The 68,057-nt window shown below is 57.1% G+C and overlaps 3 protein-coding genes and 1 long non-coding RNA gene across 8 annotated transcripts; 2 read left to right on the top strand and 2 right to left on the bottom strand.

Annotated features, from left to right (window-relative positions):
• Positions 1 to 1,977: 1,977 nt before the first annotated feature.
• INSRR (insulin receptor related receptor) lies at positions 1,978 to 15,195 on the top strand. Its single transcript, XM_081823223.1, has 22 exons — positions 1,978 to 2,032; positions 2,781 to 3,332; positions 4,695 to 4,998; positions 5,091 to 5,233; positions 5,426 to 5,570; positions 6,704 to 6,918; positions 7,167 to 7,293; positions 8,608 to 8,846; positions 9,245 to 9,412; positions 9,504 to 9,699; positions 9,824 to 9,865; positions 9,936 to 10,156; positions 10,378 to 10,514; positions 10,599 to 10,761; positions 10,951 to 11,056; positions 11,686 to 11,738; positions 11,922 to 12,151; positions 12,624 to 12,734; positions 12,868 to 13,027; positions 13,328 to 13,457; positions 13,576 to 13,710; positions 13,995 to 15,195. Exons 1-22 carry the CDS (start codon positions 1,978 to 1,980, stop codon positions 14,233 to 14,235), a joined length of 3,873 nt encoding a protein of 1,290 aa, XP_081679349.1. The 3' UTR covers positions 14,236 to 15,195.
• A 2,551-nt stretch (positions 15,196 to 17,746) lies between these two features.
• On the bottom strand, positions 17,747 to 19,242 carry LOC145722392 (uncharacterized). The gene is made up of 2 exons (XR_014146659.1): positions 18,483 to 19,242; positions 17,747 to 18,107 (listed from the first exon to the last, which is right to left on the bottom strand). It is a non-coding gene; the product is annotated as an uncharacterized LOC145722392 (long non-coding RNA).
• Positions 19,243 to 25,272: 6,030 nt separating this feature from the next.
• Positions 25,273 to 35,296, top strand: SH2D2A (SH2 domain containing 2A). Of its 5 annotated transcripts, XM_081825409.1 has the most exons (10): positions 25,273 to 25,400; positions 25,938 to 26,152; positions 26,860 to 27,044; positions 27,610 to 27,699; positions 27,840 to 28,008; positions 28,405 to 28,551; positions 28,744 to 29,034; positions 30,657 to 30,828; positions 31,755 to 31,821; positions 34,740 to 35,296. In XM_081825409.1, the coding sequence occupies exons 1-10, from the start codon at positions 25,367 to 25,369 to the stop codon at positions 34,801 to 34,803; spliced, it is 1,434 nt and encodes a 477-aa protein (XP_081681535.1). In that variant the 5' UTR covers positions 25,273 to 25,366; the 3' UTR covers positions 34,804 to 35,296. The 5 variants fall into 5 exon arrangements, with proteins under 5 accessions (XP_081681535.1, XP_030887548.1, XP_030887546.1 ...); XM_031031688.2 differs by lacking the exon at positions 34,740 to 35,296 and having other exon boundaries at positions 31,291 to 31,757; XM_031031686.2 differs by lacking the exon at positions 34,740 to 35,296 and having other exon boundaries at positions 31,409 to 31,757.
• A 1,376-nt stretch (positions 35,297 to 36,672) lies between these two features.
• On the bottom strand, positions 36,673 to 59,782 carry PRCC (proline rich mitotic checkpoint control factor). The gene is made up of 7 exons (XM_081825410.1): positions 59,080 to 59,782; positions 49,745 to 49,792; positions 46,365 to 46,931; positions 43,849 to 43,944; positions 41,513 to 41,656; positions 39,383 to 39,448; positions 36,673 to 37,130 (listed from the first exon to the last, which is right to left on the bottom strand). The coding sequence occupies exons 1-7, from the start codon at positions 59,545 to 59,547 to the stop codon at positions 37,044 to 37,046; spliced, it is 1,476 nt and encodes a 491-aa protein (XP_081681536.1). The 5' UTR covers positions 59,548 to 59,782; the 3' UTR covers positions 36,673 to 37,043.
• Between the last annotated feature and the right edge of the window lie 8,275 nt (positions 59,783 to 68,057).

The raw sequence follows: 68,057 nt of genomic DNA on the forward strand, positions 1-68,057 counted from the left end.
GCTCAGAACTGGGCACCACGAAGTAACTGAGCCCATTGTGCGGACAAGGAACTGAGGCTCAGAGGATTGGGACGGAAAGCTGGCCCGGGGCCTTGGGCACTGGCCCCTGGGCCTTGTCTCGTGACCCCCACACTTAGGGCCGATCCGCTGGGGTGGGAGCTGCCTTTCGCTAGTGCTCTGGGCCAGACACTTCCCCTGTGCAGATCTGGGAGAGGAGGACCGTATAGAGCAGATGGCCCTCGTGGGGTGCGGGGAGCTGAGCCGGCAAGATTCAAAAGGGGAAGGATTAAGAGCATGCCCTTCCCCAATTCCACGATCCCCTTCCGGACTGAGGCAGCTCAGGGGTCCAGTGCTCTGTGCCACCTGAGGGGTCCTGTGAGGCCCTCAGACTGAGGGCTTCCAGGAGCAGGCCAGAGACAGAGGAAAGCTGCAAATGGGTTGGGGTAGGGGGTCCCCTGAAGAGTGCCAGTCAGGAAGGCATTGCAGGCAAGGAAGAGCCCCTCCCCCTCCTCTCCTCCACTGCTGCGCCAGGATGCCAGCCAGGAGCACGGTTGTCAGGAGGGGAGCACGTCCCCGGGAGGGAGTGGGTGGGGGGTGGCGTTTGGTTGTTTGGTCACAGGGGACCCAGATGTCCCATTCCCAGGGCAGCTCTGCACAGGGAGGGCCATGTCCTGAGGCGAGGCAGGTAGGGGTTAATCTGTGAAGGTCGTGGATTTGTTTTTCCAAATGACTCCCATCAGGGGAGCCCTAGAGAGGCAGGGGCATGATGGGAAGTGGCATGTGGGCGCCTTGCAGGCCCTGATTGGCCTTTGCCTGGAGGGCTAGAAGTGTTTTCTCATTCTGTCTTTCTCTTTGTGTGTGTGTGTGAGTGTGTACCTGCGTATGCTCACACACACACACACACACACACAGTAACTGGGCAGAGCCGAGCACAGGGACCATCAACAACAGCAAGGAGAAGGTGTGATGTAAGCCCCAGGGAGCCGCCCCCTTCTCAGCAGGGCCTGGGCCGGGGTCTGTGGGAGAGTGCCCAGAGCCAGGCAGGAAGTGAGGGAGCAGATGCCAGACAGCCCAGCAGGCTCGAGTGGCCAGCTAAAGAATCAGACTTGCGTCTCCTGCCATGGAAGGAAGGTATCCCCAGGAGCAAAGTGAGAGCGCATGGACCAAGTACCCAGCCCACTCGGGGGACTGGTCCTAGGTGCCTCGGGAAGAGAAAGGAAAGTGGGCCTGGGGCCTGGGTCAGAAGAAGCCAGACACACCCCGGTCCCCAGGAGAGGAGTGGACTTGAGAACCAAATGTCCATCAATTCAAACCATGGTCCCAGTGCCTGGTGGCTCCAGTCCTGAACTGAGCACCATGGAGGGACGAGGTGCTGACCAACAAGGGCCCCACCCTCAGGAGGTCCCCTCCCTGGAGGGTGACAAAAACGTAGACGGCGGTTGTGGGTGCTCGGGCAGGTGCTGCCCAGCCTGATGGGGAAGTGATTGACGCAGATCAGAGGATTGGGGGAGGCGGGCTTGACCTGCAGTTGGTTTGTTGGACAAGAGCTGAGCTTGTGACCAGGCTGAGGAACCCCTCTGAGGCTGGAGGTATTCGTGTGGGCCTGTGTATCAACACCCTGCCATGTCAGGCTGAGGAATTCAAGTTTGAACTCCCGGCAATGGGGAGCCATGGAACATCCCTTCGAGGGTAAAGCAATGCGGGGACCAGACGTCGAGTGCCTTTAGACCTGGGAGGGAAGTGGGATGTATGAAGCTGTGCTTCTCAGCCGTGGAATTCATTCATTCGTTCATCAGATATTGACTGAGCACCAACTTTGTGCCAGGCACTAGGCCAGGCACCTTGATACAGCAATGAATTACACAATCCCTGCCCTTCCGGAGCTTAGAGTCTGAACAAAATAAATTATGTATTAGCCAGTGTTAAGATTTAAGGAGAAAAAGTAAGTAGGAAGGGAGGCAGGGAGTGTTTAAAAGGATGGTCAGGGACGGCCTCATTGAGGAGCGGCCATCTGAGCAGAGACTTACAGGAGGTGAGGGACGGTGTAGAGGGAACAGTGTTCTAGCCAGAGGGAACAGAAGGTGCGAAGGCCCCAGGGCAGAAGCTTGGCAGGCTTGTGTGAGGAACAGCAAAAAGTCAGTGTGGCTGAAGAGGAGAAGGAAGGGGATGGGGCCAGAGAGGCCGCAGAGGCCTTGCCAGCTGGGGTAAGGACTGGAGCTTTCAATCAGCAAGAGGGGGCCAGCAGGGGGTTTAAAGCAGTGGAGGAACGGGATCCAACCTGTTTTGAGAAGATCCCTTTGGCTCTCCAGTGCAGAACAGACCAGAAGGGGATCAGAGTGGCAGTGGGGGGACCATCTGGGAGGCCCCTGCAGTTAATCAGGGAGGCAGGGATAGTGCCAGCAGCGAAGGTGGAGACCAGCGGTTGGATATGCTGTGATTTGAAGATCGAGCCCACAGGGTGTGTGGGGAGTGGAGGAAAGGAGTCCAAGAAGACTCTAGATTGGGAGTCTCACTGGGGGGTGGGGGGGTGCAGTGGCAGTCCCCTGAGAAGGGAGGCGGGCTGGGGAGGGAAGGGGAGCTCACATTTGCCGTGCCGGCCCATCTGGTGGAGCCCTTCGAGCTGCCAGGAGCCTCAGAGGCCCAGGGAGGAGGCCACAGCAGAGCCCTGCTCCCTCGCCACGTCCCACTCCCAGAGAGGTGCCCCTCCCCCAAAGCTGCCAGGGCAGGACGGGGTGCCCAGCCCAAGCTGCACTGATGGCCGCTGCGGCCTGTGCCCACAGTGTGCCCCAGCCTGGATATCCGCTCGGAGGTGGCGGAGCTGCGCCGGCTGGAGAACTGCAGCGTGGTGGAGGGCCATCTGCAGATCCTGCTCATGTTCACGGCCACGGGCGAGGACTTCCGAGGCCTCAGCTTCCCACGCCTCACTCAGGTCACTGAGTACCTGCTGCTCTTCCGTGTCTACGGTCTGGAGAGCCTGCGGGACCTCTTCCCCAACCTGGCGGTGGTCCGCGGGGCCCGCCTCTTCCTGGGCTACGCGCTGGTCATCTACGAGATGCCGCACCTGCGGGACGTGGGGCTGCCAGTGCTGGGGGCCGTGCTGCGCGGGGCCGTGCGGGTGGAGAAGAACCAGGAGCTCTGCCACCTGTCCACCATCGACTGGGGCCTGCTGCAGCCCTCGCCTGGCGCCAACCACATCGTGGGCAACAAGCTGCGGGAGGAGTGTGCCGACGTGTGCCCCGGCGTGCTGGGCGCCACTGGCCAGCCCTGTGCCAGGACCACCTTCAGTGGGCACACCGACTACAGATGCTGGACCTCCAGCCACTGCCAGAGAGGTGGGCACCTGCCCGGAACACCAGGGGGCACAAGGAGGGCAGGGGCGGGCGGGGCTGGGCGGCCACAGGATGGGTCAGGAAAGTTCAGCAACTGAGTTGGCGTAAGGCTGTCAAGGGACCGTGCAGGACAGTCAGGGAGAGGGGACAGGACAGGCGCGAGGTGGGCATGGGAGGGGGGACAGGGCAGGATGTCAGGTGGCCGCACAGGAGGACATATGGGGCAGCGGTTAAGTACAAGGCCAGACGGCCTGGGCTCTGATCTCAGCCGTAGGACTTAATGGTTTGTTTCATGTCGCATATCTGAGCCTGTTCCCTCAGTGAGCTATTCTCTAAGCATTAGAGCGGGTGCCTGAGCCCTGGTGGGAGTTCTAGGTTCCTGATAAAAGTGGTCATAGCAGAGGTGACCCAGGGCAGGCTGGCAGTATTGGGGGGGGGGACTGGGTGGACAAGGAAAGGAGGTGACCGAGGAAGGACAGAACAGGTGCGGTCTTCTTTAGGAAGTAAGGTACATGGAGAGAGAACAGAAGGAAGGGAGCCGAGCAAAGGGGGGAAGTGATACAAGGAGGGGATGATGCAAGGAGGAAGCAGAAGTTACAGGGAGAAAAGGAAGAGTTTCCAGAGGCTAGGAGCAGATCAGGTCCCCAACCTGGGGCTCCCTCACCCCAAAGCCTCAGCGTCCGAGCAGCAGAGTAACCGGATCTCTTCTGTATCCGCTGGGCCCCACGTCCCCATGCCTCCGTGTTGGCTGTAAATACAGTGGCTGAGCGTCCTCCCTCATGTACAGTATCAACACGCCCTCCCTGCCCCCACCACACGCCCGCTCCCGTAGACGGCTGGTTGCCACCTGCAGGGTCCGCACACCATGAGCCCCAGCCCCAAACCCACCCACGGCTGCTGGGGCAGCCCCCTGCCCAGGGCACAGAGCTGAAGAGGGTGGAGGTCTGGGCAGGTGAGATGACCAGGGGTGCCCCCTGCTCACACACACTCCCAGGCCCACCGGCCCCAGGCCTCACTGCCCAGTAGAAGCTGGCTGGTTCCCCCTGGCACCGTGCCCAGTGATGATCTGAGCACTGGGCCCGGACAGGACAGCAGGCTGGGGAGAAGCAGCCCTGGTGGACAAGGTCACCGCTCTGTCCTGAGCTCTGAACCCTGACCAGGCGCCGTGGGACATGGGAAGCCACAGAGAGGGGCCGTGGTCCTTGTCCTCACGAGCCCCATCTGGGGAAAAGCGAGCCAGCAGCCCTGTCATCTGCACTGGAGGAATTTGGATGCTCTCTAAGTGTTATCCCGGGGGCGGGGCGGGGGGGGGGGCGTGGCGCCAGGACTGGCAGGGGGAGGCCTAACTCAGCACTCTGCCCACAGTGTGTCCCTGTCCCCACGGGCTGGCCTGCACAGCTGGGGGTGAGTGCTGCCACTCCGAATGCCTGGGGGGCTGCAGCCGGCCGGAAGACCCCCGGGCCTGCGTGGCCTGCCGCCACCTCTACTTCCAGGGCGCCTGCCACCGGGCCTGCCCTCCGGGCACCTACCAGCATGAGGCCTGGCGCTGCGTCACGGCAGAGCGCTGTGGCAGCCTGCGCTCTGTGCCTGGCCGCGCCTCCACCTTCGGCATCCACGAGGGCAGCTGCCTGGCCCAGTGCCCCCCGGGCTTCACCCGCAATGGCAGCAGGTGAGTGTAGGGGGGTGGGGGTGCTCTTGGATCAGTGAGGGGGTCCCCACTGGTCCAGGGCTCATTCCACACCCTCCACTTGCCCCTGCTAGCATATTCTGCCACAAGTGTGAGGGGCTGTGCCCCAAAGAGTGCAAGGTGGGCACCAAGACCATCGACTCCATCCAGGCGGCACAGGACCTGGTGGGCTGCACCCACGTGGAGGGGAGCCTCATCGTCAACCTTCGCCAGGGCTGTCAGTACCTTCCTCGGGCCGCACCTCTCCTCCCGGCCATGCCCCTGACAGTGACCCAGCTAAAGCACCGCTTTCCATTAGCCTGGGTCCCGGTCCTGAGGCGCCTCCTCCCTGCACCCCATCAGCACCGCCCCCCACCCCACCCCCTACACTTGCCCCGCCCTGCTCCAGCCCTGTCCTCCCCGTTTCCAGATAACCTGGAGCTGGAGCTACAGCACAGCCTGGGGTTGATAGAGACCATCACCGGCTTCCTCAAAATCAAGCACTCCTTTGCCCTCGTGTCCCTGGGCTTTTTCAAGAACCTCAAACTAATCCGGGGGGACGCCATGGTGGATGGGTAAGGGGTCAGAAACAGCCTCTGACCAGCTCCCTCTATCACATCTCCTCCCTAACACTCCCCAAGAAGGGGGGAAGGGCATGGGCTCTGGAACCAGCTCTGCTGCGTACCGTCTGTGTGACACTGGGTAGGTTACTTAACTTCTCTGGTCCTCGATTTTCTCATCTGAAAAACGGGGTTAATATAATGCTACTTATTTCTTAGGGCTGTTGTGAATCATTACTTATGTTGTTCTGTGTAAAGTACTTAAGACAGCACCTGGAACGCAGTATATACTATATAAGTTATGGCGCCGTCAGACTCCACATAGGTTGGCCGCCATTGCTCTCGGATGCTCTCAGCTGCAGAGCAAGACCTCCGGGGTCTGAAACCCATCCCTGCCACCTATCCGTCAAGACCTACCTGTAACATAGTTAGGATTTTTCAAAACACAGAGAATGTTTTGCTTTATTTTATTTTAATTTTTATTTGTTAAAAGATTTTTATTCTTTATTTATTTATTCATGAGAGACAGAGAGAAAGGCAGAGGGAGAAGCAGGCTCCCCGCGGAGCAGGGAGGCCGATGCGGGGCTCGATCCCAGGAGCCTGGGATCATGACCTGAGCCGAAGGCAGACTCTTAACGACTGAGCCACCCAGACACCCCTGTTTTATTTTATTTTATTTTATTTTATTTTATTTATTTTCAAGAGAGACAGAGAGAGAAAGCACACGAGGGCGCCCGGGTGCGGGAGTTGGGGGGGCAAAGGGAGAGAGAGAGAGAGAATCTTTAGCAGGCTTCACACGCCAAGTAGAGCCCGAGAGGGGTTTTGATCTCACCAGCCTGACACCGTGAACTTGAGATCAGGACCTGGAGCCAAAATCAAGAAGACACTCAACCCACTGAGCCACCCAGTCGCCCCCAGAGAATGTTTTAAATTATCATCCAGCCGAGTGGTTTCTCATGTCTCCCCCAAACTACCATGGGCCCCCAGGGGCACCTACACTCCATTGGAGAGGCAGAGCCCCAGGCTGACTGCCCCTCCTCCCCTGTGCCCCCAGCACAGCCCCTCCAGGATGGACCCATAAGGCACCCGAGTTCCCCACCCCTGGCCTCCCCCTCCCCTGCAGCGGAAGGTCTCTTGGCCTCCCCCAGGAACTACACTCTGTATGTGCTGGACAACCAGAACCTACAGCAGCTGGGGTCCTGGGTGGCTGCGGGGCTCACCATTCCCGTGGGCAAGATATACTTCGCCTTCAACCCTCGCCTCTGCTTGGAGCACATCTACCGCCTGGAGGAGGTGACCGGCACGCGGGGACGACAAAACAAGGCCGAGATCAACCCCCGCACCAACGGAGACCGCGCCGCCTGTGAGGCCCGACACCACGACCCCAGAGCGACACGCCCCCCAGAAACCCCAGGCGCGCGCACGCACACTGAAACCCACCGGACACGCACCCGGGCGGGAGGGGCGTTTGACCGGGACAACGCGATGGGTTCTCTTCGGAGGCCGCGTTGGGGGTGGCATCCGCTGGGTCAGGGTGGGGGCTGGGAAATAGGCGACTCCCGCGGAGGCGAAAGCGGCTGACAGCAGGTGTTGGCCCCTCGCCCCGCCCAGGCCAGACTCGCACCCTGCGCTTCGTGTCCAACGTGACTCAGGCCGACAGCATCTTGCTGCGCTGGGAGCGCTACGAGCCGCTGGAGGCTAGGGACCTGCTCAGCTTCATCGTGTACTACAAGGAGTCGTGAGTGCCGGGGGCGGAGCCAGAGTGGGGCGGGGCGGGGCCAGAGCCCCCGTGGGGCGGGGTCAGACCCGGACACCCCTCCGATCTGTTCACAAACGCAAATCGGGTGACCGGTGAGGGGTGAGGGCAGAGCGCCGCGGGACCGCAGGGAGGCAAGAAGCCAGGACCCCCAAGTCTCACTCCCTTGTAGGGCCCACGTCTGGCTCTCCCCTCACTTTATTCACCCTCCGTGCCTCAGTTTCACCTCACCAGTGAAATGGAGAGGACAGTCAGGACTTCTGAGAGACCTGGAGAAGCGCCCCGCTGGGAAGGCTTGGATAATTAAACTTCAATTCACTATGCTAATGTTCTGTACTGACCACATGCTCCTGCCCCAGCAGCGGTTTGGGGAGTACCCACTAATTTGGCCGGTTTTATGCGTTGCTCTGCCAGCATTTCATTAAAGCCTGAGGAAGGGAGGGAGCAGGGACAACCAAGGACGGGCTGCTCTTTTCTTTGGAGAGAGTGTACTGACCATAGCAGGAGGGATAGTGGTTAGACCACAGGAAGGATTTCTCCAAAAGCATGGCTAGGAATCAAAACTACAATTCTTAGAGGACAGGTGGGTTCCGGATGGCAGGCTGGGAGGGCAGCCATGGGGAGTACTCCCCCTCTAGAGTAGACAGAAGATGGGAGCCACCTGGCTTGGAAACATTCCTGTGAACTAAAACGGAGAGGTCTTAGTTTCCCACTAGCACAGGGCCTGGCCTGGGAGGGAGGAGGGGGAGTCAGTGGTGGGAGGCCGGCTCAAATGGCCAAGGCTCTCCTGGGCCTCAGTGGTAGGTGAAGGTCTCCAGCATGGGGAGCTGGAGAATTTGCTAAATACAGATTCCTGGGCCCCATCCCCATAGATTCTGATTCAGTCCCGGGGAGAACCCGTGAATCTGCCTTTCTAACAAGCTCCCAGGTAATCCTGGTCCATGGACCACATTTTGGGGAGCACTAACATGGGCTGGCAGTGTGCATGGCACCCCCTGCCTGGCTTGTGCAGCTCACAATCCACACCACTGTACCCAGGTGCCTCTGGGCTCAGGAGGTAATCTTAGGGGTCCTTCCGGAAGCTCCCCTAGCATCACGGCCTCGCAGTCTGGCTGTGGCTGTGCTGGCTCAATCCCAGCTCTGAGCAGACCCACCCAGTGAATGCTCCCTGGGAAGACATCCCAGGATGTCTTCATGCATACTGGAAGAAGAAGGACAATCACAGTGTTAGGGTGGTTCTAGAAACCGGGGTGGGGCTGAGCCGCCCCTCAGCTCTAGGGATGATGGGATGTTCAGCCCCTTCCAGAATGCCACAGAGCACATAGGTCCAGATGCCTGTGGGACCCAGAGCTGGAACCTGCTGGACGTGGAGCTGCCCTTAAGCCGCACCCAGGACCCTGGGGTGACTCTAGCGCCCCTCAAGCCCTGGACACAGTATGCAGTGTTTGTGCGGGCCATCACACTGACCACTGCTGAGGACAGCCCCCACCAAGGAGCCCAGAGCCCCATCGTCTACCTCCGAACCCTGCCTGCGGGTAGGCTGAAGACCTTGAAGGGGGTGGGAGCTAGATGTCTGAGTCCTAATGGGAATGAGGGAACCCAGGCATCGGAAATAGAGAAGCCGGGTCGCTCAACACCAGGCCCCTAGAGACTGGGAAGCCAGATTTTTGAGTCCTAGAAAGAACAGAGGGCATTGGCCTAGGGTCCTAGGGAGGCTGTGGGTGGGAGAGTGCAGGGGGAATACTTGAGCCAACTTAAGGGCCTTCCAGGGACATGGGAAGGCCAGGATTCTGAGTTCCAGGAAGGGGAGGTTGAGGGTCATGGATTCCTGGGGAGAATGCGAGGGGCTTGGACCCCAGGGACGGGTCATTACCAGACAGTACTAGAAAGGGGGATCCACGGCGCCTCAGTGGTACCTTACTTGCGCCCCCAGCGCCCACGGTGCCCCAGGACGTCATTTCCACGTCCAATTCCTCGTCCCACCTGCTGGTGCGCTGGAAGCCACCTACTCAGCGCAACGGGAACATCACCTACTACCTGGTGCTGTGGCAGCGTCTGGCGGAGGACGGCGACCTCTATCTCAACGACTACTGCCACCGCGGTGCGCAGGGCAGCGGCGCAGGCCGGAGGGTCGGGGCGGCGGGGCCCGGGCGCGGTCCGTCTGACTGCGTTTTTTCCCCGCTCTGCGCCAGGCTTGCGGCTGCCCACCAGCAACAACGACCCCCGCTTCGACCGCGAAGACGGGGAACTGGAAGCCGAGATGGAGCCCGGCTGCTGCCCTTGCCAGCAGCCCCCTCCCGGGCAGGTCCTGCCACCGCTGGAGGCGCAAGAGGCCTCGTTCCAGAAGAAGTTCGAAAACTTTCTGCACAACGCCATCACCATCCCTAAGTGCGGCCCGAGCCGGGGGCGGGGCGGGCCTGGTGGGCGGGGCCGGGGAGGGGCGGGTCTCGCTGGGCCGGGCGGGCGGTGGGGGGCGGGCCCGGCCTGACGCGGCCCTCCCGGGTCTCCCCAGATCCCCCTGGAAGGTGACGTCCATCAATAAGAGCCCTCAAAGGTGAGCCGGGCGGGACTGAGGGGCGGGGGTCCCGGGCCGCGGCCGCGGCTCTGACTCGCGCACTCCGCAGAGACTCGGGGAGGCACCGCCGGGCCGCCGGGGCCCTCCGGCTTGGGGGGAACAGCTCGGATTTCGAGATCCAGGAGGACAAAGTGCCCCGGGAGCGCGCAGTGTTGAGTGGCCTGCGCCACTTCACGGAATATCGGATCGACATCCATGCCTGCAACCACGCGGCGCACACCGTGGGCTGCAGTGCGGCCACCTTCGTCTTTGCGCGCACCATGCCCCACAGTAGGTGACCCCCCCAGCCCCCGACCCCAAGGACTCTACCCAATTAGTGCTCCAACTAACGAGTTCGACGTCCCCATAACTCCAGGGCCTCGCTCTGCTCACCCCTCCCAGTCCCCATAAGCCCCGAGCTTCCCGTACCCTCCGAGGTGAGCCCCCTTGAGCTTGAACGTGAAGCTGAGAGGAAATGCTGGCGCTGGGCTGCCTGATGCCGTCTCCCGTAGGAGAAGCCGATGGTATCCCAGGGAAGGTGGCCTGGGAGGCAGCCAGCAAAGGCAGTGTCCTCCTGCGCTGGCTGGAACCCCCGGACCCCAACGGACTCATCCTCAAGTACGAAATCAAGTACCGCCGCTTGGGAGAGGTAGGAACCCCGGGGGACCCCCAAACCTGGACCCAAATAGTGCCTCCATCCTCTTCCCAGCCAGCTGTTCCATCTTGCCCTCAGGAGGCCACAGTGCTGTGTGTGTCTCGCCTACGATATGCCAAGTTTGGGGGTGTCCAGCTGGCCCTGCTACCCCCTGGAAACTACTCTGCCAGAGTTCGGGCAACCTCGCTGGCTGGCAATGGCTCCTGGACGGAGAGCATCGCTTTCTACGTCCCCGGCCCAGGTAGACTCGGCCTCGGTCCCAGAGCTGCACTCCCCACAGCCCAGCTGGGTGCCCAGCCACATCTCCTGTGGTGGCCACTCCACCCCGCTCCTCCCCCTGTTCTCACTTCCCATGGTGAAAACAGAAGTGTCCTCTACCCTCTGACTTCTCCATCTTTGACCCTACCATCTGCTGCCCTCTGACCACCAGAGGAGGAAGACTCCGGGGGGCTGCACGTCCTTCTCACTGTCACCCCCGTGGGGCTCATGCTGCTCATCATTCTTGCTGCCCTCGGTTTCTTCTACGGCAGGAAGAGGTGACGATGCTGAGTCCTACCGGTTCCCACCCCCCTTCTCGTCCCCCCCGCCAGCCCTCATCACAAGGTCGGTGCCGCTGGAGGGTGGTAGGTGAGACAACAAGAGGACGTTCCTTAGAAGCAATAACTCATCCCCCCGAGGGCAGCATGGAGGAGACACACCTTTCAGTCTGAGGGACCAACTTTCCCTGACCTTACCAGTGAAAGTCTTGCCTCCTGGGACTCCCCAGTCTGGGTGCACTGGGACTGTTGGTCACCGCGTTCTCAGCCAATAAAGCAGGGGAAGAGACAGAGACCTCACCATGTGCCCTGGGATGGTTGGTGCCAGATGCCCCTGGGGCTGAACACAAGAGGGAAATGGGGGCAGGACTTTGATTAGCTGACTTCTAAGGACTACCTGAGGAGGCAGGAGCCCCCCTCCTCCTGTGCTCCCTATTCCCAGCCTGTCAGATCCCAGACCCCAGGACTAGGACCAAGACCAGCTTGGAAAGTGTGTAGGGCTCCCCAGCGACACCCTGATCAGGGACGGGAGGGGGTGTGGTCAGTAACTTCCCTCCTTCTTGTCCTCTGACATTGTTCCTTCCTTCCTGAGGACCTTTGTGGCCTGACCCCCTCCCCTCCCATTGCAGAAACAGCACCCTGTATGCCTCCGTGAATCCGGAGTACTTCAGCGCCTCTGATAGTAGGTCTGGGAGTGGGTGGACAGGTGTGTGGGACAGGGAGACAGGAGGGGAGGAGAGGCACGCTGGAGGAGACATTCTTGGAGAGGCAGCCTTGGAACCCGAGCCCTTCTGAAGAGGCGAGAAGCGGGTGGGGGCGGGGCAGAGAGCAGTGTTCTTGCCTCGTGACCCCCACCTCTTCTCAGTGTACATCCCTGATGAGTGGGAGGTGCCTCGGGAGCAGATCTCCATAATCCGGGAACTGGGCCAGGGCTCCTTCGGGATGGTATACGAGGGTCTGGCACAGGGACTAGAGGCTGGAGAGGAGTCCACACCCGTGGCCCTGAAGACTGTGAATGAGCTGGCCAGCCCACGAGAACGCATTGAGTTTCTCAAGGAAGCTTCTGTCATGAAGGCATTCAAGTGTCACCACGTGGTAAGGGAGGATCAGGGACGTTGCCGGGGTAGAGTCATAATTACAGTGACAATCATACGATAAGAAGGATAGGGTCAAGGACGAGGTCAGGCCACCATCAAGGTCAGGGTTGGGACTGAGGTAAAAGTCATGGTTAGGGTTAGAGTCAAAACCAGGTCACGGTGGGGCCATGGTAGAATCATGGTTAGGGCTGAGATCAGTCATGGATGGGGGTCAGTATTGAGTGTCCAGATCATTGTTAGGATCATGATTGGGATCAAGGTCAGAACTGGGTGAATCATGAAGATTGGAATGATAGTTATGGGTTAGGGTCAGGGTCATTGTTAGATTAGAATTAGGGTTATGGTCATGGTTGGGTTTAGGGTCAGGGTTGGTGTCAGGGTCAGGTGGTGGTCACAACAGGTCAACATTTTGGCCAGGTGGGTCAAGGGGAGCTGGGTGGACCTGCAACCAGGCTCTTTGTCCATCCCAGGTACGTCTCCTGGGTGTGGTGTCTCAGGGCCAGCCAACTCTGGTCATCATGGAGTTAATGACCCGTGGGGACCTCAAGAGCCATCTTCGATCTCTGCGGCCTGAGGCAGAGGTGGAGACCAGGAAGACCCTGGGCCAAGGGGCTGGGGAGTTAGAGAAGACTTGGGCACAGTTGTGGGGGGGATCCTTGGGCAGGAGTCCAACCTCTAGGTTCCTTCTTCACCAGCCCCCTCTCTTGGCTCTAGAACAACCCTGGGCTCCCACGGCCAGCGCTGGGAGATATGATCCAGATGGCTGGTGAGATTGCAGATGGCATGGCCTACCTTGCCGCCAACAAGTTTGTGCATCGAGATCTGGCGGCCCGGAACTGCATGGTGTCCCAGGACTTCACAGTCAAGATCGGGGGTACAGAGGGTGCTGGGCAGGTGTGGGGCAGCCTGAGGAGTAGAGGGACTCCCCAAGCTAGGCTAGGAGACTGAGGCCCGGCCAACAGCTCTGTCCCCGACAGCTGCCCCCCTCTGGATCTCAGGCTCCTCATCCAAGGCCACAGGGGTTGGGGCAGGATGATCTCTGAGGTTCTTTGAGCCCTCAGGTTCCAGAATTCTTGGAGGCTATGGAGCAGGAGAGGGCTGGGAGAGATATCTTTGGGGCGGGGGCTGGCGTGTGGTTCCGCTGCCCCCATACCCGTTCACCCTCACTTTCCAGACTTCGGGATGACTCGAGACGTGTATGAGACAGACTATTACCGCAAGGGTGGGAAGGGGCTGCTGCCCGTGCGCTGGATGGCCCCCGAGTCCCTCAAAGATGGAATCTTCACGACGCACTCGGATGTCTGGTGGGGCCTAGCTGGAGCAGAGGGCTCGGGGCATGTGGAGGTGGGGTCTGGGGTGAGGCCTGGGTGTGCTGAGCAGCATGCAAGGTGCTGGGCTCAGGCCCTTCTGCGTATCCTCCAGGTCCTTTGGTGTGGTGCTCTGGGAGATCGCGACCTTGGCCGAACAGCCCTACCAGGGCTTATCCAATGAGCAGGTGCTCAAGTTTGTCATGGATGGTGGGGTTCTGGAGGAGCTGGAGAGCTGTCCCCTTCAGTTGTAAGTCACCCCCCGCCCCTTCCTCACCCTTGCTCTGTCTACCCTGCCCTGCCCCCACGATTCTGGCCCGCCTCCTCTGATGCTCTCATATGCACTGCTCTCCAGCTCTGAGCCTTCCCCACTCCAACCCTGCTGACTCCCCCGTGGCCCTCCCAGATGTAGCCCCCCACTACCCCCATTACACCAGCTGCCCTCTCACGCTGCCCCCGCCCCACCAGGCAGGAGTAGCCCCCCACGATCCCCGTTGCACCAGCTGGCCTCTCACGCTGCCCCCGCCCCACCAGGCAGGAGCTGATGAGCCTCTGCTGGCAGCAGAACCCACGTCTGCGGCCCACCTTCACCCGCATCCTGGACAGCATTCGGGGGGAGCTGCGGCCCTCCTTCCGCCTCTTTTCCTTCTACTATAGCCCGGAGTGCCGGGGAGCCCAGGGGGCCCTGCTGCCTGATGCCAGACCCAACTCCCTACCCACCCCAGAAGGAGCTTCCTCAGACTACAGCCTCCAAAATGGGGGTTCACGGCACTGAGGGGCACCCTATTCCCTGGATGCCTGGCAGAGAGGAAGGGTCCTGACCTTTGCGGCCGTGAAGTGTGCAGACATTCACACCCCATCCCGTTTTCAGAAAGGCCAGGGGGTGCCCAGGCTGGGCCAGGGAGCGAGAGAGGAAAGATGGGGTGGGAGGGGTCAGAGAGGACTCGTTGTAAGGAACATTTTCTCAGGAGTCTTCATTCTCCATGAGAAAGTGAGCAAGGTCACAGCAGGAGGAGTGGACGAGGGGTCCAGGCCCTCAGAGTGGGGGCCCTACTCAGACTGGGAAGAGGGGCTCACCCACTCGGAAGGCGGGGTCCGGAGAACCCACCCTCAGCTCTGGGTCTCCTGTGGACACGTGGGGCCATCAACACACTCGAAGCCAGGAGAGCACACCGCCTCAGGCCTGGAAGCCTTTCTGTCCATGTCTGGGATGCTGGGGATGGGGTGTCCACACCCCTGCCCTTAGCATGGTGTCTCACCACCCCCCTCTGCCCCATGCATCAGGTGGTGTGGGGAGAACCCAGAGACCTGGGTGAGCAGGGGTCCAGTCTGACCCGCAGCCTGCCTCACCCCTTCCCCTCCTTTGCCATACCCAGGAACCCCCAAGGCTGGTGCTCCTCCTTCCTCCTCCCCAGGCAGATCCCTTGGTGTAGCTTCACCCCTTCTCCCAGGCCCCTCCCCTCGACCTCCCGCCTACCCTCGGATGATTAGGGCTCTAAGAGCCTTGCTTCCTCCCTGCCCTGGCTCCTGCCCCCACCCCTGCCTCTCCCGGGAGGGCTGGAAAACATACAATAAAGGCTGTTGTGCCGTGGTCCCGGGCAGCCCATCATCTCTCCATCTATACGGTGTTAACACAGACTGGGCTTCCTCCCTCCTCCCTGGGGACCTGATGCGGTGACCCTGAGGCGGGGATACAGGATAAGTACGGGGCCGTCAGACCGCACCTCCGCCAGGACCTGGACCGCCAGGGTGCCCAGGCGGTGGAGCAGGACAACCCCGCTGTTATCTGCTGCTCAGGCGGCCGCCCGCGGTCGAGACCGGCAGGGAAGCTCTGCACGGGGCCCGTCCCCACCCTCATCTCTGGGTGGCCCCTCGCCTTTCCGGGCACGTAGGACAGACGCAGTGGGCAGAACGGGCGGGGGAGGGGCCCCGATGACCAGTCCGCGCTGGATTACCCCCCCCTCCCCCCAGCCAGGCAGGGACGCGCATCAGAGCAGAGTCTGCGTGTCTGGCTCCCTTGGATGAGCGGAGCGGAGATGCCCCGGAGGCATGCTGCAGGAGCGCGGCGGAGTCCATTTGCAGGCTCTTATGCCAAGGCCGTCAGGGCATTTGAGGGGAAGAGCTGCAGATAAAGGACTTAAACCTTGGTGAGGAGGATGGCGGCGGAAGGGGCTGGCGGCGCTCCCCATTCTGTACCAGCCCCTCCTGCATCCAGCCGTGGGGCCGTGGCTCCCACGCGGCCACGCGCGGCCACACACGCGGAGCCTGGGGAGAGTCTTGTGAGACCGTCTCTGCGATAGCGTCTACAACTCCTGCACCCTGCCCTGGCAGGGCCAGGGTGGGCGGCAAGGACCCCCTGTCCCGCTGGACCCCTGCAGGGATCCTGCCGGTCCCTGGTGGCTGAAGCAACAGTGACCCCTAATGGTTTCTGGTGGAACCACAGCTTAGGGAGCCGGGAGTGCGGAAGGTTCTCTCCCCTGGGGCGCTGGTCTCTGACGGCCTCCTGCAGCCTAGAAGGGAGGGACGCTCCACGCAGGAGCCCCAGGGGGAGACCCGCACCCTCACACAGAGCACACAGGCCCAGACGGCAGCAGGGGGGTCAAGCCCTCTCCCCGCCACCCATACCCCTAACCTGCACAGCGCTGGATACTGCCTGCCCTACAGGTGTGGTCGTCGGGATGTGGACCGGCTGAAGGAAGGGATTGAAAGTTGAAGAAGAGAGGGCTTCAGAAGAACGCTGTGCTTTATTCCAAAGATGAGCAGGTGGTGGTCCTTGATGAGCCCGTGGGAGCACGGCCAGAGGGAGGCTCTTGGTGAGCCCCTGGGAGCACGGTCAGAGGGAGGCTCTTGGTGAGCCCCTGGGAGCACGGTCAGAGGGAGACTCTTAATGAGCCTGTGGGAGCACGGTCAGAGGGAGGCTCTTGGTGAGCCCCTGGGAGCATGGTCAGGAGCTTGAGAACAAGTCTTCAGTTACCCCTGATGCCTGACAGAAGTAGGGATCTCAAAGGGGCTGCACAGCAAAGAGTTCCAACATCCCTGCTGTGGCCGTGGGACGGAGGGTTTCAGAGTGGGTGTGGTGAGGAGCGAGGGGAGCACCCCACCCTAACTCAGGGGTATTTGCCCTTCTCCAAAGCCAGGAGACTGGCCCCCCGGCCCAGAATTGTGGCTGACAGTAGATATTGTAGTAATCTTGGCCCCCAATATTGGATATTGGATGTTCCCTGATTCGGTTCCTGGGAAAGCAGGACATCTGAGCAGTTTGGCTTCTTGGACTGAGCAGGCCAGGAGCCACTCTCCCCACCTGCATCGTTCCCACCACAGCACGGGAGAAAAGGGATGGGGGCCCTGGGAAGAAGCAAGTGCTGGGGAGGAGTAGAAGGGAGGCTCTCCCAGCACAAAGATGGTGATTGAAATCCTAGGAGAAAGGAGGGGCTCATTTGGGGGCACAAGATATTCTTTCCTGCCTCTCTCCCCACCAACACCCCCCAGCAGCTGCAGCTCTGAACCACCAAGGCCTCCTCAGATGTCAGGATGGGAAAGGATGGGTGCTGGGAGGTGGTGAGGGAAGAGACACAGGCAGGCAGGGCACAGGAGCCCAGAACCTGTCTCTGAGCATGGTAGAAGCTTAGAGGCTACCCCCTGACCTCTTTCCTCCCCTTTCCACTTGTGAGCAGCAACAGGGACACTTTCTGCTTGGTCGCTCCCAGAGTTGAAGGGGCAAAGGGCCTCTCAGGTCCCTACCCTCTCGGGCAATGTCACACTACTCCTTGGGCAGAACTGCCAGAGGGGGAGGTGGGCAGAGTGCAGGGAGAGGGGGCGGATGGAGGGCGCACAGAAGACTAGGGAAGAAATCCTGAGACTATGAAGAAGGACCCTCAAGAAACTGAGACAGGGCCTCTTCCTCTCTGGGAGGCTGAGGAAGGAGAGAGTGCGCACAAAAGGTCGCGCAGCCTGGTCAGACAAGACGGGGAGCTGGAGGGGAGGGGTGCAGCCAGCCTCGCCCCTGACGCAGGACAAAAGAAGGTGGGGTTGTGAGAGACTGGGGGGCGCACAGGAGTCACGGTGGCCCCTCTTGGAAGCAGCCTTACCTAAGGGAGAGCCCCCAGTGAAGGAAGGTCAAGGGCTGAAATCAAATCATGAACGCCAAGCACTCCGTGAGCGGGAGAGCCCTGCGCCAATGACCCTCGCCGTCCTGTTGCAGTACCGCTTGAAAGTTGCTGCAGAAGCACATTGAGTGCCAAGAGTGGCCACGATGAGCTGCAGAGTGAAAAGCCCAGGCGACAAACTATACGAATGCCATGTCTTGCATTTCCATGTACAAACTCAGAAAAATATCTGGAAGTGTGCATGTACAGCTGGGAGATGGGGTTGTGCAGGGCACATCTTCTTTCTGCTTCTCTGTATCAAGCAGTTTCCTTTTAAGAGGAGCCTCCGGGCCCTGGGGGCTGAGGTCCAAGGCTCGGGATGGGTGAGGTCAGACCTGCAGACCCCCGTTCACCCTCTGTCTACTTGCTTGGGCGTCACAACGTCTGACCCATATATGGTCTCCACGAACATTGTTTCCTCCATGGTCTGGGTGGGGCCAAGGTCGGTTCTCATGAATTTGTGATTGATAGCATGCTTCTGTAACCGCATGGTGTCTTCTACCTGGAAAGATATAAAATGGGTGGGAGACGGAGAAAAGCAGACACTTCTCAGAGATGCTGGTCAAGTCTGGGCCAATGGCCCCTCCGCTCGCAGTGTCTTTGGGACTACGAAAACTGAGGGCACCTTCCCTCCTCAACCCGACTGGATCACCCTCCACCTGGTTTCCCATGCTCCTTCACCAGGCAGACCCCACCGTACCTTCCCCTCCGTGGCTTCCAACACCCTGCCCAACCTCTCCTCCCAGGCTGAGTGTGGGCCACCACACCCCTTGGGCCCGCCCGAACCTTCTTCCCCACTGGGCTCCCACCCTCCTCTCTTTCCCAGCCTGGAAATACCCACGGGGGCGGGGGTGTGTGTGAATCCTTCCCCACTTACTCAGAAGAGCATCAAACACCAATAAGTCCTCACGCTGGCAAAGAACTTCCGAATTCCGAAAGAGACAGAGAACTTGTGTGCTTTAAAAACCTGCTTCAGAGATGAAGTGTTCAGAGGACAGCACTGATGACATCAATGATCTGAGAGGCCAGGTGACCTGCCCAACACCACACAGCCGGTGCCCGGAGCTCCCGCCTCTTCTACCCCCATCTTGCCGGGGGCTGAGAGCAACTCTCGTCTCCGCCCTATGGTCCCCATCTTTGTCTCTACGTTGCATCTTCTCTAGCATGGAAGCCTTCCACTTCTCACTGCAACCCACCTTTCCAGCACCCTGACCCTCCGAGCCCAGTACAAACCCCACCTTTCGATCGGTCTAGACTCTCCTCTTGCTGCCCACGTGCCACTGTCTCCTGGGACTCCACGTGTGACCCATGCCCTGCCCCCACCTGTGGGCTGAGGCTCTTCCCCTTCCTCATGCTCTTTCTGGTCTTGGCACCTGCGGACACCCAACCACGGCTGGTGTCAGGAGTGGCCTCAGGAGAACAGGAACCATGCTGTGTATTTCTACAAGCAGCGCTGAAGATAAGGGGTTGACCTCCCTGGTATGGGAGGCCGGAAGGCAAAAGGGAACACACTGAGTAACCCTGATACAGCAGGAAGAAGCTCCCACCTCTAGGCTGTGAGAACCAGCGAGGTGGGTCTTGTCAGCGTCTAGAAACTCAGAGGTGGGGAGGAGCTGGTGCTGCCCAGCTGGAACTGGAGCAACCTGAAAAGGAAGCAAACAGGAAGAAGCCGTTCCCCCACCCCACCCCCACCCCCCCACGCAGCAGACCTCCCCATCGGCAGAACCTAACACAGACCGGCTAGCTCAGGAGTCTGTGAAGTGCGGTTTGCAGTCGAAGCCCCGACTGCAGTGCACGGCGTAAACAAGGCAGGGTGGGGGCTGGGAGACCAGAGGTGAGTGACCAGCACCATGGGGGTTATCGTCTACTGTGATTATAGTTCCTAAAATGCACTGAGCACCACTGCACGTCTGCCCGTGGCCCCCGCTCTCACACAGGGAACTATGTGTCGCGCGTCCTACTAGGGCTGACATTTGGCAGATCAGGACACTGAGGCACAGGGAAGTGAAATGATTAGCCCGAAGTCCTACAACGAATAAATGGCAGAGCTGGGATTCAAAGTCCGAGCCATCCTGGCGTTTCCCCACCACGACCCGCTGCTGACTGACCGGGTGCCCCGCACGGTGCTGGGGCCCCCGGGGAGGGTGGCAAGGGAGCCCTTACGGGCAGGAAGGTGGCCGGGCACCAAACCACCTTGAGCACACAGTGACACGCTGAATTCACACCCGTGGAGAGTCGGGCCTGCCCTGAGTGCCGCAGTCCCAGCGACGGGCAAAAGCCACGTCCTGCCCTTGCAGAGTGCAAGGTGCCAGGCAAGCACCCTAGGACAGCTGCCACAGGGCAAGCAAGGACCTAGTCCCACTCACCACTTCCCTGCTGGAAGCCCCCCACGGCTCCCCAGTGCCCGGGAGCCAAAGACAAAGCGCCCCAGTGGGCACCCCTCGGCTTTGTCTCCCAGGCTCCCTGCCCTTCCTGCTCATGCGTGCCCAGAGGACACAGCGGCTCTGAGCCCCGCATCCTCACCTACTTTGCTCCTCCACCCTCCTCCACCCATCCCTGCTCCTTTATCTGGAGGATCACCTGTTCCTCCTAAACCCACCTCTTCTCTGAAGGCTTTCTTGGCCTCGTGCAACCTGGCTCCAGGCAGAGTGGCCCACACCCCACCCACCCCGGCTTCTAGTTAATTCCTTTTTTTTTTTTTTAAGATTTTATTTATTTCTCAACAGAGGGAGAGAGACAGCGAGAGAGGGAACACAAGCAGGGGGAGTGGGAGAGGGAGAAGCAGGCTTCCCGCTGAGCACGGAGCCCGATGTGGGACTCGATTCCAGGACCCTGGGATCATGATCTGAGCTGAAGGCAGACGCTTAATTACCGAGCCACCCAGGCGCCCTAGTTAATTTCTATCATTCCGAATTACCTGGGTTGTGTAGCCCTTAAAACTCTCACGTGCTCCAGCACAGAACAGATTTTCAATAGATTTTCAATCAGCCGCTGGATGACTTCAGGACAAAGCAGCTAAGGGCAGAGAGGCAGAGAGGGAACACGGCCTCTGGAGCTAGACCCGAACTGAATGTTAACTAAACGAACTAGTCTGCTCCGGCAAGTCACTGATAGCTTACTTCGAGCCTCAGATGAACTCCTTTGTCAAGTGGGAAGTCCACTGCCCAAGTCCACCGTGGAGCAGGAGGCCTGACGCTGGACATCCGCAGAGCCAGCCTCCTCCTCCTTGCGTGCGGGGCCAGCGGTTTTGATTTGCATTTCCCTGATGCTTAGTGAGGCAGAGCCCCTTCCGTGTGCCTGCTGGCCAACTGTTTGTCTTCTTTGGGAAAATGTCCATCCAGATCCTCTGCCCATTTTTGAATCACATTGTTTGGCTTTTTGCTATGGAGTTTTATGAGTTCTTCATATATTTGGGATCTTAATCCCTTACTGGAGATACGATTTGCAAATATTTTCTCCCATTCAGTAGGTTACCTTTTCATTTGTTGGTGGTTTCCTGTTCTACAGAAGCTTGTTAGTGTGATGGGGTCCCACTTGTTCGCTTTCACTGTTGTTGCCTCTGTTTTGGGTGTGAAACCCATAAAGTCATCACCAAGACTGATGTCCTATGCTTTTAATCTCAGGTCTTTAATCCATTTTTTTTAAAGATTTTATTTATTTATTTGAGAGAGAGAGAGAGAGAGCACAAGCAGGGGGAGCTGCAGATGGAGAGGGAGAAGCAGACTCCCCGCTAAGCAGGGAGGCTGACACGGGGTTCCATCTCAGGACCCCAAGATCATGACCTGAGCCAAAGTCAGACACTTAACCGACTAGCCACCCAGGCACCCCTTTTTAATCCATCCTGGGTTAATTTTTGTTTGTGGTATGAGATTGGGGTCCGGTCTCATTCTTTTGCATGTGGCTGTCCAGTTTTTCCAACATCGTCTATTGACGAGACCACCCTTCCCCCATGTGTATTCTTGGCTCCTTGGTCATAAATTGATTGACCGTAGTGCTTGGGTTATTTCCGGGCTCTCTCTTCTGTCCCATTGATGTGTGTCTGGTTCATACCAGTGCCGTTCTGCTTTGATTACTATAGTTTTGTGATATCGTTTAAATCAGGAAGCCCGATGCCTGCAGCTTTGTTCTTTCTCAAGATCGTTTTGGCTATTCTGAGTCTTTGGGATTACATACACATTTTAGAATTGTCTGTTCTATTTCTGTGAAAAGTGCCATTGGAATTTTGATAGGGACTGCATTGAATCTATAGATTGCTTTGGGTAGTACGGACATTCACCCATGATTTCTCATCACGGCCCAACCTGGATGCCCCCTAAACTGCACCCCCCTCTTATTCTCCACCCCCTGTCACCCCCATCAGAAGACAACTCTCTCCCCTGAGGTCCTGGAGGATGCACATGGCTCTGGGCATGACTGCTTTGAATTGCCAAGTCTCTTCCGTGGTCCTGCCTACCTTACGATGCAAGCTCCTTGAGGGGAGAGGACGGGCTTTGAAATTTGGTGTGTGGACTGTATCATGTCCCCTCAAAACTCATTCGTTAAAGACCTAACCCCCGGGGCGCCTGGGTGGCTCAGTCGTTAAGCGTCTGCCTTCGGCTCAGGTCATGATCTCAGGGTCCTGGGATCGAGCCCTGCATCGGGCTCCCTGCTCCGCAGGAAGCCTGCTTCTCCCTCTCCCCCTCCCCCTGCTTGTGTTCCCCTCTCGCTGTGTCTCTCTCTGTCAAATAAATAAATAAAATCTTTAAAAAAAAAAAAAAAAAGACCTAACCCCCAATGTTACTGAATGGAGAGATAGGGTCTTTAAAGAAGTAATTAAGGTGGGACACTTGGGTGGCTCAGTCGGTTGAGCATCTGCCTTCCATCAGGTCATGATCCCAGGGTCCTGGGATCGAGTCTTGAATCAAGGTCCTTGCTCCGTGGGGAGTCTGCTTCTCCCTCTGTCTGCCGCTCCCCCTGCTTGTGCTCTCTCTCTCTCATTCTGACAAGTAAAATCTTAAAAAAAAAAAAGTAATTAAGGTTAAATGGGGTCATAAGGGTGGGGTCCTGATTGGCTAGGACGGGAGTCCTTGTAAGAAGAGGAAGGGACACCTGGGATATCCCCCAGCCCGCGCTGCACGAGCACAGAGGAAGGGCCGTGCGAGGACACAGCAAGAAGGCACCCATCTGCAAACCAAGACGAGAGTTCTCACCAGAAACCAACCCTGCTGACACCTTGACCTTGGAATTCCAGACTCCAGAACAGTGAGAAAACAAATTTCTGTTGTTGATGCCCCACCCCACCCCACCCCGGTCTGTGATATTTCATTATGGCAGCTCAGAGTAATACATGTGGGGCCTCAGGGAAAGCATCCTGGGCTGGGGCGGGGGGGGTCACACAAACCGTCTAGCACGCACCTGATCCCTGCCCAGCAGTGTGCAGGGCTGAGGGGCCCCCGACCCCGGCCTCCACAAGCCCAGCCAGAGGGAAGACCTGCAGTGTGGACCTTGCCCCAGCCGTGAGGGAACAGTGGTTAACGGTGCCCCTCACAGAGCCAGGAGCCGGCAGCAAAGAAGGGACCGCACCTGAGCCCTCCTCTTCGTCGGACAGACCCTCTGCTGGCTCGGCACCCACCTAGTGCTGGAATGCCAAGAGGTGTTCTTGCCCCATTTTCCAGAGGGCCACCTGAAGCTTGGAGGGATGGAGCGATTGCCCAGGCTGAAGCCCGGCACGAGGCAGAGGGGACGGTCACAGCCTCAGAGAGACTAAGGCTCTCCCCACACCCCCCATCCGACAGAGGTCGAGGCCCACACACGAGGCTCCAGCTGCTGGGGCTGTGGGCCTGGGCCAGGCCTCCAGACCAAGAGCGTGGGGGTGATTCCATTTGAAAGGTGGAAACTGCTTCTGCTGCAGGGCTTCCGGAAGCCGGCCGGGCGAGCAGGACCGGCCACGGAGCACCAGCCACAGAGGCCCGGCGTCCGACGGGCTGTCACGGTACAGCGAGGTGTTTGGGGAGGATGTTGAGGGCACCTCTCGGTCTTGTCGCCAACCCCTGGGGGCGGGGGCCAGGTTAAGGCGACAGTGTTTCAGGAAGAGGGAGTGGGCAGCTGTGGGGAGGTAAGGCCCTGGCATGTGGGTGGTGACGGTGGGGAAAGCGCTCCCCTGCCCGGGGCTGGTGGGCAGGTGGCTCTTCGGGCTGCAAGCCAGGTGTCCAGACTCCTTCCTGGGCCCAGGGCAGCAGATAACCCAGCTGCGGGGACCACTGCTGCAGCCTCTAAGCCAGCCCGGCCCCAGCCCCGCATTCCCCTGCAGCTGCCGGTTCCTTCTTACACACATTTGCCACGCTGCTGCCTCTTCTAGAAACACCTTTGTCCGCCTTCTTCCACGCTGCTCGCCCGCCACAACTCCGCTCAGTCTCCTTCTCTGACGTCCCAACGCCCCATGCACACATGCACGCCAGGCCAGCCCGGCTCCCACAGCGCCAGCCGCACCACTGTGTCTCACAAGCAAGATCTGTTGGCAGGCGCAGCTACCCCCCCCTGCCCCCCCGCATCTTGAAGCAAGATCCTTTTGCTCTCTGGGTTCTTGGCACCAGGAGCAGTGCCTGGCACTTAGTCCTGGATTGTTGGCTTAAATCACAGTGAAATTAGTAAAGGAAGATCTAGTTTCTAATCCCAACTTCTGAGACACTGAAACACGTGGCCACAGCACTTAACTTCTCTGAGCTTCAGTGTACCCTTCTGGGAAATGGGGGTAATGTTCCCTGTCCTTCATTGGCGAGCATCAAATGAGAGCAATGGGATTGGTCTCTGGTGTGGCAGGAGGTATAAGCACACTGTTACTTTAAGAAGTCAGCATCGGGCGCCGGGGTGGCTCAGATGGTTGGGCGTCTGCCTTCGGCTCAGGTCATGGTCCCAGGGTCCTGGGATCGAGTCCCACATCGGGCTCCCTGCTCCGCGGGAGCCTGCTTCTCCCTCTGCCTCTCTCTCTCTCTCTCTCTGTCTCTCATGAATAAATAAATAAAATCTTAAAAAAAAAAGTCAGCATCGATGTTCCAATAACTGCTAATAATGTTGCTTCTGATCACCACCTGCTTCCCCCAGGACGGTCCCTCCCTCCCCCAGGATTGCTGGGTTTTGCCCTAACCCAGCTTCATTATCTGCTGGAAGGTGAAGCCAGTCCCCCTCCCTCCCACCCCCTTATCTCACAGATTTGTATGACCTCAAAAAGTCCTTCCAGAGGTCTGCCCCACATCCTTCCTGTTGCAGCCCTGCCCCCTTCACTCCTCATGTGTCCTAAGAGCATAATCCTGCGTAGGAATCTCCCAGGAGCCCGAAGCCCAGGCACCATACTAGGGCTTATCCTTTTGAGTTTGACATCCCCATTGCTACTGCTCTGAACCGAAGCTGAGGGAGAGACAGGGAGGGAGGCAGAGAGAGAAAAGGGAGTCCCGGTCTGGAGCGAGGGAGTGGAGGGAGAAACAGGAGGGATCGAGGTCAGAGGGCAGTTAGGACTTCCCAAAACCCAGACACAGAATGATACAAATACCCACCACCGCACCACCACGACCTTCAGCTGCCTGGCTTCCGGGGGAGGGATAAGTGTCTTACGGCTTTCCATGACGTGGGTCCTCGGCCAGGGCTAGGGCTGTGGGGAAGGCGACATTTCCTGCCCTTGGGGGCCGGGGGGAGAGAGATGAGTTGCTGAGTGTGCACATCTTTTCAGAGCACGTACACACACCCTTACACACCCCCTGCTCTGGGGCTCTGTTCTCAGGCCGGCCCATGGAGCTCCCCCTGGCCCAGATATGCCCCCAAGGTAAGTGTGAGGTTGGAGACTGTGGGTGGAGGGACATCCAGACCCCCATTACCCCTGCTGTCCCACTTCAGGGGTGAAGGGCCCCACCCCGAGCCAGGGCTGGCAGAGCTGACTGGCGGGGTGCCCAGAGCTCCTTCTCCTTCTCTGGGGCGCCAGTCCACTCAGCCCCGGGGACATATGCGGGACACAGGCGGCTGGGTCTGCAGAGTGCTCCTTAGAGAGGAAGGAGCAGGAGAACAAGGCCCGGGAGGCAGAGGATCTTGGCCATAAACAGAGATCACGCCACCCCCCCCCACTCCGCACCCCTCGCTGTGGGACTCTCTGCTCCCCCACACCCTGCCTCCCTGGCCAGCCAGGGCCTCCTCAGCTCCTTACTCCTCCCCCGCGAGAGACGCCCTGGGGTCCCACCTGCATTTCTCCTCTTGTGACTGTCCCTGTCCTCCAGGTCCCTGGTCAGAGGCATGCGGGGCCCCTGGGAGCCTGGAGGAGGGGCAGTCCCTCCCCGAGAAACCCCAGCTGTCCTCTTTGTGCTAATAGGAAGCGGCCGAGCCCCTGCCCCTACCTTCAGCACCTTCCAGCCCGTGGAACTGCCCTGCAGGACCTGCCAGGACGTGGGCCTGCTTCAGGGGCCCAGACTCCAGGCCCTGAAGGCTGAGGAGGCCCAGCCCAGCCCCAGAGTCGAAGCTGTCCATGCTGCGGCAGGTGGGAACTCGGCTGGCGCAGCGTCCTCCTTGGCTCCCATCCCCCCACCGGTGAGGACGTGCAGATGGACCAAGGCCAACGGGGAGAAAGCAGGAATAATCTGGGGCTGCCAACAGGGCTAGGGCATGGATGGAGAGAGGGAAAGGAGATGGGGAGTATCTCCTTCCTTCACTATAGTGTCCCCTCACTGTCCCTGGGACGCTGGGGCTGAGTCCGCAGGTGACCAGGGTACAGGGTACCGAGTCCCAGAAGCAGGCATCTGCATCTCCATCCGTGGCCTCCACCTGCCCAGTGCATCCAGGCCTCAGTCCCTCTCACCCAGCAGTCCATTAGGAAGTCCTCCCTAGGATCCAGCCCAGCCCCTCCTACGGGAGGGTGAGTCCTCCCTCGTTCTGTCCTCTGGGGTGACAGGCAGCATCATGTCCCTCGTCCTGCAGGCCAGGGAATGATTTCCTCTCTTTCTGGAAGGCCTCACACTCATTGAAGCTCAGGTTAGGAGCTTACTGCTCCTGGGTTAAAAAGGCCCTCAGGCCCAGAGAGAAGTGGACAGAAATCCCCTGGAAACCAAAGCAGGTGGAGCTGAAGAAGGGGATTTAAGCTGGACCCTGAGAGGCACTTTCTGGGCAGTTATGGCCTAAAATGGGCAACTGGGATGGGGAGCAGGGGTGAGGCTGAGGAGGCGGCAGTGGGATGGCATCAGGAGGAAGCCCATGAATCATGGTTATTTCCCCCTCCTTGAACTTTTCCCCTGTTCCAGGCATCTCCTCAACTCCCAGGGGCTGCTTCCGGCCCAGAGGATGCTGGGAAGGCCGAGGAGGGGCTTGAGGAAGGAGGCCAGTCCCTGCAGGCCGAGACCCGGGCTTGGTTCCAGAAGACCCAGGCCCACTGGCTTCTGCAGCATGGGGCAGCCCCTGCCTGGTTCCACGGCTTCATCACCCGGAGGTGAGTCACAGCGGCAGAAAGGGGCCCAGAGAGGGGCCGGGCAAGTCCTGGGTCCTGGGCCCAGCAGCAGTGCGTGCAGGCTGCAAGTCCAGCCCTGAGTCCTGGAGGTTCCCAGGCCAATCTCTGAGGCATCTGTCCTGGGGGAGGTCCGTGCAGAGGCTGCAGCCCGCTCGCTCTGGGGCCTCCGCTTCCATTCCTGTCTCTTGGCCTCCAGTCCTCATGGTTTCTCCGGTCTACCACCATCCTTGTCTCCCTGCTAGGCCATCCCTCCCGCCACATTTCTCAGCTTTGCTTTCCTCTTCCCCAGCCTGTAGTCAATTACCACCCCAGGGTACCCCCACCAGGCTGCCCTCCAGGATGAGGCCACAGGAGGATGCAGGGCTGGGAGCTCTCCTGGGTGGGACCCCTGGCCCCGTGCTCTCCAGTCCCTGCGCAGACTGGACCCACATTCTCTCTGCCATCCCCACCCTCCTCCGACACCTGAACCTGCTTGGTTGGGGGCTGGGGTCCGCCGGAGAGCCGGGGACAGGCCCGAGGCTGGAAGAGTCTTCTCCATCGCCCACAGGGAGGCCGAGAGGCTGCTGGAGCCCAAGCCTGAGGGATGCTACTTGGTGCGGTTCAGCGAGAGCGCTGTGACCTTCGTGCTGACCTACAGGTGAGGGGCGGGAGCCCGGAGGCGGAGCTTCGGCCCCGGGGCGGGGTGGGCTGGGTGCTCCTGACGCGGGAGGGGCAGGGGCCGGCTGGGAGGGAGGGCCTGGCACGGCGTGCGGCTCTGATGCGACGGGCGCCCTCCAGGAGCCGGACTCGCTGCCGCCACTTCCTGCTGGCCCAGCTCCGGGACGGGCGCCACGTGGTGCTGGGCGAGCACAGCGCCCACGCGCGGCTGCAGGACCTGCTGCGACACTACACGGCGTGCCCGCTCGGCCCCTACGGGGAGACGCTCACCGAGCCCCTCGTCCGCCAGGTACGCCCGGACCCCGGTACGCTGGGACCCCGGCCGCAGGAGCCACCTTCTCATCCCGGCCTGCGACCCAGCCATAGGTCCCTCGTCAAGCCTTGTTGCATTTTTACAACCACAGGCACAAATGGAGACTGGCCTGGCCTGTGTTCCGGGTGGAATTAAGGTCAATGCTAGACACAGCCTGTGACCAGAGCTACTACCCCCACCACCACCCCCGTTGGTCCCCTTGCCATCTCCATCCCCTGTTCCTCACCCAGGGAACCCCACCAGTTCCACATTTCTGTGCCCCTCCCCCACACATCCTCCACCAGCACCAGCTTGCTTTGTCCTCCTGGATCCCCTGGCCACCCCACCCACCATCCCACTGCACCAAATCCCTGAGGCCTCGTTCCTTCCCAGCAGACGCCTGAGCCTGCAGGACTTTCCCTGAGCACTGAAATGTCAGACTCTGGAAACAAGGACCCACACCCTCACTATAGCCGGACCATCAAGAAGTCGCAGAACGTGACCCCCACGCCGAAGGCGGGGCCCGGGGAACAGAAGGAGGTATTGGGCTGCAGGGGCTGAGAGAGGGGAAGAGGGTGCGGCAAAGGGAGGGTCCAGCGCTGGGGCGGGGCCTGCGGGAGGGGAGGGGCCGCGGGACGTGGGCGGGGCCCCGGGGCTGCAGCCTCCGCCCAGCCTGGGTCGCTCTGACGCCCCCTTCTCCCCCGGCCTGGCCTTCTCACCCTGTCTCCCCAGCCGCCCAGGCCCAAGCCTCCCGTGCCCGCCAAGCCTCAGCTGCCCCCCGAAGTCTACGCGAGCCCGGCCCCGAGGCCGCGCCCGGCCCCGCCCCCCAAGCCCTCCAATCCCATCTACCAGGAGCCTGACGAACCCATCGCCTTCTATGCCATGGGGCGGGGCAGCCCCGGGGAAGCCCCCAGCAACGTCTACGCCGAGGTGGAGGTGCCGCCGGGCGCTGGGGGCCAGCCCTGCGGCCTCGGGCACCTGGCCCTGCGCAGGTGCAGGTCCAGGCCTGTCGCGGGAGGCCAGGTAAAGCGGCGCAGGGAGCAGGCGGGCCGCTGGGAGGAGGTCCTGAAAGCCAGATTATTGGGGTGCTCAGCGAAGGTGTTCAGAGTGGATGCCAGGGTCAGGGTGAGGGTCAGAGGTCTGAGGCCGCATGGGAAAGACGGAGGCTCGGTCCGCCAGTAGCCCTTTCCCCGGCCCAGAAGTGGCTCCCTGTCATCTCCCTGCAGTCTCGGGACCGGCCTCCCCTTGGTCAACCCCCTCCACTTCTCAGAGGAAATAGTGGCCCAGGCATGGGCCTCGCCCCCCCTCCCCAGGGGAGCCTGCATTTTTGTCCCTGTCCCTCTCACCCAGTCCCGGCCACCTGTATCCCATCCTGTGCCACCATCTTGGCTCCAACCATCATCCTGTCTTCCTGATTGGAACTTGCGCCTCTTCCGCTCTGGCTCCCTCCCCTCCGCCTTCAAGGCCCACCATCCTGAGGAAGAAGAGCCCTTGGAGTCCCTCGTGTCATCTCAGATGAGCTCAGGGGAGGGGGCACCTGCACACCTGCTCCTCCTCACACTGCCCCCTCCCACTTCCACCCCCCCCCACCTCCCCTGTCCTCTGATCCTGTGAGTCAGTGTCCCAGTCCAGGGCTGCGCTGGACCTCCCGGGCACTCCCACCCTCTCCCTGGGCCTCTGCCCCCCTCCGCAGGCCCTTCCCCACCCTCCCTGCGATGCCCCAGGCCTGCCTCAGCCCCTGAGCCTGTACCCCCACCCCCACCCCCTGCTGCAGCGCTAGAGATGAGCCAGCAGCCCACCCCTGTCCGTGCCCACTGTCCTCCAGGCTCCCGCTCAGCCCCCAGCGCCCCACGGCCTCCTGAACTCCACACAGCAACCCGCTCTCACCCTTCTCCCCAGACTGCCCCTCCTCTATCTCCCAGCCGGACTGATGACTCTCCAGCCACCTGACTGTCCAAGCTAGAAGCCCCAGGGCTCCCTCGACATCCCCTCCCCATCCCGACTCCTCATAGGCCCCGATTCCTGCTGGGTCCCTTTCCCTGGTGTCAGCCTCATCATCCCTCATCAGGATTTCCCAAGAGCTTCTTAACTGGTCTAACCACCAGTCTTTCCACTTCTGATCCACTCTGCCCCAAGGAAGCTAGATGGTCTTTCTAAAACAGCTACCTGGCCCACGCGGCCGTCCACAGTGGTGGAGGCAGAGGACCACCTCCGCAGCTGCTCCATCCTCCCAGAGCTGTTCACGTCTCTCTGAGCACACCCTCCCGCTGCCCGGTGACCTTCTAGTCATCCTTCAAGACCAGCTTGCCCTTCTCCCTGCAGACTTCCCAACACGACCACAGAGGCCATCCACTGCGCTTTATACACACCTGCTGCGCCACTGATCACCTGGGACCTGTCTCCCCTCTTCCCCCGCAGAGTGCAAGCTGCCTGAGAGCAGGGGCTGGGACGTATTCACCTGTCTCCAGAGCACCCTGGCACAGAGCAGGTGCTCAGGAAATGGTTGCTGAATGAATGAGAGCGGTTTAGACCTCCTCTGTGCAGGCCAACCTCCGTTAAGACCAGAGGACAGCCCCTGAGGCTGCAGGTAGGCCTGAGAGGCAGAGGGCAGAGGATGTGACCTCGGATCATCCTTCTCTCTGCAGAATTCAGGTGGCCGGCAACCGCACTCTGAGAACTCTGTGCCTGGACAAGGCCCTCCCATGCCCCACCAGCCCCTGCCCAGCTGGGGGCACACCCTCCCCCACAAGCTTTCTAGACAGAGGACAGAGGACAAAGGACAGGCGTGGCTTCCCCTGGGGCCTCCTCAGGAACCCGGTGAGTCTGAGCTGGGGGAGGATAGCCCAGGATACCGGGTCCGCAGACCTTTGCACACCAGGCACCCTTCTCAGGAAATGTGTGGAACAAACCGTAGGCGATCAGAGCTAGCACGGACCTCGGCCGTCACCTGTTGCGAAGATAGCGCAAAGGTGTCATCTTGCATGCCAACTGCCATCCATTGGTCGTGGCTGCCTGGAGCACTGCCCTGGGAAGGATGCTCAGTCATCTCCGCACTCAGCAGAAAAGAGCACCATGATTGATTAGTGATGTCTGCTGTGGGCAGGGAGGCAAAAGGAGCAGTGTCTCCCATGCCCTTACTGATCCAGGCCAAGTCCCTGGCGGTGCAGATAAGGAGACAAAGCCAGAGAGGGGTAGTGACTCGGCCAAAGCCAAGGACTAGAACCCAGGCTTCGTCGTTCCCGTGTGGCACTCTCTTACCCCGCATCCTCCTCTCCACAGGAAATGTCAGAGATTTCCTCAGATAGGCAATCTGGCTACTTTCCAGAGTTCCACAGCACGGAAGTCTGGGTGCCGTTTCCCTCCTCCAGATCCCAGCTTAGCCCTGTTTCCTGGACAGGTCTGGCCCCTCTCCCCGAAAGAAGCCTGGAGTTCGAGGAGCAAAGGTGGACTCGGCTCCCTTTTAGGGACACACGCACTGGTTCCGTTCCGGGAGTCCCCGAGAATCCGGGGGCTCAGTGATCCAAGGGCCTCTGAGGAAGTGTGCTAGGACAGCCCTGCTGCCTCCTACTGCCCTGGCTTCTCCTCCCAGAGTCTGATTTCCTTGGCCCTCTTGAGCCTTTGGGTCTGGGCCCTGGTCCAATGCTGCTGTTGTCTGAGGAAGGGTTTGGCGAGAACAGATGTTAGAACTTGTTTGTTGATTCTTGTCTGGCTAATAAATCATCGCCAACCACCTCTCCCCACAGGGATCCAAGTACTCCAGCCTCCTTCTGTCTGTCTCACACACTCTCTCTCTTTCTCCTATCGTGGAAGGTAAGGGGTTGAAATGCCACTGCAGTGAGGGGAGCAGGTCCGGGGGTTCCGAGATACCTGGGCAAGGGTCACAAATCTGGGGGCTGGGGGGCTGCAAGGCAAGGAACCGCAAAGTCTCTCTTGGCTGGGCTGGGCAGGTAGCCAGGGGCAGAGGGGTGGCTGCATCACCTGGGGGACGCCAGGAAAGAAAGAGGGGCAGGGAGGAGAGTGGTTGAGGGGTAGGCCCTGCACCCCCTTCCCCAACTCCCCTACCAGTACAGGACTGGGGGGCCTCCCGCAGTGGCTGAGAATCTGTCTTCCCAGCCTCTCGGGCTTTGGCCTTGCCCAATTAAGGACCCCATTCCTCCCCTGTCCCTCTTGTGAGGCTTCTTCCCCTCCCTACCCAGACCCACTTCAGGACCTGCCACCTGCCCTGGGCAAAGCTCTGGGCTTCGACCCCCTGGAGGAATCTGCCTTGGGGCTTGTTCTTCTCTCAGACTGGGGCTCTCTGAGCCTGGGCCACGGTGTGCCCCCCAGGAGCTGCTCGAGGCTCTGGGTGCCCCTGTGGTCCCATCGGCGCAGCCAGTCCTTATACTCTGTCCCACGAGAGCCCAGTCAAGACAGTCCGGTCGGAGCCCCCCCTCCTGCCAAGGGGGCCCAGAGCCTGCTGAGGCACAGAAATCCCACAGACCCTCCCCTGAAGAGGCGCTCCCCAGGCTGAGGTGCTACGGGCGGCGGCCACGCCACCCCCAGCCTGGCAGCGGCACCAGCCCCCGTGCCTAGTGCCTACCCCCCCCGCCGCCCCGGCTTCCCAGCCCATGCTCATCGGCTGAAGGAGAGCTTCGGCTGCTGAGTCAACAGTCGGGGTTCCACTCCCTTCTGTCTGCAGGCCTCCTGAGCAAGAGGAGAGATGGGGAGCGAGTCGGACGGGAGGGGAGGGCAGGGGAGCAGGAGGCTGTCTCAGAGCAGACTGGGGGGGCGCTCCTGCGGGGATGGAGGGGGCAGAACAAGAGGCTTACTGTCAGAGCTGGAAGGCAGGGTCTGAAAACGGCATTTCCTTACACCTGGGGATACAATGGGCCGGTGCAGGGAGGGGGCAGAAATGCCTAGTGACCCCCGTTGGTGTTTCTGAAGGAGCAAAGGGGGGGCAGCAAAGCTCTCCCTCCCTCGGCAGCGCCTCATGCCTAGGGGTTGGCTCGCCCAAGGGGTGCTGGGAGAATCGGGAGGTGGCATCAGCCAGAAGCCTGGGTGCTGTCGTGGCGTGGTGCTGGCTAGTGGCATGGCGGCCCTTCCCCTGCCCACTGGCCCCCTCGGAGCGCCTCCTTGCTTGCACACGGGGCGGCTGGACAGTCAGTGAGGGGCTCAGGGAAGCAGGACTGCTGGGGCTCCAGGGCACGGCGGACCCTTTGTGGCTGCTTTTCTTTTGGGTTCCACCAAATAGGAAACTGAGGTCTGCAGAGGGGAGGTGACCGGGAGCTGGAGGCAGTCAGGCCCACATTGGGTCAGCCCAATCCCGTGCTCCCCAGGTACCAGGGGCCCCTCCCAGGCCAAAGGATAAGACTCCCGGTCCTCTCAGGGCCTCCAGCTGCAGGCCCAGCCCCCAAGACCCGGGTGGGGGAAGTTTCCCCTGCTCACCTCACCCACCAGGACCCCTGCATCATCCCACCCACTCCATTCCCGAGCTGCGGCGGGGCGCTGCGGGGGGCCGCCGAGCCGGGTTGCTGGGGGGGGCGCTGAGCCGGGGTGCTGCGGGGGTCCGCTGAGCCAGGACACTGCGAGGGTCCGCTGAGCCCGGGCGCTGAGGGGGTCCGCTGAGCAGGGGTGCTGCGAGGGTCCGCTGAGCAGGGGCGCTGCGGGGGTCCGCTGAGCAGGGGTGCTGCGGGGGTCCGCTGAGCCAGGACACTGCGAGGGTCCGCTGAGCCCGGGCGCTGAGGGGGTCCACTGAGCAGGGGTGCTGCGAGGGTCCGCTGAGCAGGGGTGCTGCGGGGGTCCGCTGAGCAGGGGCGCTGCGGGGGTCCGCTGAGCAGGGGTGCTGCGGCGGGGCGCAGCGAGGGTCCGCTGAGCCGGGGTGCTGTGGCGGAGGCGCTGCAGCCCGGCCGGGATGAAGAAGCTGAGGAACTCCTACAGGAGAAGGACTGGGGCAGTTTGTGCGGCAGGCGGTTCCTCCCCAGCCAGGGACCGCGGTGCTACAGGGGAAGGGCATTTCCCAGCTGGCTCCTTCTGCCACGGTCCCTCCAGCCCTCCCCCTGCCCTCCACACAGGACTTTCTCGGGCTCGGGGCACTCAGAGCTGAGAGAGGACAGTTTCTCAGCCCAGTCTGGACCTACAGAAGGCTCGCGGGGGGGCACAGCTCTTCCCTCCAGCACCGTGGCCGACCTGTCGGCTCTCTGCACTTCTCCCGAGCTGTCCCCTTCATCCTGTGTGCTCCCTCAGCTCACACAGTACACACTCAGGGAGGCGCCCTGGAAGTCTGGCTCCGGGGCAGGGGGTGACCCCTTCTGTCCTGGAGCACCACGCACAGCGGGAGGACTGGGGGCCAAGAGCTGCTGAGGCCCCGCCCTCAGCTACCTCCCTGTCATAGGACATCTGTCCCCACCTGAAACAAAGCTGGGCAGAGGAAGAGGACGCCAACAAGGCTAGGAGCAGGCTGCACCGTGCACTCCGGCGCCCTCGGGCACAGGCCAGCGCCTCCCGGGGCCCCGGGGGGGGGGGGGGCGGCCTGGATCCATTCTGACCAAAGCCCTTGCCCTTCCTCCCTCTTCCCCTCGGCTGGTGCTGCCATTCCAGCTTTAGCCAAGTATCATTCCTATTCCTCGTTCTTCCCTCCATCCTGGTCTGTCTTCCCTTTGCTGTTTATCAGAACTTGAGGCTACTACCTCCAGGAAGCCTTCCCAAATGAGGACTGTCCATTTCTAATCTGCATTTCTCTTGGTGACCAGGAAACTACATCCACCAAATAAAGTGTCACCTTTGGGCGCCTGGGTGGCTCAGTTGGTTGAGTGACTGCCTTCGGCTCAGGTCATGATCCTGGAGTCCCAGGATCAAGCCCCGCATCGGGGTCCCTGCTCAGCGGGGAGTCTGCTTCCTCTCCCACTCCCCCCTCTTGTGCTCGCTCTCTCTCTCAAATAAATAAAATCTTTAAAAAAAAAAATGTCACCTTTGGTAGGACTAAGAAGTGGCTTTAAAAAAAGCGGTGTAAGCTATTGCAGAGCACAGAAGTGGGAGGCCAGAGGCTTACAGATAACTGGCTCAAGTCCATCCACTTCCAGAAGACGCTGGGACCCTCCGTGCCCAGAGCGCCTCCAGCTCCATCATGATGCAAGCCCCTTGAGTGAGGACAAGGGACTCAAGTCCCAGGGGTGTGGCAAGCCGGGAGGGCAGGGCTGCATCTGCAGCATCTTGGGTGCAGCAAAGATCCTCGGGATCTGGGGGCGCCTGGGTGGCTCAGTCGTTAAGCGTCTGCCTTCGGCTCAGGTCATGATCCCAGGGTCCTGGGATCGAGCCCCACGTCAGGCTCCCTGCTCTGCGGGAAGCCTGCTTTTCCCTCTCCCACTCCCCCTGCTTGTGTTCCTGCTCTCACTATGTCTCTCTCTGTCAAATAAATAAATAAAATCTTTAAAAAAAAAAAAAAAAAGATCCTTGGATCTCAGACTTTGGGCCCTGTGGAGCCTACCTCACCACCTACAACACCCCAGGAGGGTGACCTCGGCCACCGCCCCCAGTGCCTCTGAGGACCATAGAAGTGGTAGTGGGTTGCTGCTCCTTCCCGAAGACTGGCTGGATGCATGGACGTGGACCACTACAGCCCCAGTGTCCCTGTGGGATGCAGGAGCCCTGTCTGGCTCCAACCCGAAGTAGGTCAGATTTCAGATAAGTGGGTGGTTTTCCTGTAAGTGACGAAAGCCTCCCCTGTGCTTAATGAGAAACAGACTCCTCAACTTACCCAGCACACACGACCGGGGGCACGGGGAGACCCTCCCTCCTGCTGCCTCCCTCTCACCCCCAGGTACCCACACCACACGCTTCCAACTGCCCCCGTGGCCAGAACCTTCTGTCCGTCACCAGGGCGGTCAGTCCTTCCTCCCGGCGCTTTCCCGTTGAGAAGCCTGCAGCAGCTGGAGGCGAGCCGCTGCGCCCAGTCAGCTCCCCCGGGCTGGGCACCAGACGTTTCTCCGCAGGACTCCACCAGAACCCCGGTCACAGGAGCGGGAAGCGCTGAAGCTCAGCCCCTACTGGAGCCCCAGTGCCCTCGGCAACACGCTTCACGGCGGTGTGCACGAGGACCCGCACGGTTCTGGGACCAGGGTGTGCATTTCCCACCCCTCGGGAACCCCGTGCTGCTGGCGGGCATCCAGTGTAGAAGTGTGAACTGAGGCCCGTGACCCTGCCGCCCCCCTCCCGCTCTAGCATAAAGCTCAGGGTGCAGAAGTCTCCAAGGAGATCTGTCGAGCCCCCCAGCCCTCCACAAAGCTTCCAAACCAGTCAAGGCCAATGGCAATCAGTGTGAACGCGCATCCTCTTCAGGGACAGACACTCGCCACTTCTGCTGGACTGAATTTGCTAACGACTCTTTGGTGTCACGGAAAGAACCTCCTTGACTTCCTCTCGTCTTCAAAGATAACTGAGACCAGCAATACTTTCCAATTTGGGACCACAGGCCTCTGCCCCACGCAAAGCTGTACACATAATTCCTAGGGTCTTCGATGGCCGTGAACCCAGCTTAGAAGGTGGACACAGAGGAAAAGGCAAAGCCATCGCTGAGGCAGCTCATGACGGTTCGGAGGGTGCTCTACACAAGGGTAATGTCAGATCCAGGAACGGGAGAACAAGTGAGAAAGATCCAGAATGGAAAAACGAGACCACACTAAAAAGTAGGAAAGGGGTTAGGGCAAGCAACGTCTGTCAGACTGAATGTTTTATTTCAACAGACATCCCTGGTTTAAAAAAAAAAAAAAAAAGTGGAGAGAGGGGCTCCCCATTTCATCACACCCACCAGGGAGCCCCACTCCCATCCAGGAACTCAGAGCCCCATCTGAAGCATCGCTTGAGTCTTTGCTAGCTCCAAGACAGAGGAGCTGAATTTTCTAACTTTTGTTAAGAAAAATCTATCAAATGTGTTCATTCTCGCAGAGGCGAGGGCCGGGTCCTCAGGGATAGAGACCCTGGGCTTGGAGCAGCGGGGTCCCCGAAGTGAGGCCAGGCGCCAGGCGGCAGGAGCCCCAGAAACGGTCAGGTCCAGAGCCCTAGAATCCATACTTGGCTTGGGTCTGCCGACGGCTGAGTTTGTTCTCCGACCAGGTGTTCTTCAGCTCCAGCTCCCGCTCCTTAGCCTGTGGCAAGGGACACGGGTGTGGTGAGCCGAATGGGGTGCTGAGGAGCCTCTCGCTCGCCTCTGCAAGCTTCCCAATCTAACATCTTTCTCCCCTGGAACAGGTATGGCAAAATAGCAAATCCCCTGAAAGACTTCATTTTCTCTTATTTAAGAAGAAGGGGAAGACCCTGGGAAAGCAGAGAAGAAACATCTCTTCGGGAAAGCTGACAGCATCTCCCTGGGGGCCAACAGGGTTGAAGCAGAATAAAAACTCAAGAATCCTGGTCCTGGGGCACCTGGCCAGCTCAGTTGAAGGAGCATGCCACTCTTGATCTCAGGAGTTCAAACCCCACGTGGGGTGTAGAGATTACTTAAAAATAAAATAGGGGCGCCTGGGTGGCTCAGTTGGTGAAGCGTCTGCCTTCAGCTCAGGTCATGATCCCGGGGTCCTGGGATCGAGTCCTGCATTGGGCTCCCTGTTCAGTGGGGAATCTACTTCTCCCTCTACCTCTCTCCCATGCTTGTATGCTCTCTCTCTCAAATAAATAAATAAAATCTTTAAAAAGAAACATATAAAAATAAAATAATTAAAAAAAAAAAAGAATCCTGGTCCCTCACCTGCTGGAATTAAAACTGAATCACTCAAGTGGAAAATGGACAAAGGAGAGCTAGAGTATGCATCTGAAAGGAAGACAAATCAGATGCCTTGGATGCCTGACCAGCCAACGGGAGGAGACATGGAGGAGAGGACAGTAGAGGACTGTGGATGATGGGGGAGGACTGGGGAGGACGGCCTCAAGACGTGGACAGGGCCACACAGGACACCACCCCCACAATAGCTACATCAGGGTATGCAGTTTTGCTGTTGTGCTGAATACGGTGGATGTGGTACCCGAGAAATTCACACCTCTCTCCAGCGCAAACAGAAGCTGTGGCAAACAGACTGGAAGGTACCAGAACTGAGACTTTCCTCTGCTGACCTCAGTGTGGCACCTGGGGAGTGAACGAGCACCACCCTAAAGAAGGGCTCGTTGACCCCACCCCACAAGAGTTAATGGATGCCTGCTCATCTCCCCTGGATGAAGGGCAGGGATTAAGAGTTTGGGTTTGAAAGATGTTCCTACCCTCAAATCCTTTCCCTACAAAAAACAAAATAGGGTAGGACACAAGGGGGTCCCTGAAAAAAAAAGATAAAACCATGAAGGGAACAATGAAAGCAGATTTCCCACTGAAATCCACGGGCAGCAGGTGCGCCCCCAGGGAAAGGGCCAGGACAGCGTGCAGTACAGTAGGTCTCAAAAACATGTCTGTTTAATGATTAAATGAGTATTTCAAAGTTGCTGGGTCCTATCAGATAAGTAACATTCTAATTCCAAAAGACATTTTTGGATTATCTGTGATTTTTAATTATCGTGTTGATATTTCCTGCCACAGAAGTGGAGAATACAAAGCCAACCTCCTGGGGCGCCTGGGTGGCTCGTCGGTTAAGTGTCCCACTCTTGATTTCAGCTCAGATCATGATCTCAGGGTCATGGGATGGAGCCCCGTATCAGGCTCCTCGCTGAGCACGGAGTCAGCTTGGGATTCTCTCTCCCTCTGCCCCTCCCCCTCCGCTTCTCCCCTTGCTGGTATGCTCGCTCACGCGCTCTCTCTCAAATAAATAAATAAAATCTTAAAAAAACAAAACCAGGGCGCCTGGGTGGCTCAGTCATTAAGCGTCTGCCTTCGGCTCAGGTCATGATCCCAGGGTCCTGGGATCGAGTCCCGCATCGGGCTCCCTGCTTGGCAGGAAGCCTGCTTCTCCCTCTCCCACTCCCCCTGCTTGTGTTCCTGCTCTCGCTATCTCTCTGTTAAATAAGTAAATGAAATCTTTATAAAAAAAAAACAAAACCAACTTCCTTATCAGGTGGATATTTTGAATAAAAGCAGGTGAACCAATCCTTTTCTTTAAAATAGTTTCTTAAATCCCTCGGTAAGCTTGATGTTTATTTTTGATAAACTAGCTCTTTAAAAGAACCATATGAGAAACCACTTCACTGCTCTCTGCGTTTACGTTTCAATGTCTAAATTATTTGCACTTGAGTCTTCGGGGAAGTGAGGCAGGAGCGCCGTGGGTGATTCTGAAGGACACATCTCCCCCTAGTGGCCATGTGGAGAATCCGCCGTGGCCTAGGCGGCGTGAGACACTCCCGCCTGGGCGGGGCCTGGCCAGCACTCTCCCAGGCTTTCAGGGCCCTGCGAGCCTCAGGCCCAGGCCCCCAGCCCTCTCACCTGATGGATCAGGTACGTGATCTGGTGCTTCCGCCGCTGCTGGCCTGTTGGCTGCTCACCTTTCTTCTGCGAGGGAAGAAAACACAATCATTAAGCCACAGGAAGAAAAGTAGAAGTATCTCAAGTGCCCAGACGGTGCAAGGCTGGGGACTGAAAAACCAACCCACAGCCCAAATCCTGGGGGAGAAAAGTCAGCTTGGAGCTATTTTTAGGTTTATATACTTACAAAACAGTTTTTATTAAAGCCATTATGCAAAAAACCCAGGCTCAGAAGACCTGCCTGAAATAGGCTGCTAATATCCCTACTGGACTGGAACTACTTTGAGGTCAGGACTGTCTTTCATTTCTTTGGTAACCCCACCCCACCCCCGCAACAAGCACAGGGCTCTGCCCACAGTGGACACTTGATGCCAGCTAGTGCCTGCAGGGGTCTAAAACTGCGTCCGTTCCAGGGGACAGGTGACCTCCGTCCCTCCAGACCCTCTCACAGCCCTGCCCGTCCCCCCGGGCCCCTCATCTGTTCCCTTCTCCCGTCGGTGCGTACAGAGACCCTGCAATTCAAATTTCCACTGTCATCCCACCTGTCTCCAATCTTTCAGCCTTGGCCTGTAACTGCACTGAAGCCCTAACCGAGCTCTGATGCAAACGCTTTACTGCCAAAGTCGATATTGGTCCTGTGGTCTTCCTGCCCTACGCCAGAGCTGTCTCAGACCAGAAGCTTCCTAATCAGCCCCACCCAGCTCCCAGCACTCCTCTCTGGAGTGTCCTCAGCATGCCTGTCATCCCTCGTCAACACTCAAGCGTCCTGATGTCTCTCTCGCAGCTCCGCTGTAAACGCCTCAAGGACAGGACCCGTATCTTTTTCTTCTTTTTAAAAAATCTAGCTTTAAGGGTGCCTGGGTGGCTCAGTCGTTAAGCGTCTGCCTTAGGCTCAGGTCATGATCCCAGGGTCCTGGGATCGAGCCCCACATCGGGCTCCCTGCTCAGCAGGAAGCCTGCTTCTCCCTCTCCCACTTCCCCTGCTTGTGTTCCTGCTCTCGCTATCTCTGTGAAATAAATAAAATCTTTAAAAATGAATAAATAAATAAAAGATCTAGCTTTAATACAAGGAAATGGTGCAAAGAGAACCCAGACCCAGGAAAACAGCAAACTCGCAACTCCTTGCTGCTGTGCGACATCACTTAACGTGACCATCCAAGACAGCAAACATCAACCACCCCCGGCCCGCGGGGAGCGCCATTACTATGCGATGATGCTTCTCGACCCATAGTCAGGAGAGCGTGCTCTCCTAAGTGGTTTTTCCAGGAAACAGTGATGGATCTATGCTGATCTAACCACAATCCTTTGCTCTGTCCCGTATGACCGCCAGCATTCAGTGAAAACAAACGGCTGGGGCTCAGATGGCCATCTGTGGCCACAGAACAAAGCAGAGAAAGTCGGGGGGAGGAAAAGGGAATAAGATGCCCGACCTTGGCCTTGCTGGTGCTGGGCTCAAATCCAGGGCTTCCCCACATTACCCCCCTGTGGCAGGCTCATAAATGTCCACATTTGCTGTACTCAGCTACTAGGTGGAGAGGGGTTCATCACACTGAAGAAAATGAACACGGAAAGGCAGGAGCTCGGTGTGGGAAGCGTGAGGAATAAAGCATCTGAAAAGCCCACAGCTGGCTACAATAAATAACAGAAAGAAAGCAGAGAGGAGGGGTTGTGCACGCAGATGCTAAGCCCCCAGGACTCTGCTGTTATGCCCACACCTCAAAGACGTGCTGAGCCAGGCCCCAGCTCGAACAGACGGAGGAGGGATCTGACCGTAGACAGAGGGCAGAGCAGCTGCGGGCTCCGTCCAGCGAGGGAAGCAGCCACAATATACCAAAGCTCTTCCCAAGTGCAGGATGGGAAACTGCTCCAACTGCTCAATTTCAGCAACCAGACTCCACCACCCAGATGGAAAGCAAAGTGCTGCGAAGTTCTGAAGGCAGAGGTTGCATCCGTGAGGCTTGGCGCACACCCCATAGCTCGGGCAGCAGGCACGTGTGAAAGGTGCTGGGGCAGTAACAATCGGGTGTGGAGTCAGGACAGGGGTAGGCCTAGATTTTGCTTTGGGGCCACACAACAGACCTTCCCACTTACTTTGCTGAATGACTTCATGGTTTTCTCTTCTGTCAATGACTTGGTCATCCACTGCTGGGCCCCACTGAGCTGGTCATCACCTTTGATCTCCACAAAGTTGACCTCCTCTCTCCCTCGGTTCCTCTTGCCCTGCAGCCGCTTAAACTGGAAAAGGGAAAATAAAGCAGAAGTAGGAGCTCTGGGTGGGAGATCAGGGGATGTCACTAACAATCCAGAATTTATGGAATGGTTTTGTGACTTCCCACCCCCACTGCGCCCCCAATTCCCCGACCCCCCCATGTAATACCCCTTTTCACCCCACCCCTACCAAGCTCCCCTGATGCCATATGAAAGGCTGCTTCTCAGAAGTTCTCCTGCCCTCAGGGAAAGGGAGGCCAAGGCAGCACTCCCAAACATGAGTGAGTGCAGGGGATCACTGCTAGGAATTTGTACTCAAATTATACATACATTGTATCTACCTAAAAGGACGGTATACAATTTTCAAATTAAGAATTCAGGCTGGGGCGCCTGGGTGGCTCAGTCGTTAAGCGTCTGCCTTCGGCTCAGGTCATGATCCCAGGGTCCTGGGATCGAGCCCCGCATCGGGCTCCCTGCTCGGTGGGAAGCCTGCTTCTCCCTCTCCCACTCCCCCTGCTTGTGTTCCCTCTCTCGCTGTGTCTCTCTCTGTCAAATAAATAAATAAAATATTAAAAAAAAAAAAAAAAAAGAATTCAGGCTGGAAAAAAAAAATCTAGGATTTCTCCTCTAAAACTTGGTTTTCACACGTCTGCTCCTTCTCATGGGTTTGGTATCACAAAATCAGCAGACCCCACACCAGAGTGGACCCAGAGAGGGAACTGGGGAGAGGAGTCTCGTAAGAAAGGCCTGGCAAATTTTCTAAGAGACTGCTACTCTCTCCTGTCCCTCCTCACCAAAAATGCAGATCACATCAAAGTCACCCAAAGATGTGCCTGGAAGGTAGTGTGGGTGGGGACTCTAATGAAAACCACTCGGGGCGCCTGGGCGGCTCAGTTCGTTAAGCGACTGCCTTCGGCTCAGGTCATGATCCTGGAGTCCCGGGATCGAGTCCCACATCAGGCTCCCTGCTCAGCAGGGAGTCTGCTTCTCCCTCTGACCCTCCTCCCTCTCATGCTCTCTGTCTCTCCTTCTCTCTCTCACAAATAAATAAAATCTTAAAAAAAAAAAAGAAAAGCACTCAGGGGTGCCTGGGTGGCTCAGTTGGTTAAGTGTCCGACTCTCGATTTCGGTTCAGGTCGCGATCTCAGGGTCCTGGAATTCCAGCCCCAGGTCGGGCTCCCTGCTCAGTGGGGAGTCTGCTTCTCCCTCTCCCTCTGCCCCTCCCCACTGCTCGTTCTCTCTCTCTAATAAATAAAAACATTTAGGGAAAAACAAAACAAAACACTCAGAGACTTGCGTGGAACCCAGGTCCTGGTGTGAGCATTATTAGCGAGGCTCTGAGGGGCACTCCACCCACAAAAAACGAACTTTCCGCACAGGATGAGCTCTCTGCTGCCTCCTAGGCAGGGGACAGAAAGGGCCTAACTACGGAACTGGCCGAGGATATACCCACAGGGGAGCCGATGAACACAACATTAACCACAGGAGGCAAAATGCAGAGGGATGGACACCCTTCTGTGAAGAGGTGAGCAGACAGTTATTTTTCACAAGAACCTGCATGTAAAGAGGTAGCGCCCCGGATTCTTCCAACCCCCTCCTAACGGGCCACGACCTCGCTGCGGAGAGAACACCACTTTCCATCGTCACACAGCCCGACGGCACAGGACGCGCGGCTTCACCTCTGCTTGTGCGGGGCCTAGGGAGCTCGGCAGCAGGGGACCCGGAGTGTGGAGCACCGGGCATATTCGCGGTGGCTGCTCTTCCCGCCCCAAATCCCTCCCCGCGAACGGGCGCCAGTCTGGCTACGCACGCGCCCCCCCACCCCGCTCCCCTGCAAGCACGTGTGGCCGCGTGACCCGGCTCTAGTCAGTGAGACAGAGTGGGAGTGCTCGCGACACCTCTGGGGAGGTCCCCTGGGCGGCGCGGGAAGGCGTCCTTCCTCGGCGTTTCCGCACCGGCCGCCTCAGCTGCCCGGGCGGGCCGGAAGGAAGGCCACAACCGGGGACAGCAAACTACTTGTCAGGGGGACCGGCCCGCGGGCCTGCCTGCCTCCCCGCTCTTTGAGGAGGAAAAACATTCGCTTCTCTGCTCTAAGCCCCTACGCGTTGGAGCTTCTCAGGTATGTGAATCCTCACTGAATACAGTTAAAAACGGTTTTTAGTTTCAGACTTGAAACCTGGAGTCCACGGGTCAGAGACGGTCCCCCCGCTTTAACTTACTGCTTCGTCATCGATGAAGGAGGCGTCTGGGGCGATTTCCTGGGGGGGGCCCAGGGCCGGGTCCTGGGCAGGGTAGTAGCCACCACTGTAGTAATCCTGCAGCCAAGAGCGGGGGAAACACGCAAGTGAGGCGCGGCGGCCAGCGGCCTCGCGCTGCGGGGAGAGGGCGCCCCGCCAAGGACGCGGCCGCCAGCTGAAGCCGCGGACGCCATGCTGGACTCAAGGGCAGTGTGCGGCTTTTCTCATCCGCACCATCCGGACTGGAGGACGTATTTTAGGGAAGGGTGACAAGAAATAAGACGTTCTCTCCTGCTTCAATTCACACCCTGCCTCCTCAGCCGCTTCCGGAGGGGATTCCCAAGCCCTGAGCTACAGGGCCTCGGCCTCGCCCCTGCTCCCCTCGGCCCCGCCCTCCGCCCCGCTCCTCCTCGGCCCCGCCCCCGCCCCTCAGCCCCTCCCTCATCCGTCCTGCCCCCTGCAGGCACCCCCCCAGCCCCGTGCTCCTCCAGAGGCCGCAGCAAGCTCCCTGTGAGCAGGGAAGAGGTGTGAGAGCACACCATTCCCGCTCCTCGTCTTCTTCACGGCCTCTGGACACAAGGACACTGCCTGCAACAGGCGGGGAGGGTGCTGATCTCGCACAGAACATAAATTACCATACACCTAAAACTAACGTTAACACTGTGTGTCAACTCCGCTTGCATGAGAACAGGAGATAAAATCACTGGCTAGAAGGGAAAAAGCCAGGTGTGTGTTACCACACACTTAGCTCAGGAATCTGAGGACCGGCCTGAGAGGTGAGCTGTCACAAGCACTGTGGATCCCAGAGGAAGAGGGACCCCAGGAGGCCAGGGGGAGAGGCGGCCCTCCGGCTGAGAAACGGGTGTCCTCCCTGTGCATACCTTCTCCCAATTCTTCCACTTTTGCCCAAGCTCCAGAAAATGCCCCTCTAAGAACATTCACTTTTTGGTGAGCTAAATGGAAAATAAAGTTTAACATCAACCAATAAAATACATGAAAATCCAGAATGACTGGAACACAATTTTCTATGAAAGTATTCACAGTAAGATACATGCAACTGCAGGGTCCCCGAGTGTATGTAACATGCTTTCATGTGCCCAGACTGCCTCAGTGGAGTTTATAAATGGATACAGAATGCCTGATATTCATTTAAATGGCTTTTTTTTTTTTTTTTTGGCTAAAGAGGTCAAAACACTCTTATCTTCCTCCTCCTTCCTTCTAACAATGTTGAAGGGAGATATATTGTCCCCGATCGGCCTACAGGATACACTGAGGCTCAACAGCAAATATTTAGGAAATACAAATATTTAGAAATTGTTGGGGAGCCTGGGTGGCTCAGTCGGTTGGGCATCTGCCTTCGGCTCGGGTCGTGGTCCCGGGGTCCTGGGATCAAGCCCCGCATCAGGCTCCCTGCTCCGTGGGAAGCCTGCTTCTCCCTCTCCCTCTGCCTGCAGCTCTGCCTGCTTGTGCTGTCAGAGGAATAAAATCTTAAAAAAAAAGAACAGGGTCCCCCCAAAGCCCACCCACTATGGGTCCTTACCCATGCCCAGGCTGAAGATTAATGCTGGCGGTTCAGAGAATCACAGTGGTCCAAGGAGACTTAGTCTTGCAAGGAAAACTGCCACCAGCTGCCCCTGCTCAACCAGGAGCCCTGCCAAGAGTCCCCAAGCCCTGGAGCCCTCTCCACCCAGGACACTCTGGCTGCCAGGAAAATCTCCTAAACCCACTCACAACCTGGCATGCTATATTCTCTCTCACGCCACCCACAGCAAAGCTAAGTAGCTTCTCCAAATGGCGCCTGGATAAAAAGTCACCGCAACCATTTACTGGGCATTTGCTGTCCCAGGCACCACGCTAAGTTGATGGGATGGCCCAGCGACACCAGAAGGCCACCGCTATTACGCCCCTTGCACAGCTGAGGAAGCTGCTCGGACTCACACAGCATGCGATTCAAAGCCCAAACTAACCCTGGACCCCACTCTCTCTCACAACACAAATTACGGCCCCCTGGCTCCCCAGGGCAGGTGCCTCCACCCTTCCAACCTCCCAGGGCTCGGTCTCCCGCCTTCTCCCTTCTCCCTCTTCCCTGTTGTGTCAACTATCCAGATCCCCCTGGCCCTCGGCCCTTCCTCTCCCGTCCTGCTCTCGGTGCATCCCACCTCCAGCTCCCTCATCCCCATGAGGCCACCTTGGATCTCCCAGACTAGAGGGCCCCCCTCTTCCGCCTTCTTCCTCCCCCCTCACCAGCTCCTACAACGAGGGCTGGTTTTCAGAATAGAGCTGTCAGTTATATCAGACCTCAAGGCTCAGGCAATTTTAGACCCACATGGTTCAGAACAAAGGCAGCATGTTTCGAGGCCCGATATGCACAGGAAAATCAAGACCCCAGAAGACGTCAATTCAAAGTGACAGCAGAGAGGCTGTACCACCGGCTCACGGCTCTCCCCAGCCGCCACCCTCCACCGAGCCCTGGCCTGCCCCCCATGGCTCATACCCACCTGATAATAAGCACCAGCGGCATTGGCATCGCCATATGTGGAAAACTGATTGTAGCTGTAGTCGTCCCCAGGCTTAGGCATCCAAGGGGCCCCACTGGAGCCCGCTGCCATCTTGAATTCAAGGGGAGCATTGGCTGCATCGTCCTGGAAGGCCGGCTCTGGTTCCGTGCCTGGAGGCAGCTCTTCAGGGACAGTGGGGACGGGGTAAGGGTATGGCTCAACTCCAGACGGCTCAGCCTTGTCAGGGAGGGAGAAAAAGTTCTCGGGGGCTACTTCCTCATCACTGTCGTCCTCCTCTTGCGTGATCTGCTTCGTCACCTGCAGGGCAGCGCTCTTGGCGGCAGCCTTGATGGCAGAGGGTGACGGGGTGGTGGTTGTGGTGCCCACGACAGAGGCCGGGGGACAGGGCTTGGGCTTAGAGGCCTGTCTGGAGGGCTTGGTGCCAGAGGAGCCATCCGAGGGTCTCCGGGAGAAGGCGTGCGGAAGGAGCAACCGGTTAGTCTCTTTCACCGTCAGGTTTTTAGGTTGGGGAAGCAGGGCAGACAGACCAGTCCCCTCGCCGGATCCCTGGTGAGCGCAGGTTTGGGGAAGGAGGGAAAAAATGGGACAAGTGAGATCTTGTGATCTGTATTATCGACATCAAGAACAAGAGTTACAGACAGGCGCTCCGCCTACAACCTTACCAGCCCTTGCTTCCTTCCTACCTCTGCCCACTTGACTCATCCAACTGGGCTTGACTCCTCCCACCCCAGGCCCTTCTGCTAGCTGCTTCTCCCAAGGTAAGATGCCATCCCTGTCCTCCTTGGCTCCATACCAAGCCAGCTCCCCTGCCCTCTGTCACAGAGCCTTCCCTGATTCTCTGTTTTTGGCAAATATGGTCCTCTTTTTTAATTTTTATTTAAATTCAAATTAATTAACATATATGGTATTATTAGTTTGGGAGGTAGAATTTAGTGATTCATCAATTGCAATCAACACCCAGTGCTCATTACTTCAAGTGCCCTCCTTAATGCCCACCACCCAGTTACCCCATCCTTCCATCCCCTCCCTTCCAGCAACCCTCCATTTGTTTCCTAGAGTTCAGCGTCTCAGATATGATGCTCTTAATCCCACATCATCTTTCTTCCCAAACAGCCCAGGGCCCTCTCCAGCTGACCGCTCTACCTCTCTCCATGTCTTGAAGGTTCCTCTTAACATAGGAACCCTCTGCTTCCTTTGAATTGCTACTCAAAGTCAAAAACAAGGCTCTGTCCAAAAGACATCCATTTCTGTTGCCCAAAGTCCTCTCTCCTGCCCAAGGAAAACCCTATAGATGTGGTATATTCAGCTTATGCCCCAGGCAAGCATTTAACTTCTCCATTTGTAAGCTAACTGGCTCAGCCCTCTCAGAGTTCCTACTACACATAAAATCTCTCCCATTCTGCGTTGTGTGTGCTACAGGGCCAGCTTGGCCTAACTGTAGGGTTGAGGGAGACGTCTGTTTGAAAAAGGAGAATGGAGGGGCGCCTGGGTGGCTCTGTCAGTTAAGCTCAGGTCATGATCTCAGGGTCCTGGAATCGAGTCCTACATCGGGCTCCCTGCTCAGCAGGGAGTCTGTTTCTCCCTCTACTTCTGCTCCTTTCCTCTGCTCGTGCTCTCTCACTCTGTCTCTCTCAAATAAGTAAATAAAATCTTAAAAAAGAAAGAAAAAGGAGAATGGAATAAGGTCACTACGCCCCTGTCCTGGAGGACTAGTATACTTCAGCCCCTTGGCCAAGCAACGCCTGGAGCAAGTGAAGTAGAGCCCATGAGTCAGGCAGGCAGGAGTGTTCATCTGACGAGTGGGCCCCCTCCCTGCTGTGTGTCCCGGCAGGCTGCAGAGAATCAAGCGTGTAGGGACCGGGCCGAGGCGCCATGTGGAGCACCTGCTCAGGCTACCCTGAGGCGTCCGACTTCTCAGGTGATATCTGGGGTCACAGCCACAGCCCCCCGCAGCGCCCCACTCTGCCCCCAGCTGAGCTCTCTATCCACCCACCCCTTCCTGCCAGCTTGGAAGGCTGCTCTTGCCTCCCGAGGCCTTCTGAGCCAGTGCCCTCCCATGACTAGGGCTGCCATCCACCTCCTCCAGGAAGCCATTCTGGTAACGGAGAGCTGGCCTCCAGCGGCCTCAGCGGCCTCAGCTGCCAGTGTGTGCAGTGGCTCCTCCCCCATCACCCCCCACAAGGGGCCACAAGGTTGCTCTCCCAGTGCCGGTTCTCACTCCCACGTGACTGGGTCGGGCCTCCCAGCGATGGAAGTGACACCTCAGCAGACTTAGGGCAGGGGGCAGCTTCAGCATCATATACCTGAGTCACGAGAGAACAACCTCAGAGAGCCAGGACCACTTTTGCTTTTGCTTCTCCTGAGACATATGATCCATGAGATCAGAGAGCATATAAGTCCCCGAGTACGGAGCAGAACAGGAAGAAACTCCCAGGGGCCGGAATCGAGGCACTGGGACAAGGGGGAATCACCCGGCGCTGTCTGGTTGAGGACTTCTGGTCACAATTCTGGAACAGGAGCCAAGTACAGCAGGGCCAGGCCTGGACTCTACAGTCAGAAAGCGAGTCAGACCCCCAGCCCTGCCCCGCTCGCCACCTGATCCAGGGCGAGCGCCTTCAGCTCCCGGTTCCTCAGGCAGGATGTGAGCGTGATGAAGACACTAGGCCTTCAGCACCACTTGGAGGATTAAATCAAGTAAATGCTAGTAAAGCGCTCAGAACAGTGCCTGGTACACAGTAAATGCTATTTAAGTGTTTATTTTCCAGGTTAAAAATGAGACGGGAAGGGGCGCCTGGGTGGCTCAGTCATTAAGCATCTGCCTTCAGCTCAGGTCATGATCCCAGGATCCTGGGATCGAGCCCCGCATCGGGCTCCCTGCTCAGCGGGAAGCCTGCTTCTCCCTCTCCCACTTCCCCTGCTTGTGTTCCCTCTCTTGGTGTGTCTCTCTCTGTCAAATAAATAAATAAAATCTTAAAAAAAATTTTTTTTCAAAAAAAAAAAAACATGAGATGGGAAGAAGATGGAGCATTTTAAAATACAGATGTTCCCTCACATGGTTTTGACCGATCCGTTCCCTCTACTCTACCTTCCTACATAATCCCTGGAGCAGAAATGTAACTCATCCGTTGGTTTCCACGTCCCCCGGCCCGCCCCCGCCTGCCCCAGGAGCAGTGAGGGGAGGGCAGGGAGCACAAGGGCTGGTGTCACCCAGAAACACAAAACCACCCGGGAACAGTCGGTCCTCCAGCACTTGCATCTGCTCTAAGCGCGCTGTGGAAACTGCCAGGCGTCGTAACTCCCGCTTTCAGGAAGCTGCAGGGAAAGAGAAGAGGTGGCTTCTGCCACGTCACGAAGCTTACCTGAAGGACAGTTTTCTTCTTGGAAGGCTCATCTTCCTCGGAATCTGACTAAGAGAAAAAGAAACGGAATAAGGCCTTCCTGCATGAGGGCAGCAGAGGAAGCACTGGGTCGGATGAGGGGCATGGGAGGAGGGCCACCCAGGGCGCCAGCATCTTGCCCCCTGCCCCACCGAGTGCCCGAGGGCTGAGCTCCCCTCCAGCCTGAGACGTCAGAGGAAGGGGGAAGTGCCCACCTCCCCAGGCCACTCATTCTCCTGCCCCACACCTGTTGCATGGCTTTCTTGCATCAATTTCTATTCCGTCAAAGTAGAACTCTTTCCTCCCATTTAGACCTGGTGCAAAGAAAAGGTTATGCCCGTTCTTCTCCTTATAAATCTGTCCATGAGAAGATGAATGGGATTTGGCCCACAATCGCCCCCCACCTCAGCCTCACTTCTGAAACCACTCATCCAGACTACATAACCACACGGCCCAGGAAGTCCGGCGGGAGTAAGTGGTGTGTTAACTACTCTTCTGTGCGGCATTAAAGGTCAAAGCCATTGGAGAAATCCATTCTCTCTCCAAGTATGATCTACTGTCTGCCAGACAGAGTTGTTCGTGTCCAGGAAGAAAGCAAGCCAGTGGGGAGCGCCTGGGACAAGACAGGAGGCCACTTATGTTACCCTCTGACTCACCGGGACCGTTCCTAATACAAGCTCTCACACTGAAAACAACCTGAACGTGCCGCTCAGCACCAGCTCCTGAGCATCCTCTCAGAAAGGTGCGAGGCATATGAACAGCAAGCTTTACCACTCTGATTTATTTTTTAATTTTTTTTTAAGATTTTATTTATTTGTGAGAGAGACAATGAGAGACAGAGAGAGCATGAGAGGGGGGAGGGTCAGAGGGAGAAGCAGACCCCTCGCCGAGCAGGGAGCCCGATGTGGGACGTGATCCCAGGACTCCGGGATCATGACCTGAGCCGAAGGCAGTTGCTTAACCAACTGAGCCACCCAGGTGCCCTACCACTCTATTTTAAAAAGTTAATCCCCGGGGCTCCTGGGTGGCTCAGTCATTAAGCGTCTTCCTTCGGCTCAGGCCATGATCCCAGGGTCCTGGGATCGAGCCCCGCATCAGGCTCCCTGCTCCGCGGGAAGCCTGCTTCTCCCTCTCCCACTCCCCCTGCTTGTGTTCCCTCTCTCGCTCTGTCTCTCTCTGTCAAATAAATAAATAAAATCTTTAAAAATAAAGAGTTAATCCCCGAGCCAAGAACCCTGAAAGCCTTCCGTTTATTCTTGGGGCCTTGGTTTGGGCATCTGCACATAATGGTCCTCTAAGACCCGTTCACCTCCAAGATTCTGCAAGAACTCAAACCCTCTGCCTGACTTTCTCAACTGACCCTCCTACCCCACAAGTTCCTTCTTGGGCTCATCGGCTACGAGGACCTCACAGTAAGCGAGAACCTACTCTATGCAGCACACCGTGCTCCGTATGTAGACAGAACTTCCCAGGCAAGACAATGCGGATCCACTCTGCCCACAGGCACCAGGCAGGGCCCGGGGCAGGGAGTGCCTCCAGACCATTCACCCCGGTGTGCTTCAAAGATTTTGTGTGTGTGCTGTGACATGAAAGAAGTCCCTGCCCTCAAGAAACTTTCGGTCCAGTAAGAATAATGACAAGCACCCCAGTAACTGCAACGAAGGCGGTAAAACATAAGGACATCAAAGGGCGTCTGGGTGGTGCAGTTGGTTAAGCTTCCGACTCTTGGTTTCAGCCAGGTCATGATCTTGGGGTCAAGAGATCGAGTCCCCCCATCCTCCCCACCGTCGGGCTCTTGGAGCCTGCTTGAGGTTCTCCCTCTCCCTCTGCCTCTCTCTCCCTCGATCTCTCTCTGTCTCAATAAATAAATAAACAAACAAACATAAGGACATCAAGTGTGGTTCAAACATCCCCTCAAAGATCTGCTGGTCTTACATTTCCTTCTTGCATGTGGGGGCCTCACCTTAGCACCCCATCCCTGTGCCTGTATCTCAGCCGCCAGGTACTCTCCTGCGTCTGCGCTCTGGACTCCTGACGCCAAAGTCCCGAGAATCTTCCTGGTGACTCACCGTGCTCTCTTTCACCGTGTCCCTGCATAACTCACTTGTTTGGGGTGGCATCATGCTAACCCTGATCCACTTGTGCTTGCTCTGTGAATGTGACATCTTTTTTTTATTTTTTTAAAAATTATATTAATTTAATTGAGAGAGAGCACACATGACATGGGGGGAGGGAGGAGCGGAGGGCGAGAGAGAACCTCAAGCAGACTACATGCTCAGCTCGAAGCCCGACGCGGGGCTTGATCTTACGACCCTGAGATCATGACCTGAGCTGAAACCAAGAGCTGGACGCTCAACCGACTGAGCCACCTAGACGGCCCTGAATGTGACATTATTCTCATTCATATCCTCGCCTTTTCCACCATATAGTTGAAGACCGCCTCACAGGAGTCTGTGCGCGCAACGATTTCCATCACTAACTGCTGCCGGATGCATACGTATGACGAAACCCGTAAGGGGAGTCTGTCCTGGTACTTAAATGTGGGGGATAAGGGAAGAGGCCGTAAAGGGAAGGACAGTCGTCTAGGTGGCCAGCAACTCACGATGCTTCACTTAGTCCTCCTGGCAACACTTCCCGACAGATGTTACCGCCTCAATTTTGCGGGTAAGGGAGGTGAGACTTGCTGAGGTTAAACAGCAGCTAGAACACAGCAGAACCAGGCCCTGCACCCGCTCTGCTCCCACATCTCTGCAGGGACAGCATGCCCGGCCATCCGTGCTTGCCCAGGCCCCAGAGCCACAGCGAGCACGCCCCGCGAGACTCCGCGTGATGCAGACGAGAGCACAGACACGAAATCAGAAATACAAGTTTGAGTCTCGGCTTTGCTACTTATCTGCCACCCCCAAGCCATTGGAAATAACACACACGTCACAACCAAGACTGCACGAGCTACTGGCCACGAAGATGTACATAATTAAACTTCTAGGCAGAGTTCAGGGATTATCACTCTCTCTGGCCTGCAAGATGTCAAACTCAACCGAAGAAACAGCCCAAAGCCCCGGACTCCCAGTGCCTCGGAGACTCCTGACCACCCCCTGCCTTCTGACCGTGAAGCCCTGTCTCCTCCCGCAGACCACAAAGAACCACCTCACTGCGGGGCGCAGAGCGGTTGCGAGGCCCGGGGGCACAACTTAACTTCAACACCTTACATACAGGTTCAACTGCAACAATCTGAAAACAAATCTTAGCCAAGTTTAAGACGATGACATCCATAAAACCGTACAAGCATGTTCCTATTCTTCAGATCCTGTGACAAACAGAACGAGGCTACCATGAGCCTGACTGTTGGTCGCTGGAGGCCAGGGGCGCGCCGAGGAAATGCCATTTCTCTCTCAAACGGCACACACTGTTCCCACTGTACTGACAGCCTAAGTTTCCAGTTTGAAAGCACAAAACTACACACCTGTACAGACTTTAGGAACGGCTTGCTGTTCCTGGATTCAGGAAGCTGCGACGGGCCCTCAAGATCACCCCCTCTCTCGTAACACCGGGTCCTAACCCACCAAACTGCCTTAAAAGCCATCCCGTGACGCGCACGAGCTAGGGCAGACCCCCCAAAACACAGCACCCCAGTCAGAACCTCCCAAGTGCGCCGAGCCCTGACCCCTGTGAAGTCCTGACCATCCGTCTCTGAGGGAGGGACAGAGAGAAGTCTCTGCCCTGAAAGCTGACAAACAGGCCTCAGGGACATTCGGAACCACATCAGGGCCACAGGGCAAGTCCAGGGGGTCCAGGGGCGCGGAGGGAGGAAAACCGCCCCTGCCCCTCACACGAACTCGCGCCAACCCTGCCCTAGAAGCAGGCGGCCACACAGAGCTCCCGGACTCACTGTGGAGGCTCAGAGGCCACGTGAAGCCCCCGTGGCTGGGGAGGCGGGGGAGGGGGGGGGACTAAACACTAACAGGAAACAGGAGAGCTACAAAGAAAACCCATTTCAGCCAGCAGAGCGCCAGTGAGTGCGGGGGGGGCGGGCGAGGCACAGGCTAAGAGATGCGCCATCGCCCCCCAGTCTCCCGGAGCCGGGGGCTCCCATCGGAGCCCTGCAGAGGAACCCTGGAGATCCTGCTGGAGGTGATGGGCTCAGCCCCGGCACACAGCATTTAATTTAGACCCAAGGAGAACTTCCTTGACGGGGACAGGGACAGAAACACACCGGGGTTTTCTCCTTTATCCCAGCAAAACATACAGAACATAAAATGTGCCATTTTAACCATTTTTCAGTGAGCAACTCAGTGGCATTAAGTGTACTCACCGCGCTGTACCACCATCACCACCGTCCATTTCTGGAACTTTCCGTCACCCCAGACAGAAAGTCTGTACCTCCTGAACCACAGGGACCCATGGCCCACCCCCCGCCCTCCAGCCTCCGGGGCAGCGCTCCTCTCCCCTCCGTGTGTGCGAACACGCACCGCGAGTGCCTCCCAACACCCAGCGGGGGCCGCGCAGCCTGCGCCCCACTGGAGCCGGCCAGCCTCACTGAGTGCCCCTGCCGTACACCAGCAGCGTTTACTCCCTTCCTCAGGCTGGACAACATGCTGCTCGTCACCCACGGCTGCTGGGGACGCGCGTGTGCAGGTGTGTCTGAGTCGGGCTCCCAGCTCCTTCCACCTAGGACTCAAACCGCTGGACGAGAGGGGCGCCCGGCTCAGCCGGTAGAGGACACGACTCTGGATCTCAGGGTTGTGAGTTCGAGCCCCACGTGGAGTGTAGAGCTTGCTTAAAAAAATTTTTTTAAAGAAAAAAAAAAAAGAAACTGCTGGATTACAGAGTAATTCTAAGTAACTTTTTGAGGAACTGCCAAACTGTCTTCCACAGGAGGACTCCCCAGGAAGGCTCCGGAGTCAACTCCATCAGTCCCAGAGACGGGGTGATGTCCGAGACCCCAGAGCACCAGGGCCCGGCCAGAACAGGCCCTCCGGGGCTTTAGAGGCACGTACTGGTTGTGCCTTAAGAAGAAAGTAATCTATTTCTTCTTGGCCTCACAAGAGCCTGGGCCTCAATGGCCACCACTGTCCTCTCCGCTCCAGCTGCCAAGAATGACAAGACGCACGCACCAGAGACTGCTGAGCAAGAACGGAAACAGACATTTTCCATTAAGCCGGGCCCGGTGGGATCTGCTCGTCTATCGGAGCCTCCCTGCCCGCGGCAGCCTCCCTCTTATCTCCTCAGGCTCTGGTTCTGACAGACTCCCTCTCCAAAAAGCAATCACTAGCTGCCAGGGCCAGGAGCCAAGGAGGAAGTAAGGGCCCAAGCACAGAGCCCCCCGGGCTCCAAACTCGAATCACTACTACACTCCTACACTCCTCGCTGCTATTATCCCAATTAGTCAGATTCATCAACTCGTTTCCCTCTTTGGTCTCCGGGATCTGGTGCGGACACGTGCCCTTCAGTTCGAGCGGGGCCTCCTCCCCCGAGCCTGCAGCAGCTCGGGGCTCCCTCTCCCACAGGCTCCACGACAGAACAACACAGCCCTGCGGTCAAACAGGACTCCTGCCACTGCCAAACCGGGATTTTAGACCCATCACCTCTGTTCTCTCAACTAGTTCATCTGTAAACCAGGGACAATGCTGAGCTGGCCGCTCGACAGGTGCCCCACAAATGTCTGCGCTCCTTCCCTCCCGACAGAGGGCCGAGACTATGCTCTGTCTGCTGCCGTCAACTCTTGCTTGCCTGCTTGCTTGCTTAACAGAAATGACCAAAATGAGTGAAACCTCCCATCTCACAGCTGCCAATTTTCCACTATCTGGGTAAATGATCTGAAAAGTACAGTAATACTAATCCAGATAACCCTGAAATGTGTTTGCTCTGAAATGCACATCCTGAGACCGAAAACTCTTACAGCAGACTGACTTTTCTAATACTGACTTTCTGTATCCTGATTTTACAAGTCTGCATCCCCTAAGTCCAGGAAATCAACGATCAACCAATGCCTGGAGGTAGCTTGGGTCGGAGCAAGGAGATAAGGAAAAAGGAGGAGGCGATCCCCCGTTTTGTGGGTCACTCCTGCTCCCTCACGTAACTGGAAAGCTGACCTGGACAAAGAACTGGACACTGCCTGCCCCCTGACTGTGGCTGGCTGAGGAGCTGACCCAGAGCAGACCGACCATGTGCTCCCTTGTGGAAAACCAGAACTGGGACTAAGAATGTAGTTCCATCTGGGCTGCTCGCTAAAAGGAACTACAAAACAAGAAGGTGGGGGCTGTGGGTGGCCATCGTTCCCCCGTGGGGAAGGCTGAGGAGCAGAGAAAATCGCTCTGCAGACAAAGAAGGATGGATCGAACCTGCAAAGAGCTGCGTGGCTCCCTGACAGACCTCCAATTCCTGACTCCAGGCCCTTCGCAAGGCACCTCGGTATATTTATGATGCGTTACCATTCAAGCTACCTTGAGGTGCTTCCTGATACTTGCAACCAATTAAATCCACCTAACCCCCAATCTGCCCTGTTTCCTATATTCCCTCAGTAAATGGCACCACTACCCTCCCAGCTGCTTGAGCTAAAAGACAGGGGTCAACCTTGAATCCTGGCCTGCACCCAGGCCATCCCATCAATGGCCTAGACCGACTGGCCACTTGTGCCCCCCGAACAGACCTGCACCCCTGCGCCCAGGCCGGCACCCTCTCTCGCACTGCGCCCGCCAGTCTTGCTCCCCGCAGGTCTTTGCCACTCTGCGACCAGAGAATCCTTGCTTGGCCTTTGAGGGCGCTTCACTACCCCAGGGTCACGTACTAAGGCCTTTCTGTGGCGCCCAAGGCCCACGCGCCCCCTTCCCCAGGCTCCAGCGCTTCACTCACGTCAGGTGCCCCCGAGGCACTGTCACTCTCTCACCGCCGCGCCCCCTGCAACAGTCTGCCCCGCAACCTGACGTGCTCCTCCGCACAGCACCCCCCTTTCTCTGGCTCCCTCCTACTCACTTTTCTCATCTCTGTTCCGACATCTCCTCCCTCTGGAAGCCTCCCCAACTTCTAGACTGGGTTAGTGCCCGCCATGCGCACCCTCCACAGCACCAGCTCTCACGCAGTTCTTCTGACTGACCTAAAATCTACCTCCTTGTCAGTCTCCTCCAGTAGACCGTGAGGTCCTTGTAGGCAGAGCCGATCACGTTCACCCCTGTACTCTCGGCTCCTGGCACAGACAAGCAGCTTCGTACTGAAGGAAGGAATGAAGGAATGAATGAACGAACAAGAGTTTAGAGTTACTTCTACTTCAACACCAAACCCTGAAGGGAAGGCACTTAAGGAAACCTCATTCATTTCTTCAGATGTGTACTCAGAGCCTACTAGATGCAGGACACAGAGCTTAGAAGCAGACATGCTCAGAACCCGCGGGGACAACGGCTGCCCTCACCTGGCCATCCCAACTCTCCGAGGCCACCTTCCCCACCTTCCCGCAGGACCACCACCAACCCAGGCAGGACGAAAACAGGAACTGGAGAAGCTAAGGGCTCGGACCTGGCTCTCTCCAACGATCGCGTCACTGTTCACCTCAGGAATTTCGTGAGCTCCACTGACAGAGGAGGGACAGACTGAGCAGTCCTGAGTGAGACCTGCCACCTGAGCCAGCCTGACCGGGAGGTTCCACGACCTCTACCAGCTACGTTTTCTAAGGCTGCCTTCGCAGACCTGGAAATGGGCTTCTCCGCTGTCACGGGGCAGGGGGCCACCTGACCCAAAGCGCCACCTCCCCCAGACATCACACTTACTCCGACACAAACACGGTGGAGAGAAACGTGAAGAGGACAAAAAAGAGAAGGCTGAGGTAATGAACCTATTTTTGTCTTATTCAGGGACTTTTCTTTGCTTAGATTAAATCAAGGCCCAAGTAAGTTTCAGCAAAGCGACAGAAGGCTGCTCTGGATCCTGTACACAGAAACGGCGGACTCAAGTGAGAAAGAAGGAGGAAATAATGTGGAAGAAAGTTTGGAACAAAACAGTGAGGCAGATTCTGGAACCTCCTTTTTATGAATAGTCCACATTCATCCGAGCTCATTCACTTAGAAAACATTCAGGCAGTGCTCAGCAGGTGCCAAGCAGTTTTAACCTGGAGGAATATAGTGGTGGACACAATAAGCAGCCAGCCCTGCTCTCGTGGGGCTTGCACACTAGTGGAAGGACAGAAGCAATAAAACCCAGTGCATGTTTAACGGTGGCGAGTTCGGGGAGACAGAAGAGGAGGACGGGAGGCTGCAGTGCAAGTGGGCAGCCCGGGACGTCCTCACTGAGCACCTGTCTTCCAAAGGAGGTGAAGGAGGGAATGGCAGGCTGCCTGGGGAAGAAGCTGAGGGACCAGCGAGACCAAACACGGACACGGCCCCGAGCCAGAGCTGGAAGCCTGCAGAAAGGCAAGAGCAAAAATAAGCTTCTCTCCGAAGGTCACCAAAGGGGAGCGAAGGCCTGACCAAACAACTTTTCAGAAAAGAGAAAGGAAAGAACTCGGGATAACCCTAAAACGCCACCTGCCCGCAGGCTTCATGTCTCCTTTATTCCCGAAGTGCTCACCCCAGAAAAGGCCTTCTGTTTTCTGCTCCAACATACAGACTGGCTGCCTCTTCTAGAAATAGGACCCAAGCGTGCTAACTCACGTGGCATGGCAATACCTAAATGGGGAAACCGAGGCACGGACCTGGAGATGACCGACCCAGCTCTTCACCTCCACTGTGTCCTTTTGCAGGTAAGATCTCACACAGCGGACGTCGGCTTCTCCTCTGTGAAAACTAGAATGGTACCTCCCGGAGTTCTGCAATAATGGAAAGGAAGGGCCGATGCCGGGCTACTGCTCTGCACTCAACACACACTCCATTTCTTCCCTCCAACACAGGACCTGGGATGCCTATTCTTTTCCTTCAGACCCTGATGGTTTGAGGTTGGATGCCAGGGGAAGAGTGCGCCCCAAATGTCCAGCAGGGGCTCAGGAATCCTGTCTCCTGTCACTTCTTCGGGCGCCAGATCTCATGCTGTTCTCGGGGTAAGAAAAGTGAAAAGCGGCCCGTGGTGCACATGCAACAGGGGGAGCGGAACGCAGGGCGGCGGGCCGGGCCTGTCAGCGCCAGGGGACCTTCTGTGGCCCTTCCGCACGCGGGTCCAGCTTCCAGAAACGCGCACGGACACATGCCAAAGTTGACGAGCTTGCTCCACGATCGCGCGGCAGCAGGAGGCCGCAGGTACGGGAGGCAGTCCCGGAACCTCCCAGGCGCCGCGCACAGCCCGGCCCCAGCCCGACCCCGAGGGGCCGTGCGGGGCTGCCCCCCCCGGATACTCACATCCCCCTGACGCAGCTCCGGCGCCGCGATCTTCACGGGCTCCGTCCTCTTCTTTGGCTTGGGAAGGCCCAGGGGGGGCCCGGCACCGCCCATGGAGGGGGGCAGGCCGAGGCCAGGGCCCCGGGGCGAAGGCAGCCCCAACCCCAGCCCCTCCCCAACTCCCGCCGCCTCAGCCGGGCTCACGCCCGGAGGTGGGGGGAAGCCTCCCAGGCCGAAGGGCAAGGGCGGCGGAGGCTGGAGCCGGGGGTCCCCGGCGGGCGGGGGCAGCAACAGCGGCGGGGGAAAGGCTGGGGCCAGCATCTGGGGGGGCGGAGGCAGCAAGGCCGGGCCCTTGGGTGCGGGGAGAGAAGCGAACAAGCCCCCTAAAGTGGGCCCAGATGTAGGGGCCGCCGCCTCCTCCTCCTCCGGCTCCGGCTCGGCCTCATCCGGCTCACTCTCATCGCTGCTGGCGTAAGCAACCAGCGACATGGCGCCTCCCGCCTTTGGGGCGCCCTTGCCGGCAGACGAGGCCTACTTGAGACCGGGGATGCCCGGAGGCCTAGTGGGCCCCGCCACTGGGCGGGGCGGGGCACCGAAAAGCCCGCCTTCTCCGTACTCTGGGGCTAGCCCCGGCAGGAGCCCATGGCCACGGTAGATTTCCACCGAGTAAGGCTTCCCTCTTCACTTAAGCTCCCAGTCCCGGGCAACTACACACAGCTAATGGCCGCCGAGTCACTCCGCCTCCTCCTCGCCTCATCAAGATGGAAACTACAACTCCCAGAGGACACTTTGGCCACAACTCCATTCTCCGCCGCCGGGAGCTCAGCGCATGGCACGGCGGGAGTTAGAGTCCGAGGGAGGATTAAGGGTCGCGCAGTGAGCCAGGAGGGAAACCCGCCTCTGACGCGAGGACTCCTGGGATTAGTAGTTTCTCTGGGCTTCTGGCAATTCCCAGGGGACTACAAGCCCCATCGGTCACCGCAGTAGTCACGGAGACGGGTAGGAGAGCACTTCGGTACTTGAAGTTCCCTAGGGTAGCCGCTTGGGCGCTAAGGTTGATGGGAGATGTAGTGCTCTTAGAAACTGCAAGCGATGTCGGGAAGGAGAGGGAGTCTGCGAAGGTGGCTGATGGGGAAAATCGCTTAAAGGGAAAGTGATCTCTGAATGAACAGACGCAGCTCCCGAGACGCCTGAAACCGGGAATTGGAATAAAACACCCCCCCAATAAGAGCCGGTCCCCGAGAAACGTGTACGAAAGTGGGGGATGAGTGAGAAAGAAGCGAGACCTCAGACCTAATAATACACGTCTGCGAGCTGAAGTGAATGTGACCCCGGGGGGGGGGAGGGGTGACTCCCGAGCCCCTGACCAAGGTGCACATCCAGGAGGACACCTAGCTCTTCCAGCCTGGCGCCTGGCCCCTCTGCAGCAGACAGTGAGAAGGAAGATGGGCAGGGCCTGGAAGGCAGAGCCGGGTGCTTGAGCTTAGTCCCTTCCCCGCAGCGCCCTTCGGGGATCTGAGGCATCACCTGAGCCCATCCCTGTCCGCCGAGCCTCCCACCTCCCACCTAGCCTCCCACCTCCCACCTAGCCGTCTGCGTACTTCCTTTGCATCCGTCTCTCTCTCTCTGCGCTTGGTGGCCCGGTGTTTGTGGTCGTGCGACCTTCCTGTCCATCCTTTTCCAGCTCGTGGACGTCTGCCCGCGATTGCGTACCTGTCCAACTGTGCTTTTGTTCCCTTTCTTCTTTATTCATCTTCGCCCCCTTCCTGTCTGCCTGTGACTGAATGTCCTCTATTGTCAACTCTGTGCATGTCCTTCACGTGGCTAATCCACCTCGTGGGCGCCACCTCCGAGCTCCTGGAGAGCAAAAGATTCTCCGGAGCTCAGCCCCTGTAGACTGTTGAGGTTTGGGGAGGAGGCCAAAGAGAAAGATGGTAAGGCTGCTGAAGGGGGACGATGATGATGGCAAGAACCAAGAGAGACAGTGAATCTTCCATCAGACAAGGCTGCGTGGCCCCCTCCTCCCACCCTGTCCATTTGTCTAAAATCTCACTCTGCCTTCATAGACAAGCTCATATGCCACCTGCTCCATGAAGCCTCCTTAAGTCTGTTCGCTCCCTGCTCCGGATGGACAGAGCAGTTTTCCTGCGTACCAATTCTTAAACTTTAATGTGCCTAAGATCACTGGCCAAGCTTCTTAAAAATGATCTCTGAATCCCAGCCTGAGAGATCCCTCTTCAGTAGGTGTGGGGAGGAGCCCAGAAGTCTGGATTTTTAAGAAACTTCTCATTTGGGGCGCCTGGGTGGCTCAGTTGGTTAAGCGACTGCTTTCGGCTCAGGTCATGATCCTGGAGTCCCGGGATCGAGTCCCGCATCGGGCTCCCTGCTCAGCGGGGAGTCTGCTTCTCCCTCTGACCCTCCCCCCTCTCATGTGCTCTTTCTCTCTCATTCTCTCTGTCTCAAATAAATAAATAAAATCTTTAAAAAAAAAAAAAAAAAGAAACTTCTCATTTGATTGCAAAGCAGGTGCACCGAGGACCGCAGTAAGAAACTAGACCTCCCAGGTCTACCTCGCAGCTGCCGTGCTCTGCACGATGCTGACTTCGAACACCTGCTTTTCGAGTCTAGGTTCCCGAGCCGGCTTTCCGGTGACTTTGGACAGTCACTTCTCTGAGTCTCAAGTTTCTTCTTTGAAAAATGGGTAGAGGATTAAGGAGTCCTGTTTTACTTCTGTGAGAAACACCTGATATCAACACACAGTGAAATGATTTCGAACCTAAGAGAATGAGAAACCTTCAGAGGAAAATGACTATTGTTGCTTGTCAGCACATCTTGCTGCCCCGCAGAGAAGAGAAGCCCCAAATATTGTCTAAACTGGGTCCTCTTACTGTAAAGATTAATGATTTGTCTCATTAGGTATATACCTGCCCTGAAAAGTTGTTTTCATGCAAGAAATTGATAATAGGGGCACCTGGGTGGCTCAGTCGTTAAGCGTCTGCCTTCAGCTCAGGTCATCATCCCGGGGTCCCGGGATCGAGCCCCGCATCAGGCTCCCTGCTCGGCGGGGAGCCTGCTTCTCGCTCTCCCACTCCCCCTGCTTGTGTTCCCTCTCTAGCTGTGTCTCTCTCTGTCAAATAAATAAATAAAATCTTAAAAAAAAAAAGGAAATTGATAATAAAACTTCATGGCAGGGATGGGAAGGGGATTTATTTCTCGCTGTGTCCTCTTATACCTTCAGAAATGTGCAATCTGTACATACGTTATCTATCCTAAAGTAGTAATTACAGTAATAAAGTCTTCCGGTAATAGTGACTTGAACAGACATATAATTTGGCTCCCCCCTGAAATCCCACTAAAACGTCAATAAAGCCTTGTTTATGGACAAGGCATTAAGGACCATTTGGAAAAGATTTCAGCCCACAAAGATGGGAGAGGGGCGGACCACTGTGGCAGCAACTTGGGCAGGAGGAAGGCAGTAGCTGATGGGGCGCGCCCTGGGGAGCTGAGAGCCACGCCAGCCTTGGGGAATGGTGAGAATCAATCTGATCTACTGTGGAAGCCTCTTGAGGCTCAGGAGTGGTGCCAGCAAGTACCTCTGGAAATGAAGGAGGAGGGAAGAGAACAAAAGGGAAGACTGGTTAAAAACTGTTTAAGAAACAGATCCAGGGCTCCCTGCTCGGAAGGGGGCCTGCTTCTTCCTCTCCCTCTGCTGCTCCCCTGCTTGTGCTCTTTCGCTCTCTCTGTCAAATAAATAAATAAAATCTTTTAAAAATTAATTAATTAATTTTTTTTAAAAAAGAAAAGAAACAGATCCAGGGGGGCGCCTGGGTGGCCCAGATGGTTGAGCGTCTGCCTTCGGCTCAGGTCATGATCCCAGGGTCCTGAGATCGAGCCCCACATCGGGCTCCTGGCTCGGCGGGGAAACTGCTTCTCCCTCTCCCTCTGCCTCTCCCCCTCCTCATGCTCTCTCTCTCTCTCTCTCTCTCTGTATCTCTGTGTCTCAAATAAATAAATAAAATCTTAAAAAAAAAAAAAGAAAGAAAGAAAGAAACAGATCCAAGGGCACCCGGCTGGCTCAGTCCATGGAGCATGGGACTCTTGATCTTGGGGTTGTAAGTTCAAGCCCCATGCCCGGTGTCAAACTTCCTTAAAATAAAATCTTAGAAAAAAGAAACAGATCCCTATATCCCCTCCCCCACTTCATGCTGGTGAGAGACTGCCTCTCCCCAACCCCAGAAAAAAATCAAAGTTTTTTTTTTCCCCTTTCCCTCAAGAGGGACTGAAACAGAGGGTTTCTGCTGTGGGGAAAACCAGGGACAGGGGTAGAGGCACTGCATAGAAAAGAGAAGAATTAAAGCAATATGCACATGGAATACTAAGACCCCAGCCCTATTTCTTCCAGAAGACTGGCCACCGGGCCTTTGCCCTCCAGGCTAGATATTGGGAAATCTGTTCAGCCCAAGAGGAAAGACCCCATGGAGTGTGGTATCAGGGACTCCCCCTTCCAACTCTCCAACCACACAAGCCCAACTGTGAGGCTCTCAGTTACGCTGCAAGCACAGGCCCAGAGAGAGAAGGCCTTTCAGTCCCTCACTCTTATTAAACAGGAGCAGCACCAAGGATTATATGCTGAGGAAAGCCTCCAACAGGAGGCGCGGAGAAAAGCAAACAACCAGAAATAGAGAAAGTGCAGGGAGAAGAAAACTTTAAAAACCTATCAAAAATTTTCCCAGATAGGTGCGCCTGGGTGGCTCAGTCGTTAAGCATCTGCCTTCTGCTCAGGTCATGATCCCAGGGTCCTGGGATCGAGCCCCGCATCGGGCTCCCTGCTCGGCGGGAAGCCTGCTTCTCCCTCTCCCACTCCCCCTGCTTGTGTTCCCTTTCTCATTGTCTCTCTCTCTCTGTCAAATAAATAAATAAAATCTTCAAAAAATAATAATAATAATTTCCCCAGATAAACAAGAGAAAACACGGGATCCATGAACAAAACAGAATGCCATAAAAAGTAATATCCTGGGGTTCCTGGGTTGTTCAGTCAGTTAAGCATCCGACTCTTGATTTTGGCTCAGGTCATCATCTCAGGATGGTGAGATCGAGCCCCGCATGGGGCTCTGCCCTGGGTGTGGAGTCTGCTTAAGATTCTCTCTCCCCCTCTGCCCCCCCCTAAAAAAAGGTAATATGCAGAAAATAAAATAGAACTCCTGAGATATAAAAATGTAAAAGCATAAATGAAGTTCTCACTAGGAGAGTTGGATGACGCAAGAAGACCAGAGAACCATCCCAGAAAGTCCAACATCTGAGTAATAAGAGTTCCAGAAACAGAGAACAGAAAGGAAAACAAAAAAATAAAAAACAAAAAATAAAACAAACAGAGGGGAGGAAATAATTAAAGGAATTTTCTTTTTAAGTAAGCTCTGTGCCCAACGTGGGACTTGAACTCAAGACCCTGAGATCAAGAGTCACATGTTCCACCAACTGAGCCAGCCAGGAGCCCCTGAGGGAATGTTTACAGAAAACTTCCCAGACCTGAAGGACAGGAGTTTTCAGACTGAAAGGCCTACCAGACGCTCAGCATAATGCATAAAAACAGACCCCACCGTCACGAAATTTCAGAACACTGGAGACAAAGAGAAGATCCTATGAGCTTCCAAAGACAAGACACAGAGGGGTCAGGAAAGAATGCCTGCAAACTTCCTAACGTGACACACTGGAAGCTAATGATGGGGGAGCAAGGCCTTCAAGACTCTGAAGGAAAAACACTTCCAGCCTGGAATTCAACACCCAGATAATCAATCAAGTGGGTGGGAAGAATGAAGACATTTTCAGACATGGGGGTTCTCAAAAAATTTCTGTTATAAGCACCTTTTCTCAGGAAGCTACTAGAGGATGTGTTCCATCAAAAACCTGGGTTGGAGGGACATATTAAATCAGGAAAGAGAAACACCTAGAATTTAGAATACACACCCTGCAATACAGAGGGGGCAGGGCCCTCGGGGGTTGGGGAGGGAGATTCCAGGCTGGCAGGGGGGCTGCCCACCACCCCCCAACCCCCCCAACCCCCCCACCCCTGGCCAAGGCCAAGGATCTGGTTCAGGACAGAAGGCTTTAGGAGCCATGTCAGCAAGATTTTGAAATTGATGGTGTATCTGAGGTGTCCAAATATTTTGAGAAGAGATGGAAATAGTAGGGATTTGTGGCTGATTTGATGAATGAGAACCTAGAAAACCAATCAAACAAACAAACAAAAACAAAAATAGTTAACAACTGAGGGAAAACGAAATGTTAAACATAAGAGAAAAAATAATCATGGCTCAGATGTAGGTGATATGTGAACGCTGAATATGAATACAACAAATTATCATGCGACTCTACCGAGATGATGGAAACTTGGGGGACAGGACAAGTCCTTGCGGCTGAGATGGACTGAGGAAAAAGCAAAATGTATTCCAGAAGGTCCTGTCAATGGATAATGCCCACAACTGAAGAAATCAAGATGCAGCCATAACAGCATGTTGCTTAGAAATATGGAATTAAATCACCAAAAATTAGTTAGAATACTCTGCATGTTGAATGTTGTTGTCTCTGGAGAGGGAATAGAGAAAAGTGGGGGCCGAGACCACTGTTTTGGATGAAAACTTCTAGAACTCTGTTTCTCTGAACACTGCATTCGTGGAGTGACCGTAACCCCTGGTTGGTTCTTCATTTGCTTTCATTGTTGGTCCACACAGGACCCTCTTTGATTTATCTATAGAAAAATGTGTACGTATGTAATCAACACCCGCGTACGCACCCACCAACCATTCCCACTGACCCATTCTGTCCTGGGCTCCCCGCCCCCGTCACACTCCCCACCGCCCCCAACACTAGTATCCACTGTCCTGAAAACTTTTCTGTGTATAGACAGTTTTTTCACATCTACATGTACTCCTGAAAATATACTGGTCATTTTCGGCTGTTTCTCACTTTTATCAAAAGGGTATCAAGCTGTAACAACTTTTTTTTCACTCAATAGTATATTCCTTAGGTCTATCCACATTGAACGTTGTCTGTTATTTTTTTCTGTTTTGAAATTCCTTCGTGTGAATACACGATTTATCTATCCATTCTCCTGCTGATGAGCATTTGAATTTCTCCTCGGTCTCTGCTGCTGTGAACGAGCTGTGATGTTCTTTCTCCACGTCTCCGAGTGCGCACACACACAATGGCCTCTCTCGTGTGCACACGTGGGAGTGGGAATAATGGGTCACAGAATATGGGAAAGTCGGATCTTACAACTTGCTGCCAAACTGATTTCCAAAGCAGCACAGAAGTGACCACAGCCTCCCGACAGCTGGTGCTACTATTGGGCTTTGTAATTTTTGCCTGTTGGACAAGCACGCGTGGTCTCTTGATTTGAGTTTTGCGGATCACTAATGAGGTTGAGTATCTTCTCACGTGTATGGGCCATATGTATTTCTTTTTTTCTTATGTGAAACTCCTGTTCATGTAATTTGCCCATTTTTCAATTGGGTTGTTTTTCCTTTACTATTTTGTAAGTGTTCTTTGTATAGATAGTCTTGACATTATTAGGTTGGTTTGCATGAATACTTTGAAACAATAAATGCCAAAAAATAAAGGAGGGAAGGTGAATTTGGAGTGAGAAAACAAGAAGGTTCCAAATTGGAACATGAAGTCAGGGCAGGACCAGGGTACGTCAGGTGAGCCACGGCTGGAGCCCAGACTATTCATGGCCAGCTGCCTGTCTCATTCATCTCCAGACCTACTCCTTCCCCGCCAGCAAACTTGAGGGGGGCCAGCTACAGCCCCTAACAATGCCTGAGGAAATGCGTGCGGGTGAAGGAATGAATGACTAGGTGAATGAATGAAGCCCCAAGCCATAGGCTATGTGGTGGCGGGAATGGCTTTGCAGCACCCCATTGCCATCTGTCCCCACAGAAGCCACCATCAGCCTCCTCCTGTAGGGCCAATCCTGTTGCCCCACCTGGAGGGATGCTGTCTCTCCCGAGTGGGCGGAACAGGGAGCGAGCCCAGTAGGATTCAATCTTATGAGGCCAGGAAAGGACCCTGACCCCTCCTCGCCTCCCCAGGCTTCTGTCCCAGGTGTCGGTGAGAGAGGGCTGCAGAGTGTGGCCAAACGTGATTAGAGCCCCGACAATTCCGTCGCCCTGACCCTGGCCCCAGACCTCCTTCCTTTAAGCCCCAGGGACTCAGGGGCAAGCAGACAGACCTGGGGTTTGTGGCTGAACAGAACGGTGGGCTTTGCATCTGACCTTGGACACCCCCGTCTGTGAGCAGCCAGGTTACTGCCCGCACTCTGGCAAATGCCGTGGCTGTGAACGGCCTTGTACCTCTTTCATTCTGCACAGTGAAAAATGGGGAGAAGCCCTTCCCACAGAATGAGATGCAATGCGTACACGCATGTTCACTACAGGTGTTATCGACAGCGAGCACACCCACAGGCCCGTGGGCAGGGGCTGGCTAAGGACCTGTGGCCCAGACGCAGGGGGGCCAGTGAGCAGCGTTACGGTGGGTGCAGCAGAGCTACGGGGTGACGCCCAAGGGGGCCCAAAAAGGAAGTGCAGAACAGCATACGGGACGCTATGATTTGTGTGCAGCCAACAGCTCTGCGTTTGCTTGAAAGCGATGTAGAGAGAATACCACCGGAAGAATACGTACAAGACTGACCATATTTTTGGTCTCTAAGAACATTGGGGCAGCTAGGAGAGACAGGTGCTGGGGAGACTGTTTTTCTGAAAATCACCTTCTTTATCTCCTAAATCTTGTATCATATGCATGTACTAATTACTTACCGGGAAAATTAAACGGAGTTTTTAAAATGGCGATGTGGGGGGCGCCTGGGTGGCTCAGTTGGTTAAGCAACTGCCTTCGGCTCAGGTCATGATCCTGGAGTCTCAGGATCGAGTCCCACGTCGGGCTCCATGCATGGAGTCCGCTTCTCCCTCTCCCCTCCCCCCTCTTGTGCTCTCTCTCTCTCTCTC

This window comes from Leptonychotes weddellii, chromosome 6, assembly GCF_054177405.1.
Source record: "Leptonychotes weddellii isolate Sample4059 chromosome 6, ASM5417740v2, whole genome shotgun sequence".
Lineage (NCBI taxonomy): Eukaryota > Metazoa > Chordata > Mammalia > Carnivora > Phocidae > Leptonychotes > Leptonychotes weddellii.

Bases quoted from the DNA above. Each gene is read 5' to 3' on its own strand.
- INSRR (XM_081823223.1), top strand. From the start codon at position 1,978: ATGGTCAGGGACGGCCTCATTGAGGAGCGGCCATCTGAGCAGAGACTT. The intron at 9,413-9,503 runs GTGCGCAGGGCA...GCTCTGCGCCAG, and splicing joins CAACGACTACTGCCACCGCG to GCTTGCGGCTGCCCACCAGC. The intron at 11,057-11,685 runs GTGACGATGCTG...CTCCCATTGCAG, and splicing joins TTCTTCTACGGCAGGAAGAG to AAACAGCACCCTGTATGCCT.
- SH2D2A (XM_081825407.1), top strand. From the start codon at position 25,367: ATGGAGCTCCCCCTGGCCCAGATATGCCCCCAAG. The intron at 27,045-27,609 runs GTGAGTCACAGC...CATCGCCCACAG, and splicing joins CACGGCTTCATCACCCGGAG to GGAGGCCGAGAGGCTGCTGG. The intron at 28,552-28,743 runs GTATTGGGCTGC...CTGTCTCCCCAG, and splicing joins GGCCCGGGGAACAGAAGGAG to CCGCCCAGGCCCAAGCCTCC.
- PRCC (XM_081825410.1), bottom strand. From the start codon at position 59,547: ATGTCGCTGGTTGCTTACGCCAGCAGCGATGAGAGTGAGCCGGATGAG. The intron at 43,945-46,364 runs GTGGGTATGAGC...TCTTGGCTGCAG, and splicing joins CCGCTGGTGCTTATTATCAG to GATTACTACAGTGGTGGCTA. The intron at 39,449-41,512 runs GTAAGTGGGAAG...CTTCCCTCGCAG, and splicing joins CCATGAAGTCATTCAGCAAA to AAGAAAGGTGAGCAGCCAAC.